Source organism: Glycine soja, chromosome 10 (genome assembly GCF_004193775.1).
Source record: "Glycine soja cultivar W05 chromosome 10, ASM419377v2, whole genome shotgun sequence".
Lineage (NCBI taxonomy): Eukaryota > Viridiplantae > Streptophyta > Magnoliopsida > Fabales > Fabaceae > Glycine > Glycine soja.
In genome coordinates, this window is record NC_041011.1 from 34,522,873 (window position 1) to 34,594,961 (window position 72,089).

A 72,089-nucleotide genomic window follows, 5' to 3' on the forward strand; every position below is an offset into this window, starting at 1 on the left:
CCACTCGAATGACTTTACAATTAGCTGACCGCTCCATTACCAGGCCATATGGAGTAATTGAAGATGTGTTGGTCAGAGTGAAACATTTTATCTTCCCGACAAACTTGTGGTAATGGATATCTCTAAACATACTAACATCCTTGTAATATTGGGAAGGCCATTCATGTTGACCGCAAGCTGCATAGTTGATATGGGGAAGAGAAAGCTGGAGCTAGGTTTTGAAGATCAGAAAATTGATTTTGATTTGTTTGTTGAAGACAAGCCTGCTCCAGAACACAATGTATACTTACAGGCAATGGAAGGAGGTCAAGAGGTTCTGAAGGTAAGAACCAAAACATAAGATCACCCAGTGAGGTAAAAACGTCAAACTAATGACATTAAAGAAGCGCTTCTTGGGAGGCAACCCAGTTTTAATTTCTGTAATTTTTGTTTTTCATGCATTAGATCATTGGGAACTTGTTGCATAATCTGTACATAGGAGTATATCAGCCTATCTTTGAATGTTAAACATAAGGGTTTCAATTTCTTGGAAAATGGATTAAAAAATAACTTTTTAGAAAACTTTTTATAAAAAAATAGTCCTTTCGCTAAGCGCATAATTATTCATGCGCTAAGCCATGAGTCTCAAGCGCTTAGCGCCTAACCCCTTCATCTTAGGCTAATTCATTCCGCTAAGCTAGCCAAGGCCAAGCTGAGCCTAATCCAATTCGATCTAAATTCCGCTAAGCGACAGCTTATCCTTGGCTAAGCACGACTCAGTGTCGCCAAGCACAATTCCTTACGGCTAGAACTGAAGTTCATGGAGCTGAACGTCAATCATGGTGGCTAAGCTGACCTTCTTGCGGCCAAACCTCATTTTGATTGAGGTAAGGGCCATTCCTAGCCACTAAGCTCATATGTTTGCGGCAGTATGCGCGCTGAGCGATTTTAATATCTGCTCAATGCCCACTCCCCTATACTCAAGATGCATGATTTTAGCTAAGTGGGCCTAGAGCCCAGCTTAACGAGAGTTACAGGTTTTCTGATCTGCAGATCTCGCTAAGCGGTACAATCCACGCGCTAAGCCAAACCCCTTCTAAAAATAATAATAATAATAATAATTTTTTTTGAGTTTTGAATTTGTCTAAGCGCGGGAAACCGCTGAGTGGGAGAATCTAAGAAACCAAACATCTCGCTCGCTCGCTTAGTGAACCATGTCACTAAGCGAGAAAGTCGAAACTAGCTTAAATGGGTGTAACGTCAATTACACCCACACTTGCACAATTTTTGCCTTCCCTTCTCTCTCTTTTTCCCAAATCTGCTCCCTTTTGCATCTTTGCCTTCTGTGTGCTGCATTCACTCCGAATCACCCAACTTTTTTAGTACAAATGGCTTCCAGAAAAAGAAAGAGTATTGGTACAAGGCCCACAACTCAGTATGATACAAGGAGGTTCCACTCCTTTGAGGCCTGGACCTGGTACACAGATAATGTTTTAGGAAGACATATACTACCTGAGAGGAAGGTAGAAATATACCATACTGAGCTGGACGAGTTTAAGGCTAAATTGGAGAGGCATAACTTCCATAAACGCCTCACCAATTTAGTTGACAACAACATAGATCTAGCTTTGGTGAAGGAGTTTTATGCCACCCTTTACAGCTCCGAAGGGTCTTCATTAAAGCAAGTCAGGGTCAGAGGCCACTTGGTGTGGATTGATGCAGACAACCTCAACACCTTTCTGGAGACACCTGTGTTACTAGCTAAGGGTGAAACCTTACCCGCATATTCCAGATACTGCAGGTTACCCACTAATATTAGAGAAATTGAGGCTACCTTATGTATCCCAGGTCGGGGGTTTGTTTTGAATGCTGAAGGCCACCCTGGGAATATTCTCAGGAAAGATTTAACAACTCTTTCTTAGGTGTGGAGTGTTCTCTCATACTCCAACCTGGCTCCTACTTCCCACACCTCGAACTTGACAGCAGATCGAGCTAGGCTGATCTTTGGCTTAGTCTCTCAGATGGACATGAATGTGAGAGCTCTCATCTCTGGTCAGATTACATCTATGGCCCAGTCTAACTCTACTAGACTTGGGTTCCCTGCTCTTATCACCGCTTTATGTAAGTCCAAAGGGGTTGCTTCTGATAGCCTGGTCTTCGAACGCCTAAGCCCGGTCATTAACTTGGCATATATCTGGAAAAACTGTTGGAACCCTGATGATCTGACAGTTACTATCAGAGGGGCCAGGAGAGCGAGGACAAGGCTAGCTGAGGCCCCTTCCACATCTACAGCTCCTCCTCTAGCACGTACCCTAGTAGCTCCTTCTGCCCTAGCTTTTGCAGATTTTTAGCGTCTTGAAGCCATGCTTCAAAGCATCCATCAGGGGCTGATTATCTTATTACAGATTTTATAGATGGTGGAACCTCCAGACTCTATTCCTTCAGTAGAGTAGTTTAATGAGTGGGTAGCCTAGCCCGGGATTCAGTTTTCTCTTCACAAGGAAGATGAAGGTCCCACAGCCCAGGTACCACAGCAGATGGAGGTTGAGTCATCCAAGACTACCACTCCAGAGCCCTTGGTCAGAAGGAAGAAGGCAGATGAAACACAAGAAGCTACAGCCACTTTTGAGAAATCTCTTGAGGCCACTTCTGAGCCTTCAGAACCAGTGGCAGATACAACTTCACCTCAACAGGAAGCAGAATCTTCCACTCCTGAGGATCAAACTACACCAGTCCTTTCTCTGAACACCTCTCCTACAGCTATCCCTGTGCTTTACTTAACAGACGAGAAAGATGTTCAGACACAGGATACTCAGGACTAATCACAGGATTTTTAAATTCCTAATGATATTTTTTGTGCTTTTTGAATTATTATTATTATGGTCATGGTTTTAGTACAATAATTCCTTTTTGTTAGTTTTGTTCATGGGTAGTTTATTTGCTCATCTTGAAGCATTTTGAACAGTTTAACTTAGTTTTAATGATATGGCAGTGAAGCACTTTAATTATTTTGTGGAAATGGTTTTATGCTTTTATTTTAGATTGAATGCATGATTAGGATGGAGTTTGTGTTTTTTTCATGAGTTTGAACAAATATGTTTGTTGGACAAAGAAAGAACAAGATTGTGAACCTACAGTAGAATTGTTAGTCAGTAGACAGATTGATTGTGAAAGAAAAGCTTGAACCCAAACCGGTGAGAGTGTGACCTTACTCTGTGAGTGAACGACTAGCTGTGAGTAATAATCTTTGCATGAATCTCTGGATTTTAGAATGATATGTGTAAATGAGAACATGATGAAGGCCATGATTTGTGTATACACAAGCCTTTTGACCAAACAACTTACCTTGCAAGATAACTATATCCTTTGTTCATTGTATAAGCTGAATGATTTTGTCATAAATTGAACCCTGAACTTAAATAATTATCTCTTGATACCTTGCTTAGATTCTAGGAGAGCATATGGTTCAAGGAAAAATTTACCCCAAATTTGGGGGAGTAAAGTCAGTTAAAATGCAAAGAAAAAGGTAAAGCATCAGCACACACAACAAATAAGTTGTATGTTAAAAAAAAAAAGAATAAATTGTGCTATTACAATAAGGTCAAAAGCAAAATAAGAGGAAAAGATAGTGAGAAAGCTACTTGTATGACACAAGATCATTTGGATAAGCCTAGGACTTATGCTCTCATAGAATCTAAACCTTTGAATCCTGGAAAAACCAATGAATTTTTGTAGCCAAGCCTCACTACAAGCCTGAGAAAGTCCTTCTGATTATGTTTATACATTTCTGACTTTATGGCATGAGATGAAATTCAAAGATTGGACCTCTTGTTTGTTGTTATGAATGAATAGCTTAAACACTTGTGTTAGAGTGAAACAGTAGCCGTGAGACTATGGTTTAAGCTACTTTCCTTGATATCTATCTTATGATTAACTTCATCTAACTGTATAGCTCACATTTTATTCTTCACTTTGAATAGCTGCATATTTTGCGAAAGACAAGTGATGAGTACATATTGCTTCATTTTTCTTATCATGCAATCAACAATTTTTGATGCATACACCTTTGTACATGATCACTGCATGTTATTAGCACTTGAGGACAAGTGAGCTATTCTCTATTGCTTGAGGACAAGCAAAACGGTAAATTTGGGGGAGTTGTTAGTCGATGAATACGACTAGCTTTTGTGTATAAAACTTGTGTAAATTGTATCAAACTTCCCCAATCTATGGTTGTTTTGTAGTATTATAAATACTTTCTGTTAAGTATAGGTAATAGACACTTAATACTTCTATTTTGTGTATTTAATAATCGATTTCTCTCAATTTCAAGTGAATTAGGAGATTTGGAAAAGTGTTGTTTTTCACCTCCTTACTAAGCCAATCTGCTAGCTTAGCGAGCGCCGCTAAGTGCAACACTTAGTGGCTAAGCATGAGGAAGGATCTGGAAGAAGATGATCTGTACAGGTTCACTGAGCGCACCACTTCATCTCATCAAGAGCACCGCTTCAGCCCATCCGCTGAGCGAGAAAAGAGCGCTAAGCAAAAATTCACTAATGTGCGCTAAGCAGATCATAATCTCGCTAAGCGTGCGAGCACGTACAAAGCCACCTATTTAAGCCTGAAATCAGATTTTGTGAAGGGATTTTGGGCTGGGATTCAGAGCTTTGCATGTCTAGAGATTCTAGAGAGAGAAAGGTCCAAGTTCCAGAGAGTTTTGAGAGACTTTGCTGTGTGAAGATCTGTAGAGACTAGAGCTTGAAGCAGGAGCCGTTCTGAGAGCTTGAGATGAGTTTGTGAGTGATTGTGAGATCCTAGAGGTGAAGGAGATATCCTCACCACTTGTATTTTTGAAATCTTTCATCTTGTTCTTCTCTTTGTTGTAAAGAAGGCTTCCTAGTTATGGAAAGCTAAATCCTCTGTTGGATCTTCCCTGTAGGTACCTGATGTAAATATATTTCTATCTATTTAATGATGTTTTGTGTGTTCTCTGTGCTATCTGGTTTTCACTTCAGTATGCCTTTACCTTGATCACTTATATGCATGCTTTGTTAGGGTCATTCAATAGTGGAAACTGGTTTGATTCTAAAGTCCTTGATAGTACAGGGCTAAGTTGTCGTACTATCACGAGGAATTGGGGTGCGATAATTTATTTGTGTATGTGTGTCTTAATGCGGTCCTGGTTTAGGCTAAACTATCATGAGGAATCGGGGTTTAGTATCTCAGGAGACACCATAGGAACACATGACTATTGTTAGATAGAGAATATCTTTTTAGCATCAGGCACCTATTAGGAAGGCCAACGCGTTTTCTACTTGTTTTCACACATCATTTCTCTTGCGTGATTTTCCATTTTGCATAGATAGTTTACACACCTGTTCATATTCACACTTATCTTTACACACCAAACACCTATTTGCTGAAATAGCTTACCATATAACACAAGTTCCCTGAGAGTTCGATACTCGGTTCTTACCGCTTTATACTACTTGTGCTATCCGGTGCACTTGTCGGAAGCGAACAACAATACCATTCATTACATATTCTGGAGACATAACCACTTAGAAAAACAAAAAGTTTAGCTATTTGGATAGAATAGAATGAAGCAAGATCAGTATAAACCCCATTCTCTTCTGGTTCTTTGAGAGTTTACCCTTTTAAAAGTCCATTCATGATTGTTTGTCGGCAGCATCCATTGATTTTATTGTAATTACAAAAATAGATTGTAACAATGAGAAATATGCAGGTGCAAGTCATGAACTCAGTTGACTGGAGGCTGGTCAAGTGATTTTGGCAACTAATTCAAGTGAGTTATGTCATATTTGACACTGGTTTTAGCTTTACGTGAGCAATCATTTAGATGTCTTTACTGTTTTCATGCTTATAGAAATTTGAAATCAGAATATTGAACTAAGTATAATCTAATTTACATTGTAGAGTTGTTTTATTTATCAGCCCATGGCGGTAGATTTTAAGTTAGACATTCTTATACAGTTATGCTATTGTTTTCTAATTGTTTTTGTTTTCTAGAGGATTTCATTTGAGAACAATAAAAGCAATAAACATTTGTATTCTTAGAAGCCCAAGAAATAAAGTCGTGTGTTACTCTTAGGGGTGGGAATAGGCCAGGCCGGCCTATAGGGGCCTACAACCTGGCCTACATAAAGCTTGGCCTGGACTGGTCTATTTAATAAAAAAGGTTAGGCTTGAACATTTTTAAAAGCCTATTAAGTTAAATAAACCAGGCTTAGGCTTATTAAAAAGCCTTATAAGCCTGATAGGCCGACCTATATATATATATATATATATATACTTATATTATTTTTTTGGGTACCAATATATATGTGTCATTGCATTGAATAGAACATACGTTATAATTAATATTTTTTTGGAACTAGCCGACTTTGATTACACATTACTGCTCCATAACTTCCATGCCTATAATCAAGTAAGACTTTAATTCCAATTTAAGTGGTGTGAGTCATGTGCTAATTGCAGTTTCATTCTTTTTTTTTTACTAGTTTTAAGAGATTCAGTTCATTCCCTTTATATTCCTCAGTATTTTTATTGGCTTATTTTCCTATTCCTTTTAACGTTTCCTTTTCCTATTAAGTTTCTCTCTGTCGAAGTAAAATAGAGAACACAACTAACAAAAAGTAGAGCAAACAAAAATCGTATCCTTTTCACTTCAAGCTTTGATAAAGGTAAAACTTCAAAACCTTGCCATTTTTTCTTTCATCCTCTTATTCCTTTAACAAGTTTCATTATAATTCTTGATTTAGGCATGTTCACGTTGGTTTTCTGTTACTTCGTGATATATGATTTCTATCAATACTCTTTTGCATGTCATTATAACTATTATATTTAGATAGCTTTTTCATTACAAAGGCAATGTAGTTTTGGGACATCAATATGCAAACCCTGATTTTCATAAGGTTACTCATAAGGTTACAATGAATCTTGCATAAGATTACAATGACTCATGCATAAGGTTACAATGACTCATGCATAAGATTACAATGACTCATGCCTTCAAATTCAAATAACCCTTTTATGATTCCCGGTGTTAGATACTCTAACGAAAAGATGAGGGAAATAATTGCAACTGCTATCATGGTTCATGAATATCCTTTTAGTGTTGTTGAGGATTCTATTTGGATGTGGGCCTTCCAATATGCAAATCTTGATTTTCATAAGGTTACTCATAAGGTTACAATGACTCATGCATAAGATTACAATGACTCATGCCTTCAAATTCAAATATCCCTTTTATGATTCCTAGTGTTAGATACTCTAACGAAAAGATGAGGGAAATAATTGCAACTGCTATCATGGTTCATGAATATCCTTTTAGTGTTGTTGAGGATTCTATTTAGATGTGGGCCTTCCAATATGCAAACCCTGATTTTCATAAGGTTACTCATAAGGTTACAATGACTCATGCATAAGATTACAATGACTCATGCATAAGGTTACAATGACTCATGCCTGGTGTTAGATACTCTAATGAAAAGATAAGGGAATTTCATAAGATTACAATGACTCATGCTATCATGGTTTATGATTCCAGGTATTTATGTTCCTAACACTAATTCCTTTAGTGCTTTGGACTGGTGGAGGAACAATAGCATGAAATATAAGATATTGTCTAAGATGGCTGTTGATATACTAGCTATTCCAATTTCAACTGTGGCATCGGAGTCCACATTTAGTGTTAGAGGTAGAGTAATTGATGAATTTCGCTCTAAATTAAACGAAGAATCTGTTGAAGCTCTAATTTGTGGTGGAGATTGGTTTCATCAGAAATATAATGTGAAGAAAAAAATCAAAGGTTAATATTACTTATTATAATTTTTATAAGTAATAGTTAATCATTTTTTAGCAACTTGTTCATTTATTTATGTAGTGTTTTTCAGTCTAGTAACTAACATATATGTATTTTTCTTCTTATTTTGAAGGCAAAAAAAGAAGAGATACAAATCACATTGAAGTTTTGATTATCTTGTCTAGTTAGAAAGCTTGCATGATGCATTGAAATTCTTATGGTGATTGTGTATGATCTGGAGAAGCTAATGATGAAATGGCGTTACTATTAATCTTATTGGTAGATATTTTATGTACCAATTCTGTTCAAATGGAAAGGAGATGTAGTTTTTTTGTTTGTAATAGTTAATATGTTGGTTTGATAGACTTGGATGATGCTACCTCAAGTATGAGGTTCTTTTTTGTTTTAGATTAGTTTATATCATCTGGTGATTTCAGTTTATATTATTAATATATTTGTAGGACTACCAACTATATTAACGTTAGATTAAAAATTAAGCCAAATTATATATTAAGGCCTTGTTTAGCCTATTATAGAAGGTGTGTTATTTATTTTTTGGTAAAAACAACTATCAAAGGAATATTAAAGGTTTATTGTGAAGAAGGCTTTTAAAAAGGCCAGGCCAGGCCGAGCCAAGATAAAAGCCTTTGATAGGCTATAGGTCAGGCTCAGGCCTAAAAAATTCATCGTAGGCTAGGCTCAGGCCTTTTAAAGCCTGGCCTGGCCTGACCTATTCTCACCCCTAGTTACTGTATATCAAGGACACAAAAATCTTGCTATAATTGTGGATGCAACATTTGCTTCCCAAGACCTAGGAATGATTTTTTTATGAAGCACATAAGCATAACTCTTCAAACTCAAAACATCTAGAATCCAAGGAGAAGACAACTTTTCCACAGGGATCGGTATCTAGATGACACCACTCACAGTCCCCCCACATAGACTAATAAATGGATGAATCCAATAACAAAAAAAGCCTCCGAATTAATTGATAAGAGCCTTAATATACTACTTTGCAGATTGAGGCCCTAATATTATGAAGCACTTTCTTAAGATTGAGGCCCTAATATTATGCAACACCTTAATATACTACTTTATTAGGACTTTGTAATTGACTTCTTAGTTTTGTTAGTTAGCAGGTGTTTAGGTTGTTGGGCTCTTGTGCCAAATGGACATTTTAAGTTAGAAATATTAATATGATGCTCTAAACATTTTGTAAACATAGATTTCGATGAAATTTGAGATTAGCCTTTGGGGTAAGTGAGAGTTCTGTCTTAGTTCTTGGATTGGAACCTTTTTATTCTTATCTCTTCTATTATGATATTTCTTAACCCTTTTGATTCTATTTATTGAGTTTTTGATGCTGAAATTTGTGATTCATGCCAATGAAGTTGTCGCAACATGCCCTTTTGCGGGCGTGCGAGACGAGGCTAACGGGTGCGCTTTCCAAAGGAGGAAAGATGCGCGGAGTCGCCACCAACATTTATTTGTGGAAAACATCGGAAAAACCGAAGGAAACCGGTCAAAATGAAAATTCTAAGTTCGGGAGTTGTATTTACATTTGAGGAAGGTATTAGCACCTCTCACGTTTGTCTCAAAGGGCAACAACCTATTTTTTAGAATTGTGAAATTGTGATATCTTACCTTTTATTTCTTTTTTATTTTTGAGGTCGACAAAAGCGGGGCTCTTGCTCCTACGTACCCTCCATCGAAGAGGAAATCAGACCTACGTAGTTCTTTTTTAAGAGTGAATCGAGCGATTCTTTTTTACTTGAAAGGTGATCATCTTAAGGCATTGGACCTTAAAAATGATCCATTTACTTGGTAAGGAAAACTGAGATAATAAACTTTCAAATCCTTTTTTAGTGACTTTTTTGTGGACGAGCTTGACTAGGCGGGTTGATTTTAGCCTTAGTTTCACTTTAGTTATTAGTCAATTCAATTAAGAATGAGAAATCCCAAAGAGAAAACGTCCGATTGATTTTTTCGCTTCATTTACTAAAAGGTATTTTTCGATTTATATTATTATTTTACCTCTTTTTTTTTTATTTCCAACGTGGTTACGACACAACCGAACGGTCGGAATTCATTTTAACAGTTGAAGACCGAAGAAAACGAAGAACGAACGATGGATGTCGAGGAACGGTTGAAAATCTTCATGCAATTACCCACGGAAACGTTACGGAAGCGCCTCGGCTTGGATTTTCTTCACGGAAACAATTTTCCTCAGCAATTTTAAGAGAATACAAAGTGCCAAGAAGGCTGAACCCTTTCCTTCTTCATTCCTCCCCCTATTTATAGCAAAATAGGGGAGGAGCTTACCACCCAGCTCGCCCAGGCGAGCCAGGTTGCTTCCTCCAGAAGCAACCGCCTTCTGGAGGAAGAAACTGGAAGGCCCAAGTGGGCCTGATTGCTATTTACACCCCCTTTTTTTACTAAATGCATCCCTTTTGTTTTTTTTTATTCTTTTTCCGTAACGTTACGAAACTTTACGAATTTCGTAACGATACTTATTTTCTTTCTGTAAGGCTACAGAACCTTATGGATCATATATTTACTTTTTTTTAGCTTTCGAAGGAGTTACGGAAACTCACGGATTGTGTAACAATACTTCCTTTTGGTTTCCGCCACATTACGGAATTTCACGGATCGCGTAACCATGCTTTCTTTTGATTTCCGGCGCGTCTCGGGACTTCACATATTGTGCAACAAAGGGTGCTAAGTACTTCGAAGCGGTCAATCAAAGGTTGCATGCCATCAAACAATAGTCCCCAGACGAAATTAGGGTATGACAGAAGTCAATGATTAAGTAGGTTTATATTAGAAGAAAATGGGATGGGCCACAACTCAGAGATCCCAAACTGGCCCAATATTTACAAGATTGCAAAGGAAATCACTCGCTTCATATAAGGATAAGTCTTTCCCTAAATATGAAGTCATTAGTTCTTAGCCTTTGTCTCTGCTACCGCTGATTTAATATATTTTCTCATAATTAACTGTAAAGTTATGGCTATGGAAGCTATTGCAAAAGAAAAATCTTAAAAGTATTTGTTATGACTTCTGACATATTTTCATATATGATTGATCATAAGTATATCCTTAGCTGCAATGTCGGTGTGTCTTTTTCATCTTTAGCTACCTTTTTTTCACTAAGGATAGTCTTGTTGATTGTCAAATATGGGGTGCCAGCATGCTTGATATTGTTAATGGATTTGTTTGTCTTAATAATTTTCTTGTTGCCATATGTGATTTTTATGTTGCTTGTTTTTTGTGCTTCAAATCTCAACATTTTAATGCTCTAGATGTACTCCAAGTTTCCATCCATCTAACATGATGATTAGGTTGTAAAGTTTATTCCATAGTATATTTGTTGCACATTTGATCTGAATTTTGTCACCATATTCTTATCTGAGTAGTTAGAGAACAATTGTCACATCATAGTGGGTTGCCACTACAAGAAGTCAATCACGTCGTGGTCAGTATTTTGCAAAATCATAGCCACTACGGTGTACAAGGACAAATTCCCTTTATTGCCACCAATTTCTTAGTTTTTCAACTAATTTTTTTTATACATTTTTATGATTTCTCCTCTCTTTCTTTCATTAGAAGACCTTTTACAGGGTTTGAAATCTTTCGTCATTTGATGCAAACACTGAGTCAACCCCTGATCTAATGCTCATTGTCCTCTGGTGATTTGCTCCTGATGCATGTCCAGGTCTTTCTGTTCACACAGGTCTACTGAGTTGCTTTATTCTGACTTCTGATTGACATTTATCCTTGATTCTTTGTTCCTTTTCCTGTTTTTGTTTTGAGTTCTAACTACTCAATGCTCCACATTATTTTCACTTGTCTCTTTTTATTGTTAATTATGAATGTCTTTAAGTTTTGGAAAAAAATTATTTTATTTTGATCATCCCACTAAAGTTAAATAAATTATTTATCTTGTACCTATAGTCTTCAATATAATAGTCATCCCACTAAAGTTATTTGGGGTTGGTAGCACTAATAGCTGCTTAGGATAATAAACCTTTAAAGCAGCTAGATTTTATATTTCAGTATACTATTTCATAAAATGGTGTATTTCATAGTACTGTAGGTATGCTTCCTAGTTTCCCTATTTCTTTAAGCAAATCAATAGTGTACTTCGTTTGGGAGATGAAAATACCCTTCCTGCTTCTGGTCACTTCCATCCCAGGAAAGTGTTGTAGCTGCCCAAGGTCTTTAACTACGAATTCTGACTATACACACTATTATTGTTCCATCCTTCAAATCCTAGGAGTAGTTTCATATAAAGTTTTGTGGAAGCAATGCCTTCCAAGATTATTTTGATGATGCCAAAGAATCAAGAGTTAAGCAAGTTCCAAAGAATTAGAAGTCAAAAAGCTTCAAGAATCAAGTTTCAAAGAATCAAGATTCAAGAATAATCAAGTTTCAAGATTCAATCAAGTTTCAAGAATCAAGATCAAGATTCAAGAATCAAGAGAAGACTCAATCAAGATAAGTTAAGTACTAAAAAAGTTTTTCAAAACATTGAGTAGCACAAGAATTTTTCACAAAATCTTTTACCAAAGAGTTTTAATCTTTGGTAATCGATTACCAAAAGGTAGTAATCGATTACCAGTAGCCAGCATTGTTTTCAAAACTGATTTACAAAGCTGTAATCGATTACCATAATCATGTAATCCATTACCAATATTTTAAAACATTAGATTTCAAATTTCAAGAGTCACAACTAGTGATAAAACATTTTCAAATCATTTTAAACTTGTGTAATCGATTACACAATACTTGTAATCGATTACTAGAGTTTCTAAACATTTTGATTTTCAAAATTTAAACATGAAGAGTCACATCTGTTGATGTGTAATCGATTACACCTTGATGGTAACCGATTACCAGTGACTGATTTCGAAAAATAAATTTCCAAAAGTCACAATTCATAAAGTGACTTGTTTCTGAAGATTTTTTCAAATGTCACAACTTTTTAAGTGACTAGTTTTCAAAAGATTCACAATTTTTAAAAGGTGACTAGTTTTAAAGAAATTGCCAAGAGTCACAAACTTTAACTTGAGTCATCAAGTAATTATAAATATGTGACCATGGCATGAGTTTCAAAAAAAGTTTTATAACAAGTTTTTTACAGAACTTTCTGATTCATTTCTCTTCATCTTTCTAAGAGTTTTTGTTCAATACTTTCTCTTCCAAGAAAAGTTCTTTGTTCAAAAACTTGTGCTATTCTTTTTCTTCATTCACTTCTCCCTTTGCCAAAAGAATAGAAGGACTAACCGCATGAATTCTTTTGTGTCTCCCTTCTCTCTTTCCAAGAGAATTCAAAGGACTAACCGCCTGAGAATTCTTTTGATTCTTCCCTTCCCCTTAAACAAAAGACTTCAAAGGACTAACCGCCTGAGATATCTTTTGTTTCCCCTTACAAAGATTCAAAGGACTAACTGCCTGAGAATTCTTTGTCTTAACACATTGGAGGATACATCCTTTGTGGCACAAGTAGAGGGTACATCTACTTGGGTTGTTATACTGAGAACAAGAGACGATACATCTCTTGTGGATCAGTTCAAATGGAGGGTACATCCACTTGGTTGTTCAAAGAGAACAAGGGAGGGTACATCCCTTGTGGATCTTTGGCTTGTAAAGGATTTTACAAGGTTGAAAGAAATCTCAAGAACCGTTGGTTGCTTGGAGACTGGATGTAGGCACAGATTGTGGCCGAACCAGTATAAATCTTGTGTCTGTCTTCTTCTTCCCTACACTCTTTAATTTCCGTTGTGTACTTTTAATTGCCACTTTACTTTTGGTTAAGTTATTGTTCTTTACCTTCTTAACTTAGTAGTAAAAGCCTAATTGAATCTAGTAACATTAAGAAGGATAAATTTTAATTAGTCAAGGCACATTAATAATTAATTCAACCCCCCTTCTTAATTATTCCAAGGCCACTTGATCCAACAAGTTTTTCTTCTAACTTCCCGTTCAAGAAATCATTTTTTAAATCCACTTGGTATAGTCTCCAATACAAGTTTGCTACATAAGAAATTGGGATCTAATTGGGTATACCATGGCAAACGTTTCCTCATAATCCATACCATGAGTTTGGGTATAGCCTTGGGCAACTAGTCTTGTAATTATCTATTTTTCCTTCTGCACTCATCTTTGTGCTAAAAATCTATTTGCATCCAAAAACCTGCTTTCCTTTTTGAAAGAGTAATTTCCCAAGTCTTATTTTCATTTAGTGCATCCATTTCCTTTAGAACAACAACTTTATAGTTCTGATCTTTCAAATCTTCATAAACTGAGTTAGGAATCTATATATGGTCCAGTTCTGTAACTAAAAATCTATAACTTGGAGATAGGTTAGAATATGAAAGATAACTGGATATAGGATGTTGTGTTCAACTCCTAACTCCTTAGAGCAATGAGCAGATCAAGATCATCAATTGTATATCATTACCACTTCTGTTACTTTTGGGGTTTTCTTGATATTTGGCTTCATATATGGAGATTGACTTAGCAAATGAACAGAAGATCTCCTGCTGAAAACTTCTGGAAAAAATTGAAATTTCCCTTGACTTGTTTGTTGTGTGAGAGATAATGGGCAGATCAAGATCATTAACTGTATCAATACCTTCTTTGTTACTTTTTATGACTTTCTCCCAATCTGGCTCTGTATATGGTGATTGAATAAACTAAATACAACATGAGATCTAATGTTGAAAACTTTGGGAAAAAATGAAATTCTCCTTGGATTTTTTTTTTAATTCTCCCCCTTGACTTGTTTTTGTGTAGGTTCATGTTCTGATTGGGTAGAATTTTCTGGATCTTTGAGTTCTTCTCTTTGCATTGAGGTAGATATAGGAATATAGGAAGAGACATGGGAGGATGAGCTTTGATTATGCTCTCCCCCTGGTAGATTGATTGTCACCACTTATACTATACTAGATTCCAAGTGCTTATTGCTTAAATTGGAAAACTTAAACTTTACGATGTATTAGTGAAGCATACACAACAAATGGATAAGAAAACTTCCAAATTCCTATATGCCATCTCATTTCCCTTCACATGAATCACTTCTCTTATTCTCTTCCACCACTTCACCTTGTAGCCATGAAGTTAAGGATAATTCCATTGATTGAGAATTAGATTTTATGTCCTAATTTGGATGTAAATATGTCTAATTCCATTCATAAGAAGTATCTTGATTAATGAAGTTAAGGATACCTCACACAATAAAGAAACATTTATATATAGGTAACTTCTTGAGCTTTGATATATAATTTGGTTGTCCAATAAAAATAGCCCAGACAAACAGTTTGTGACATACTTTCAATTTCCACCGATATATCTACTATGTAATCTCTATTCTCCTTCTGCAGTCTGCTAGGATTGTTCTTGACAAGTGAGTAGTAAAATTTTATTCCCAAGAAATGAATTGAGCCCGACCAGATTTGATTCCTTTTGAGTGAAGGATGGAAGCATTGAGCCAACTTTCTTTTTCATTATATCAGGGTAATCTCCAAATATAAAGTAATTCATAAACCTGCAATATGTTGGATAATTTATAAAGATCTTTGTTTCAATGCACAATATCTTGGATTTGAATTCAATTAGAAAAAAGGAAAAATGAATTAAACTTTTTAACTTCTCCAAAAAACTAATTTTAACTAGTAAGATTTTATTTTTCTTCTGTAAGTTTTATATTATCTCAAGTGTATAAAATGTTATTACCTAGGGCTTTTGCATTAACAATGCTTGGGCATGTAGCTGGTGGTCGAGCATTCTCTTTGAGGAATGCTTCCACCCTATTGGCATCAAACCAAACTGGGTACCCTTTGATCTTCCCCTGCACATTTTATAATTAAGGACTATAATCAGTTTTATGACACACTTAGAATTTACAGTGACCACAAAAATAAGTCAAACATGGAGAGACATATACCAACACGTTTAGAGCTGCTAGTGTAGCCATTCCCTCATGAGTCCACTGAAAGTACATTTACATGAAATAATTGAAAGTTAGTCAAGCATAAAAGACTATATTAATACTGAAAATCCTTTAGCATAATACTATAGGGTCTTGCTAACTAGTGCCCAAAGGATACAGATTAAGAAATTAAAAAGAGAGATTTAATATGTAAATCATAGGGAAGCACAAAAAAACATGGAAAATGCAATTGTGTCTCCCAATAAAAAACTTTTTACTATCAATTTCTTAACCAGTGCCCTAAGGACACTAGTTACTGGTTGGAATTTGCCTATATTATAGGGGTTAGGATTTATAATAATTACGTTGGAGGCAGATGCAATGTGGGGTACCACAATGGCATTCTTCAACTCTGTAAGCCTGGGTTTCATGTAGGGCTCTTCCTAATAAATATTTCAATTTCACACAGACTTAAAAAGTGGTTGTTGTAATATTGAATCCAATTATTAAGTGACAAAAGAAGGGTCAGTTACCTCAAACACATCAAGGCCTACTCGAAACATCGGGTTCTGTTTTAAATGCTCCACAAGTGCAGCTTCATCAATAACAGGTCCTCTACTGCAGTTTATAAGAATTGCTTCCTGTAATAGGGACAACATCATTACAGAAAAGAATTTGCATCACTTGATTTTTGTAAATAATTGAGAGCAAAAACATGTTCCAATAAACTCTTACCTTCTTCATCTTAGCTAGTCTTTCCTTGTTGACTAGATGATAAGTGGTTTTATCCAAGACAGGATGAAGATTAATCTATAGAAGCACACATGACAAACCATATTATTTGGAATAATAAAATGTAACATGTTTTAGCTAGTACATTAAATTTTCAGAATCAAATTCTTACTATATCTTTGAGAATGTGTTTGAATCTCTGAGAATGTGTTTTTTGGTTGTAGGTACTACCTTGACAGAAAAACTTTTGAAGTAAATTCTTGTCCCACCTACTTAGGACTTCAATCTAGACTGTTGTGTTTGGTTTGCCACTACTCTAATCTCAGTTGTAGCTATTGTTATTGACCGTATTTTTGAGGTATGTATTTGTTTTACTCACATCAATGATAGTTACATGGTTTTTTTTATATATGATGTGATGTATTATATAATGAATTATGAGCATTGTGAGTGAAACTTAGTTTCCTGTTTGAGATTCTATACAACGATTAATATGGAAAGTTTGCATTAATTGATGTATTGAATTTTATTATTCAGTCCTCATGTAATTTATTAGGTACACTAATAATAAATGGACTTGCATAGGGAAGGTGATTTTCCAACTTAGATTCTACAATTGCATTCTTTATCATCACTTCATCACCAATTAAAGCAAACATAATTATAACTTATATGTATATCATCAGTTCATCACCAATTTGTATCTATATCCTTATGCAAGTTTCTATTTTTTTAATAAGTTCAGGTCACTATCATCAAATCAGTTAAATGGAAGCATTCCTATCGTTGTTAACTCAATTGTCAAACTTGTGAGTTTATAGCATTGCCTCATCTCTATACTAAGTTGTTATATTTTTCGATAATCTATTTCTTCATTTTGAATGAGAATATGCTGCCACCATTGTATATTTAAGGGTGCCAATGCTTAAATCAATCATGCAATTGGAGCGGTTGGTGTTGTGAGCCAAGAATGCAAGGCAGTGGTAGCTCAATATGAAAAAACCATATTGGATAAGCTGATAAATGAGGTATTTATTATTAATTTTCATATCTTTTCCATAATGAGAATGAAGAATCATTATTAATCAACCCAATATGTCTTCATCTTAGGTTACCTACTTACCTTGGGTTTGTATATCAAATATATGATTGCATTATAAACTTAAGGACATTTGATTTCTAGCGTAATATATAGTCTTTTTTCGTTTTTTCAGGTTCTCTCCATGTTTGCCGTTAGGGATAATATCTTGGAGGCTGTCAAAGTTTTAATTGGTACTCTCAATTTTTGTTTAAAATAATTATTTAATTAGGAGCTACTTTTTAATATTTTTTTTAATATGTTGTTGTTTCTATGAACATGTGTCAGGAATTTTCAATCTTATTTTTATTTAATCTATCATTTCAATCCTTATTTTTAAATAAATTTTAATATTCTTTCAGAAAAAATATCAATAACTAAAAATAATCTTTATTTCAAGGACGGTGCTTACGTAAGTACCATCTTTGAAAGCTTACTTTCTAAGACGGTGCTTATGTAAGCACCGTCCTTGAAAGTTTCTAAGACGATGTGTTCTTACCGGTCCTTGAAAGTGTTAACTTTCAACGACGTTAATTTCTACGACAATCGATAATCGTCTTTGTATGTTGTTTAGAACCGTCGTAGAAAATTATTTTCTTAGTAGTGATGAATCCCCTGTTGGATACCTCTAGTAAGCACAAATTTTTTCGTTCTAGCCTTATTGATGATTACTTGCAAAGTAAAAAAACCCATAGAAGTTCAAATAATATTCAGGAAATGTTTTTGAAATCCAATCTAAAGGTATGCAACACAAATTCGCAACACAAATTCACATCTTAGTCTGGTGTAGGTTTTTTCCAAGTCAACTTTGTCAGTTACCCTTCTTACCCTTCAACATTCTTGTATTAATAAATATTTCTTGAGTCACCACTATGTGGTCGTCAGTACTATGTCTACCCGATATAATATGCTACATTAATTGATTTGTAGTAACAATAAAGTCCTTATGGTTTTAATCTGCAAGCAATAATCTTTGTTACTCCCTTATAAACAACATTACATGCATTGGCTTATGGGACGAAATTGTTTTAGGTCTTGTGGTTTTTCACTTTCAGAATAAGCATCACCAATTGCATATCATTAACAAACTTTACTTTCTTTGGGTTAATAAAAAATCTTCCTTTCCACTTCCCAAATAGAGCTTCTAACAATATCCGATTGGTAGAATATACATTGCGTGTATATATACAATCCGAACTTGGTGCTTTGATGCTATCCATGTCGAAAATCTCATCTTTTATTTGTACATCATTAGGAATGACTTGAATAACTTCATCCTTAAAGTAAGAAATCCCACCTAAAGGGGCTAATTCATCAAAATCTTTGATCATCTCAGAATCTGTTACCATGGTACCATCGTGAAGGTTCATAGCCGAATTAATGTTTTTTTAATGACAATAGACAAATGGAAAAGCCGATCCAATTCTGGAGGGCTCACTATTTCCAAAATAACTTCTCATGGTCCAAAATCTGCTAGCTTCAATTTCCCCCATAGTATTTGCTTAAACACCTACTATTTAAAATGTTATAATTAATTAAATTATTATCTAATTGTTGAGCATGGATTAATTATTTTTCGTACTGACAAATTATCTTTAAATTAAATAGTAGAATGTGCTCATAGTTTTTTATAAACAATTTTGAGTAAAAGAGGAGAGAACCATAATCAATAAATTTGAAAAAAAACTTTGTTATTAATGATTAATTTAAGGTTAATTTTTTTCATCCACATAAAATTAGAAATTTACTTTTTTGTCCTTATAATTTTTTTAATATATTTTTTATTTTTGTAAAATTAAAATACATAATTTTTTTGGCACGAGACAAGGTTAAGTTAGGTTGTAGTTAAATCTATGATTATAATTTTTTGCATCAGTTAAGTATATAATTGATCTAAATGTAATTATACATATAGGTTCATATATCTTAATCTTGCTTTAGACAAAAACAGTAACACATTTAAGTTTTATTAAAATGAAAAATGTACTAAATTTTTACAAGCTTGAAAAACACACATTTTCAATTTTATGAATAAAAAAATATATTTAAGCTTTAGTTTAATATCCAAAATTACGATTCTAGTGTCGACAAATTATCCATAACGTTTTAATTTTTAAAATTACAAAAAAAAAGAACTCAAATAATAGACGTCTAATGAATTAAAAAAATATATAATTTCATAAAATAATTTTATATATAATTACATAACATAAAATAGTAAAATAGTAAAATAGTAAAATAGATGAAACTCAACTTCTTATAATGCTTTTTATTTCCAGCAATGAAGCTAATAATTATTCGAAAGATACATTGCTTGTTTTGCAGCTTTACTTATGCTTAATAATAAATAGACGACGTACCTCTTAGCAAGTTATCTAGGTGTACTTCTTGAAATATCATCCCATGAATATTGTTGCAGTTGCATTTAATCTTGGTTAAGAATAACTACCTTAATATTCCATGGTTGTATGACATTATGAATATTATTTTTCCTCTTCTTATCCCCTCTCTCTTTGGGTTTATTTGTCATATACTAGCAGTTAAGGCTAGAACTGATTCTGGACCTAGCTTAAGCTCAACTTTATAAGAAATCAAGTTCATTTCTTTGGCTCAAGCTCAACTCACGAACTCACTTTATGCTGGCAAGCTACTCAAGCTTTATGGATCAATGTCGATTATTGAATATTTTAAATTTGATTAATTACTCAAATTTTAATTTAGTAAAATTCATGTTTTCAAATAATTTAGTCCATATTGTATTTCTTGGCCCGCATAAGTTTGGATAACTTATACTTTACTCAATTGGTCAATGTTAATAGTTACTAAGATATAACTATTGAATGTCATTTTGTTTACTATAGTCATTGTGCATATCTAAATCTATTGAGGTCCTATTCTTACCAAAATCCAGAATCATGGCACGTCAAGGTGGACGTGGTTGAGTGGAGTCCGAACTTGACACGTCGGCTTAGAGAAGTGTCTTTGATAGGAGGGGGGAGCTGCAAAACAAATGACTCCAACGCTCAAGTAAGAATACATGTAAGGAGAGTAAAGCAAGTATATGTTGTAATGGAACTCGTATAAGCGAAAGAGAGAGAGAGAGAGACACATGTTTGTTGTTGTGTGCTGAGTGTGTGAGCAAGTCGTGTAAAATGGTTCAATGAAACCTGTATTTATATTAGTTGAGAGAGTGTGCTAGTTCTTATTTGTAGGGGTTGTTGTAGCCCTATAGATAATTCACGACTTATAGATAACAGTCGAGAGCTTAAAGATAATGTTAGAGATAAACATTTAAATTATAAATAAAGGTAGAAGATAATCATACCTTGTAGATAATGTGGTGTGATGGATAATTTAATACCTGCCAAATAGACAAATATTCAAATACATTTGAATATTAGTTAGGTCAGAGATAACCTGTTTGTTGGGGAGCCCGACTGCTAAGGGTCAGGCATCTACGCTCCTGTAACAGGACTAACGTGAAGGGTTGACATGTGTATATAAGTGCCAAATAGGATGCCATGTAGATTTTGTGGGTCCTGGACAGTACATAAGCTCCCAAGCTATGAGCCGGTTTTCAAGTGAAAGAGGTTGTCCCATGTTAAGTGAGCTTGTCCTGTGTTGAGGAAGTTTGTCTGATGTCTGGGGTAGTAATCTTGACAAGTAAAGGGTGACGAGTTTGTCAAGCCCTCCAGTATGGACGCTTGTTGTCCAGTGTCAGGCGTGGTAGCCTTGATGAATGTGACAGTTGCAGGTCAGTGTTGCTTGTCAAGCCCCCGAGCCTGAACATGCGTTGTCTGGGGTGCTTCTGTTAAGTTTTCCGTGATGGACGTATCTTTGGCGTGTTAGGTAAGGTAAGTCGCCAGATAGGACAACTCTGCCCTTTTTCTAATTATTTTAGAGTGCATTGAAGATAATAGGTAACAGTTATTTGCTATAATAGGTGCGTGCAACACACGCGCAGTACTCTTGCATACGTGTCTCACATGGAGTGGGCATGTATTGGAGTAATGGTCGTCCTTGAGTGGGGGAGCATTATGGTGCGAAATTTTAGGGCACCTCTTTAGCTCTTGCCAGTTATTGAAAAGTCCATCACCCCTATAAATGGAGTGGACGTTTGATTTCGGGTCATTGTTCATTGTTTTCTTGCTTCCTTGCTCGTTCTTTTGCTTTCTGGCTTCTGGTTTCCCTTTCTTCTTCCTCCAACTTGCAAAGGTACTTCTGTTTACTGTAATGTCTTCTTTTTTGTTTGATTCCGCCATTAAACTGGGTGGTAGTGATTCTGAGGGTTCGATTGAGAAACCCATCATGGATTGAGAGCTCATCTTGATAAGCGGTTCCTCGTCTGAGGATACTCATCGAGGTGCCTCTAATAGTGAGTCATCCTCCCCAGAGAGGGTAAGGACCCACGCCAAACTAGTGGGGGTATTTCTCGCCCTCACGAAAAGGCACGACCTTCTGATGCTTTCAGGGGTGCAAGAAAAGTTGGCAGCAGCGAAGAGGTGAGGTCGTCTCCCCGCATACGACCTAGCATGAGTGTTGGGTTGCCATTGTCCACCCCGGTCATTGCTAGCTATGAGTGGATAAGGGATGACTTGTTGAAATATAAGTCCTGTTTGACCTTGGCGATGAGTGTTGTTGCGCTTCAGTGCCAAGTGAAGTTGGCGAACCCTTAGGACTCCTATAAGCTGGTTGTTTAGGCTTGTGGGAGTTACGACTTCTCATTTTTTAGGGCGGCGCCTGCTTGTCCGCCCTTCTTTTGCATGTACAAATGCTTGTTTAAGGTCTTGGGTGTCATTTTACCCTTGATTGATTTTCAATGTGCTTTTCTTGAGCACTTGAATGTGGCCTTTTCCCAGCTCCACCCAAACAGTTGGGCAATGGTGAAGGCATTTGAAGTTTTGTGTTCTTTCTTCAACATCTGGCCTAGTGTGCTAGTCTTCTTATTATTCTTTCAAATGAAGTTGTTTGGCAAGATTGGATGGGTCTCCTTCAACAATGTGTCTAAGAAGTTATTCGAGTTTGACTCAAACATCTTTCGCCATTTCAAGGACCACTTCTTTAAGGTTCTGGCTACTGATGTTCAACAACGACGGGGAGCCCCGCTTCTTGTTTTACTGGCAGTATGATCCCACCAAGTTCAAGTCATATGACAAGGATCTCTTGATCCTCATGTAGAGGGTTGACAAAGAAATTTTGGAACAGTTGCCAGCCTCGCTGGACACGTGGGCCATCTTGTCTCTTCTTTTTGTAAGCGATCCTCTCAATGGCTTGGATCGTAAGTGTCTAACCTTGTCCTCGTTTGTTGTCTGAGGTTGGTGTCGGCCAACATCTAACAAGTGTTTGTGTTATTGCCTTGGTTGTTTTATAAGTATTATGGGTGACTTCGCTTGGAGGCCACTCGTGAAGTAGGTCAGACCTGTATATGGAACTGTGCCACCATCTGTTGCCGCTCCATCTGCTGGAGAAGGGGGCTAACCTGCTAGAGAGATTGGCTCTGCTACTATTGCTGATGAGGTCACCCCTAGCGCTCCTTCCTCTGTCGGGTCGCAAGAAGTTGAAGGCCCCTATGAGCCTTCGTGCCCTAAGGCAGGTTGTAGGGATAGGGCCCATTGAGGGTCGCCTTATGACTGCGCAAGATTTGCCTCTAGCTCCACTAACCATCGAGGCTCATACTACTCTTTCTCCTTCACCCCTTCCCACTGCTATTGTTTAGGAGGCTACTCATGTTGTTGTTGAAGCTGTTGTGCCAGCCACCCTGGCTTACTCTATTGTGGTGCCATCGTCCACTGTTACGGCCCCTTTATTAAGTGACGATGTGGCGACCATTGGTGCTCCCTCTTTCTTCGTTGGCTCCAGTGGTCTTCCCTGTTGCTATTTTTGTGGCTATGGCGTCGCCTTCTTTGTTCTCGTGTCCTTGCGTCTCCCTTATCATCTGTGCGCCTCCAGTGATGCTGACTCATTGTGGGGTGCAAATTATAATCGGAGTAAAAGACCCCAACTGACTTTGTGTTAGCCCTCAACAAAAATCTCATTAGGTTGGCTAGGGTGTAGAATGCTACTGAATCTACTAAGGTGTTTCTCCAAAGGAGTTTGGTGATTCTAGAGGAGAATGCACTGTGGCACTAAGAGGCGGTGCAAAAGATGGCGTCCTTAAAGGCAGAGGTTTCCAAGTGGAGGGCTAATGCTTAGACTCTCTGGTGAGTGGAGCGCCCTAAGGTGACCAATGCTCAGACTTTAGTAATGTGAGGCTTCACTAAGGGTGGTCCTTGGGTTTGTCGAGCCTTGGACTAGGGACATGTATGTCCTAAGTTTTGTCCAGCCTTCGGAGCTGTGTCGAGTCCTACCAAGGACTGGCCTTGGATTTTTTAGACCTATAAGGATCAGCAAGTGCGAAGCTTTTGATGAGTCTTGTATGTAGCATAAGTGTTGTGCTCTTGCATATGTGCCTTTTACAAAATGATAGGTACTGGAGACGAGGTGGTGTGAATCAGTGGGACTTACCAATAGTAGACCTTAGGTTTTGTGACCCCTGTAGAAGATTGACCAAGGAATTCTCCAACTTGGGTTTTGAGCACCATGCTCTTACGTATGTGCCACTCGCCATGAGTGGCACACACTGGAGAAGTGGTGATATGCTTCTGCGTATATGTCACTCACCTTGGGTGACACATACTGGAGTCATGATGGTAATACACTCTTGCATGTATGTCACTTGTTGTGGGTGTCATACCATAGAGACTTAGCAGAATGCTCGTGCGCACATGCCGGGGGTAGCACGTACTAGAGGCTTAGTAATATGCTCTTGCATATATGTCACTCGTCGTGGGTGACCTATACTGAAGGCATAAGGTTATGCTCTTCCATGTGTATCACTCACCGTGGGTGACACGTACTGGAGGCTTGTTAGGGTGCTCATGCGCACATGCCACTTGTCGTGGGTGACATGTACTAGAGTCATCGTGATGATATGCTCTTACGTGTGTGTCACTAACCGTGGGTGACACACACTGGAGTTGTGATAGTAATATGCTCTTGCATGTATTCCACTTGCAGTGGGTGGCACACACTAGAGGCTTAGTGGGGTGCTCGTGCGCACATGTCGCTCACCGTGGGTGACACGTACTGGAGTTGAAACTTTGTATTGTATCTTTTGGCTGCTCAAAGTTTTGCAACTTCTTCTCTAATATTTGCCATTTCTCGGACCTCTTTGGTGGCTTCAAGTTCCACCCTCATATTTTCTTCATTTTGCTGTTGCTAGAAATGTAGTGTCCTTGCTGATGGTTCCCCGACTTCCATGGGGATCACGATGTCTATGTCATATGTAAGTCGGTAATTAGTTTCATTGGTTGTTGTCTGGGGTGTATAGTGGTACATGAAGCTGAGGAACTTGCCGCCGCCTACCCTGAAAGTATATTTTTTAGGGTTGAGGCACATGTCGTATGTGCGTAGTCTGCCACATGTTGGAATATGCTTTGAGACTTGACAACCATGCCATCCACATATACCTCGACGTTTCATCCAATTTGTTGTTTGAAGACTTGGTCCATTAGTCGTTCGTATGTTGTGCCTACGTTTTTTAGGCCGAATGGCATGACCTTGTAGCAAAAGTTGACATCTTCAGTGATAAATGCCATTTACTCCTTGTCTGGAGGATGCATTCTAATCTGATTGTATCCGAAGTAGGCGTCTAAGAAGCTTAACACCTGGAACCCAAATGCTCCATCAACCAACCTGTCGATGCTGGGGAAAGGGTACACGTCTTTGGGGCATGCTCTGTTCAAATCAGTGTAATCAATGCACATTCGCCATCTATCGTTGTTCTTTTTTACCACGACAACATTGGCGAATCAGGTGGAAAACGTAACCTCTCTGATGAAGTTTGCATGGAAGAGCATGTCCACTTCTTCTTTGACGGCTTCACGCCACTCTTCTCCCATCTTTCTTTTCTTTTGCGATATAGGTTTGGTATGAGGGCAGATAGTTTGTGGCAGATTATGTCGGGATGGATCCCCCACATGTCAAATGGCTGCCAGGCAAATAAATCCACATTTCGGCATAGCACGTCGGTGATGCACCAATGTTCACGACTAGAGAGGTCCTTACTAAGCTGCTTGCACTACCCTGGTTTAGGTCCGAATTCAAGTTGGGCAATCTCTTCCATGGGTTTCGGGCCTCTGTCGGAGGTGTCGTCTCGTGGATCTATGTCAAATTCTTTGTCCAGGCTGGATTGGTAGACGGTCAGGGCTTGATTTTGAGACCCTTCGTCCACTGGCATGACTTGAGCGCCTTCAGCTGCTATGGGATGAGGCATGACAGGCTTCCGGATGGGAAGATACGGTGCTACTTTCAGGCTTTCTGCATAACACTATCGCACTTGCTTTTGGTTAGCCTTGACAGTTACGATCTCCCCTGTCATTGTAGGAAATTTCATTGTCAGATAGGGCGTGGTGACTATGGCTCCAAACTCGTTGAGTGTCTTCTTGTCGATTGAGGAAAAATATGATGTGTTTGCGTCAACCAATAAATGTCTGATGGTGAAGCTCTTGGAGAGCTTGCCTTGACTGAAGGTGATCATCAAGTCCACGTACCCTCTAGTCTCGACTCTTTCGTCTACAAAGCCGAGGAGTGGACCGGGGTGAGGGTGGACAATGTCGAGTGAGATCTTAAGTCTCTGGAAGGTTATCTAGTACAAGATGTCAGTAGATTTGTCCTGGTCGATGAGGACCTTAGATGCCATGAAGTTCGCTATGATAATGGAGACAACCATGGGGTTGTCTTGGTTGATGCCCTTGAAGTCCCTGTCTGTAAAGTTGATAGAAGGGAGACTTCGCTGTAAGGGTGAGCCGACAAAGTTAATGTCAATGTCCCGAATGGTGTGTAGATGTCGTTTTCAGGACTAGTTGGACTGTCCTCCCTAGGAAAATCTGCCAGCGATGGTGTTGATTACACCTCTGATGTGTTGCGCGGGTTCCTGCCCTGGAGTAGGTTATCGCTCACATCGTTGTTGTTGGTGTCTTTGCCTGCTTCGGTCTTCTGCTCTTCTTATGTCTACTTCTTGGTTCCTGTTCTGCTCCTCTAGATGTCCTCCAGGTCTTGCTTCTGCTTGGTGGTGAATGGTATCTTAATAAATTTGGCTAAGTACACAGTCGTATAAGTTCTTCTATCTTGTCTTTTAAGGCCCAGGAGTCTTCAGTGTGGTGACCAATATTATGGTGATATTTGCAGTATTTGGTTGCGTCTGACCCTGGCCTGGGAGGTTTCATCTGGGGTAGCCGGATAGGTACCTTGAGGTTGAATGCTTCCTCAAGAATCATGGTGCGATTGGCCGTTAGGGGTGTGTAACGCTTGTACCTGGGCCCTTTGGAGAGAGGCTAGCACTTGTCTAGCTATTGCCTTTTTTCTGACTTGTGCGCGTTGGGATTGGTTTGTGCTTCGCACTTGTCACGCTTTTTTTCTGGTATAGCGGACTTCATTCTAGAATCTGGACATTTCTTTCATCTAGATGTAGCCCTTAGCTCGTTTGCGCAGTTCGTCCATGCTATTAGGTGGTTTTTTGCTCAGACTATCTATGAACTTGCCAGGGTGTAAGGCGAGGAGCATGAAATTCAACGCTACCTTGGGATTGAGATTTTGGATTTGGATGATCGTGCGCTCAAATATGTCCATGAACTTTCTAAGGGACTCATCGTCTACTTGTCACAGACTGACCAAGGCAGCCAAGGTCATGCAATGAGACCTACTAGTGGCATACTACGCAATGAATCGTTCAACGAGGGTGTCGAAGCTATATATGGACCTACCTGGGAGTCCACCGTACCAGGTGAATGCTGCTCCATTGAGAGATGTAAGGAAGACACGACATAGAATCACGTTGTCATTGGTGTAGAGGTTCACTTGTGTCAGGAAGGCTTTTAGGTGCTTGTTTGGATCTGTTATCTCATCGTATTGCTCGAGGTTGAGTGGTTTCCACCTAAAGGGTATGTTTGCCTCCATAATGCAGTGGACAAAAGGATGTCAATGGACAGTTCGTGCTGTTGGATGGTGCATGTAGGAGGGACTTAGGTCATCTGTAGTGTTGCTTGTGTGTTGGGGGTGTGATTCCCCTTGGGTGTGTTCAGGCAAGGTGTGGGCAGATTGCTTGTCACCCGGGAATGTCTAACACGAGCCTCTAGGTAGTCATGGTCAGCCTTTAGCTTTATCTGGTAGACAAATGGCCTCAGTTATCTTAAGAAGGGGGGGTTGAATTAAGATAACAAGAACTATTCCCCAATTAAAATTTCACTCTCTCTTTTTAGATTGACAATGCACCCTTCACATGAATTACTCAAAAGACAATTCAAAATAAACTTCTTTCAAGCCAAAGATAAATAGCAATAAATAAAAGAAGTTTAAGGGAAGAGAGAAATGCAAACTTGATTTATATTGGTTCGGCCACTTCCCGTGCCTACGCCCAATCCTCAAGCAACCCACTTGAGATTTTCCACTCTCTTTGTAAAACTCCTTTTACAAAGTCTGAACCACACAGGGACAACCCTTCCCTTGTGTTCAGGAATCCTTCACAATAAGAGACCCTCGGTCTCTTAATCCCTTTTCAGAAGTAAGAAGAAGAGAAGAAGAAATCTCTCTTGAAAGAGATAGATTGTACAATGAAGATCAATCACAATTCCTTATTGAATATGCAAGTGTTTGACCAAGGAATCTTTGAGAGGATAAGACATTTTAATTCAGAAAAACTCTCTTAATCTTTTGAGAGGATAAAACTTTTTGGGCAATGAAAACTCTCTCACAATTCGTGTTTCCAAGTCATATATAAATAGACCTTTGATGGCCATTCATAAACCATTTAAATAGATGTGACTCTTGGAAGTTATTTTCTGAAAATCTCCTCTAGTAATCGATTACAGGATTTGTGTAATTGATTACAGGTTTTAAAATTTGAATTAAAACGTTTATTAACTGCTAGTAATCGATTACCAATATTGTGTAATCGATTACACAGTCTAAAATTTGAATTCAAATATTTAGTAGATGTTGTAAACCATTTTTGGCCACTGGTAATCGATTACATCCTCTGGTAATCGATTACCAGAGAGTAAATTTCTTGAAAAACACTTTTTAACTTAGATTACTTGGCCAAACCTTTTGCTATATCAATTAGGAATTCCCTTCCTAAAATACTAGTGATCATCTTGATGTTGTGTCTTGTATTCTTGAATCATTGTCTTGAATTTAAACTTGAAAAGCGCATTTTCATCATTTGCATCAAATCATCATGATCATCATCAAAACATCAAAGTCATTTGCTTCTACATTATCAACTCTTCCTTGTGGTGTCTGTGTCTATCATTGCGATTTTGGAGTTGTTGTAGAGTGTTTGTCATAGCTGCCGAACGAGGATGAGAGTTTGTGAAGGGGGTCTTGCATCTAAGGCCTTACCAAGTGCTAACCATGGATGGATGTATAAGGATTGACGAGAGGCCACGGGGTATATTTTTCTGCGGCCCCACGGTGGGTGCCAAATGTTCTTATAAAAATCTAAAACTGTGGCACGTCAAGGTGGACGTGGCTTAGGGGGGTTCAAACTTCACACGTCGGCTTAGAGAAGTGCCTTCGATAGGAGGGGGGACTTGCAAAACAAAGTACTCCAACGCTCAAGTAAGAATATGTGTAAGGAGAGAAACAAGTATATGTTGTAATGGAGCTCATATGAGCGAAAAAGAGAGAGAGATACAAGCTTGTTGCTGTGTGCTAAATGTGTGAGCAAGTCGTGTAGAGTGGTTCGTTGGAACCTATATTTATATTAGTTGAGCGAGGGTGCTAGTCCTTGTTTGTAGGGGTTGTTGTATCCTTGTAGATAATTCCCGACTTATATATAATAGCCGGGAGCTTAAAGATAATGTTAGAGATAAACATTTCAATTATAGATAAAGTAGAAGATAATCATACCATGTAGGTAATGTGGCGTTATAGATAATTTAATACCTGCCAAATAGATAAGATATTCAAATACATTTGAGTATTAGTTAGGTTAGAGATAACCTATTTGTTGGAGAGCCCGACTGCTAAGGACCGGGCGTCTGCACTCCTGTTGTAAGGCTGGCGTGGAGGATTGGCATGTGTCTATAAGTGCTAAATTGGATGTCACATAGGTTTTGTGGGTCTTGGATAGTACAGGTCCTAATAATGACAAACTCTAGTGAGTTGCAAGCAATTTTCTATAACCTGATACATAATAGAGTAGAAGCAACCAAAATTCCCAACAACATAAGTTTAAGTGATTGTCTAGAATTAAGTTGAAAACTTGTTTGCACCTTGGTGAAAATAAGCTATTCTGCAACTTTTTGTTTAGTTGAAATTTTTATTTACTATATTATGTATGCTGCTTATTTTTTTGACTTGGTTATTTCACATGTGGGATGATAAATAGATTCTGTGAATATTTTTTGTTAAGTGTTAGTTTGACTATTTTTCTAATGGTTAGACAATATATGAATAGGATGAAGTGCTTTTGTTTCATGCATTTATTATAAGCTAGAAGTACTTTGTTTTGGTGGTTAGATAGGTGATGATTTCCCAAGAATGGAGTTCATTCTTTACTAAATATTCTTTTCTGGTTGGTCCTTGGAAAGTTTTAAACAGAATGTACAGGAAAAAAAAAACAGATTTAATTTATTCTTCAAACTTTTGTTACAGTTATAGAATACTGGAAATGTATGCTTTTTATTTTTAAAAAAAGTTAGTTCTGTTTAATGTGTAGTCTCCTTTTGATTGTATTAGACTAGCTAATGGTCTTATAAAGGCGTATTTTCTGTCTGCAAACAGTAAACTTATATGTTGACCAATATGCCACAACTGAAATTATTACATAGTTACGTTGTTTTTACCTTTTCTGTTTTATGCTTCCAATGTAGAAGCTCCGAACTTATTGTTGGCTATTATATCAAAGATTCTTATCATTTAGGTTTCAATATTTACATGGTATCCTTGTGTAAATTTTAATTGTGTTTAAGAAATCAAAAGGTTATTTACAACACACCTAAGTTTCTTGATTTAACTAGATTAAAGTAAGCAAATTACGAAAATTTTTAATTGAGTGTAAAATTTATTTGAGACCAATTCACCCCTCTTAATATATGTATCCATGTGCCATTATTTCTAATAGTTGTTAGTAAAAGATCTAAACTATTAATTATTTTATTATTATATTTAATGGTTAATTATGGCTCACACAATTTGGTAATTTATAATATATTTAATATCTAGACATTAATATATTATTTATTCATTTTATATGATACTTTATTAGTCACTGTCAATTTACTCTAAAATAAAATAACGATATAATTAAAATTCTATAATTAATTCAATTATTATTATTCAATTTTTGAACATAGATGAATTATTTTTAATGTTAATAAAATTGTCTTTAAATTGAAGATTAAAATGTGGTCATATTTTTCTACAATTTTGAGTAAACAAGGAGAGAATAATTAGTAATAGTACACTAAATTCTTAAAATTGTAAATATCGACCAGTTTAATTTAATCTCCGAAACTATAAAAATTATCATTACATTTTTTTTTTGAAAGGCCATCTAAATTTTATTTAAAAAATGCCAAAACAAGCACAAGATGTGCTTGAGCAAGGACAAACTGAATACAAAGAAAAATACCATATAACTCATGGTAATGACAATTACAAATTAGATATCCTACTAACAGATTGGTTTCAGAAACTAAGATTGTGAAGGAAGAGGAGAGGAGGGAGGCAGTGGTGGGGACGTTATTGGTAGTGATGGCAGCGGTGACCGCGGTGGAAAGTGAAGGTGCCTGAAGAAGAATTTGGTCACGACTATGGCAATGTAGGTGGGTTTTACGAGAGGGGAGAGAAAACGGTTGAGTGAGATGTGAGAATGATGAATTTTTGGGTACGTGTCGCTGATTAAGACTTGATGACATGACACTTTGTCTGTCACATCATCATTTAATAAAATGAGACTAACAATAAATACTACGTTCAAACATAATTTTTGTTCAGGTACGTAATCAAAAGTGAATTTTACAAAGTAAATTGAAAACAACCTATTTTTTAGGTATGACAAACATATTTAAACCTTTTATTTATTGTCAAAGAGATACTTTTTTATTGAATTTATTGTCAAGAGATACAAATGACATATCTTATAAAAGGAAACACCCAATGTAAAAGAGCGAGAGGATTAAATGTGGACTATATAACATAAATGGAGGGTTGAGATTTAATGTAAAAAAGTCACATGAGTCACATGATTTTTTAATTATATTAAATCTTGACCGTCGATATTTAGTTATATGATCCAGATTTAATCATTTCATTCTCATATAAAATAACTTCCTCTCATTTGATATATCCTAAGAGATACATCACTTAAAAGATTATGATTTTCATTTTGAGAAAAATAATAAATAATCAAATTATATTGAAAAGGTAGTTAATTACAATTAGTTGTTTATTAAATTTTTTAAGAATCTATATGATCTTTGCTGTCAAAAAAAGAAACTATGATCATAATTTAATATATTTCATTTTCAATGATTACAATAAAAAATGTTGAGAATTCATATTTTTTTAACAAAGAGAAATCATATTATTAATCTTAGCAACAAGCACATATATTGTCTTCCATATGTAATATTCAAATTCCTATTTTAACTTTTTTATGTCTTCAAAATATTTTAAGTTAGTAAAAATTAAAGAAAAATAGGCATAAATAAATAGGAAGTTAATCAAAATTTTCAAAACTTAAAAAGTTAAAAAGTAATTTAAAATATTTAATTATTGTGATAAATAATTTACTTATAATAATTATAAAAGTAAGAGTATGGAAACAAATCATATATACATCAATAACCTCAAATTCTATATCAACCCCACTTAGTTGAGAAAAGCTCAACCTCCTACTCTCTATCGTTAAAATCAATTTTCATCGATGAAAATTAAGTTAGAATCAACAAACAGGTTATTTATGTTATTATATTTAATGAACAATTGCCATCTCTGTTATAGTTTGTGTGAGAAACTGAGATTCATTGATTTTTTCTTCTTCCAAATCTTATTTCTCTTTGAAATATACGTCCACCATATCAGCATTTGGGTAATAATAATGATAGTAATAAATCAACATTTTCTCCTTACTTGGTTTCAATCGAATCGTCGGTTAGTTATGGTGTGCACTATTTGTTAATTTATAATATATTTAATATCAAGTCATTAATATAATTGTTTTTATATTCGTTATATTATACTTTATTATTTACTGTAAAATTGTTATAAAACAAAATACGGACATATTTAAAAATTATAATTAATTCAATTATTATTATTAGTATTATTATTATTATTATTTTGTTGTTGAAAATGGATTAATTATTTTTAATGTTGTGCAATTACCTTTAAATTGTAGAATTAAACTCTGCTCATATTTTTCGACAAGGAATGCTACCTCTATATATCTATATCTATCTATTTATCTATATAATATATGTAAAGGAAATTTTTGACTCTTTATTAGTCATTGGATCAAAATTATAAATGTAAACAAAGTTTGAATTTTTGTGAGCTGTTGGATTGAATTTATAATTTGTCAAGGAACATTAATTCGATACACTACATGTAAAGGTTAGATCAAAATTTTCATTTTTTAATAATCATTAATTTAATATATTATATGTAAAAGAAGCTGTGTCCAGTTGGTAATTAAAGCCATTGTTTTAATATATATATATATATATATATATATAGAGAGAGAGAGAGAGAGAGAGAGAGAGAGAGAGAGAGAGATAAATGTGTGGGTAAACTTCACTTGAACAATTTAGAGTAGTAAGATCATAACTTTAACTTCATAATAACCGTTGATATATCTAAACTTCATTTTAACATTTTAGAGTTTTTGTATTTGCAATGAGTGACATTTTGATTCCAACGCTAAACTGCAGTTTATTATAGTTTATTATACATTGAAGAAACCTTGTTGGTGCTTTCAATATTCTACGTTAAGCGAGTCTATTATGTATCTCTTTATAATTATCTGTTAAGCAAGTCTCCACCAATACTCTACATTTGGTGCTTTCAATACATCGAGCATGCCTCCCTGAAAAGGATTTCCAAGAAATCTTGTTGGCCACGGCTGGGAAACTTCATCTTTTACAAAGCCAGCAAGATGCGAAGTTGTAACAGTTATAATTTTTAAGTATATTTTTCGGTCTTAAAAATTAAAATGTTTCTTTTTTTAATTTGAAATAAGGTTTAATTATATCTGAACTTACAATTATAATTTTTTTTTACATAAATTATACATATAATTCATATAAATGTAATATTGTTTACATATAATTCATATAAATGTAATATTGTTTACATTGATTAACTGATGTCAAAAAATTATACATGTAAATTTAGATATTCAAATCTTATTTCAAAGCAAATTTGACATATTTTAATTTTAGAAGAATGAAAAAATATAATAAAATTTTTATAAGGATCAAAAACGTTTGTTTTCAATTTTACGATGACAAAAAAGATATTTAAGCTTTAATTTAATATCTAAAATTATGAAAATTATTATTCTAGTTATGCAAAATTATTAAATAACGCTCATTCTATTTTCTCACAAACCTAAACGATATTGTTTTAATTTTTAAAATTATAAAAATAAGACCTTAAATAATTGACGTTTAGTGAATTAAAAAAATATATTTAAAATTTCATAAAGTAGTTTTTATATATAATTACCTGTCATTAAATAGGAAAATAGATGAAACTCAACTTCTCATAATGTTTTTTATTTCCAGCAATGAAGCTAATAATTATTCGAAAGATACATTGATTGTTTGCAATCATATCAAGAAAATCTTAGCTAAAAATGTGTTCAACAGCTTTGGCACAACAACAGACATCTAGAGTACAAGTCCCCGTCTGATAGCCCTTAGTTTTGCAGTAGGCAGCACAGTCAGGAAATTGAGAGCACGCTCCAACACACCGGGGCTTGCTGCTAACACCTGCATTTTATGGATACTTGAAATTATGAACAATTAATATATAATAAAGAAAAGCATAAACTTAATTTAAAAATATGGCATAAATAAATCTTTGTTTTTGAAATTTATTTAAAAACATACCAAGTGAAAATAAAACAATGACCATGACTGTGACAATAACTTTTGCCAAAATCATTGAGACAAGTGAATGAGCCATTCTTATGTATGTATAGCTTGTGACACTTTTGGATCCTGTGTGGTGCTTGGTTTATACTTTGCATAGTCTATCTATATATAAGTAATATTGATAAATTAATAAATTTATAAACTCATAGTAATTTATTTCTTAACTTCTATACTTATTAATTTCACTGCATATTATATTTAAAAAATATAATATTTAATGGTACTGGACAGTCAACCTTACTTATTATTTATTAATTATTATATTTATTATATATTATTTATTAAATTTAATAAATACAATATATGTTTTAATAGATAAAGTTTAATATTTTATTATTGTATAAAACAACTTGTTTATAAAAAAATATTTTGATATAGAAAAATTAAATATATATATATATATATATATATATATATATATATAAATACATATGCTAGTTTATCTCTTACTTTCTGTACTTAATTAATAATTTGACTACATTTAATTAAAAACAAACATTTGATTACATTAAACATTTGACTACATTGCAGGCCCAATTAATACCATTATAAGTATCTTGTTACATAAATGATGTAGTTTATCACATAATATAATTATCATAAGAAGCACTTATCATGACATTTACTTAACTATTTTGAAGTCTTCTCACAGTGAGTTGGTCTAGTATAATATTACTCATAATATTTACACTTGAATATGTCAACTTATATCTCATATTGATGATTCTAAGATGTCATATATGTTGCTCACATAATTGTCTGTGTATTATTTTTGTCCTAGTTGACAATTCAATGGATCCCAGGTCATCGGATAGTCTTGCTGGTAACATCCTAAATAAAATTTATAACTTATTTTATATAAAGTTTTGTACTTGTGTGATATGTGGAAATATAATTAATATTGAAATTAATTACAATAAAATTTAACTTAAGTAATTAATTAAAATTTTAATTACATGTAATTTTATGTGATAAGCTTAGTAAAAAATCAAATTTCATTAGAACATAATTTTCACACTATGCAGATTAGACCATGTAAATTCACGCGGCTTAAATTTACTCTCAGCACGATTAATTTGAATTATACAATGATCTATCTAGGTAATTCACACCATTACCTATGTTAATAATTAGCTAAAAATTTACTTCATTTGGTATAAATAAAATTTCTATTTATGCTTATAAGATTACTTTAGACAATTACTAGTCTTTTGCCCGTGCGACGCCCGGGTTCATACTCCTATTTGAATATTACTAACACATGTGCAAAGTTCAATAACGATGTTTATTTGTATGATAATAATGTTGAGTTATGTTTAGAAAAAAACAATATAAAGTAAGAATACAAACAAACCTAATGCTATTGTAGATTGTGTTAGATGGTGTTGATGTAACAATGAAAGAGAGACTGCACAATAAAGAGAGATAAATGAGTTCATTAGATTTTTGGATACAATTATTGATCATTTAATTATCAGAAGTATGACGATAGTACTATATACAACAATACAACAATATTCACCTGATAAGTAGACATTTTAAATCAATTTACTTTAGTGGAGGTGATATAATAACAAACATCCAATAGTTTCCTTGGTCATGTGATGTTGCAACATAAAGAAATAAATGTAATATATATTGAAATTTTGTAAATTAAATATTGACTTGTAGGAAATGATATCTAAGGAAAATGTATTAGGTTGAGAATGTAGGAATTGTAAGCATAACAATTTGGTAAACATACATGTTTATAAGTTTGCAAATACTTCTTTGTATACTACATTAATGGTAGTATTTTTGCAATGCCTTGTTTATCATAAATAAGAATACATAGTCCTTTTTTACTTTGCACTCGTGAAAGTGCAACATATAGTTGGCCATGACAAAATACTGGGTTTAGCAAATACAATCCAACATGTGCCAAGGAATGTCCTTAGACTTGTTTATAGTAATATTTGAGATTTCTTAAAATGTTAAATATTACTAATATTTAAGAATATATAAAAAAAAATTAACTTGTATATTTAAGCAAATAACAAATAACCATATAGTCTAGTAATATGGTTCAGATTACAAAGATGGAACATTGTCTACTAAGACTGGTTAATGGAATTACAATTCAAAGTATTATGACAGACACAAAAATAACGTATGATATGTTTAAGCAAATAACAAATAACTATATATTCACAACAAACAATTAAAAAAATGTTTGAGAGGTCTCATGACGTCAACATGGAAAGTAATATGTTTGTCCCGTAGGTCATCCATATTTATTTCTGATCATATAATGATAATCTTTTTCACTTCTCATGATAATCTTTTGTACCTCAGCAAACATTTAGTCTATTAATCCATATATATACTCTAATAATCTACTTAGTATATTAAGTGCTAACCTTTTACGGTTTTTGTTCCTCATCCATATTTTTTGCTGATCAGTATAATGATAATCTTTTCCATATATTCACGAACAAACAATTATAAAAAAAACGTATGAGAGGTCCCATGACGTCAACATGGAAAGTAATATGTTTGTCCCGTGGATCATCCATATTTATTTCTGATCATATAATGATTATCTTTTTCACTTCTCATGATAATCTTTTGCACCTCAGCAAACATTTAGTCTATTAATCCATATATATACTTTAATAATCTACTTAGTATATTAAATGCTAACCCTTTACGGTTTCCGTTCCTTATCCATATTTATTGTTTATCAGTATAATGATAATTTTTTCCATATATTCACGAACAAATAATTAAAAAAAACATATGAAAGGTCCCATGACGTCAACATGGAAAGTAATATGTTTGTCCCGTGGGTCATCCATATTTATTGCTGATCATATAATGATAATCTTTTTCACTTCCCATGATAATCTTTTGTACCTCAGCAAACATTTAGTCTATTAATCCATATATATACTCTAATAATCTACTTAGTATATTAAGTGCTAACCTTTTACGGTTTTTGTTCCTCATCCATATTTTTTGTTGATCAGTATAATGATAATCTTTTCCATATATTCACGAACAAACAATTATAAAAAAAACGTATGAGAGGTCCCATGACGTCAACATGGAAAGTAATATGTTTGTCCCGTGGGTCATCCATATTTATTTCTGATCATATAATGATTATCTTTTTCACTTCTCATGATAATCTTTTGCACCTCAGCAAACATTTAGTCTATTAATCCATATATATACTTTAATAATCTACTTAGTATATTAAGTGCCAACCTTTTACGGTTTCCGTTCCTCTTCCATATTTATTGTTTATTAGTATAATGATAATTTTTCCATATATTCATGAACAAATAATTAAAAAAAAACGTATGAAAGGTCCCCATGACGTCAACATGGAAAGTAATATGTTTGTCCCGTGGGTCATCCATATTTATTGCTGATCATATAATGATAATCTTTTTTCACTTCCCATGATAATCTTTTGGACCTTAGCAAGCATTTAGTCTATAAATCCATATATATACTCTAATAATCTAATATGTTTGTGTATTGATAATGGTGTCACAATTAATGCGTGAAATGGGTCACGTTAGCGTGAAATGCATCGGTATTGGTACTGCATTAATTACAAAGGTACCACATGAATTACATTTTTTTATTTTAAAAAAATAAAAAAGTGTATAAACGTAAAAAAATAGCCACGTAGATCGGTATTAATGTTGATATTTTTGGGCGAAAAAATGGGTTAACCACATAAATGAAGCATGCACTACTAAAAATTGAGCCTTTTACGTCACTGATTCTAAGGCGGTTATAAAGGACCGTCTTAGAAAGCGCAACAGTGGCATTTTTGTAATTAACTCAAATGAAACGAAGACGTCTCTGCAAACTAGTCGTTGATGAAATTTTTTATTTTGATACAAAGACAGTCTTGCCCTGATGACCGTCTTTGTATTGTTGGTGCTAGGTTTCTGTCACTCACGCCCCTCCTTCGCATCCCTCCTTATTAGGTTTAATTTAAACCTCTAGCGCGGTGCTGTCGTCTTGCGTCCCCTCATCTCCTTCCTCATTCTGCTTTCTCTCTCCTCTTTCTCTCTCTTTCATTGCTTCTCCATAAGCAACACCCCGGAGGTCAATTGCACAATCGCCATGACTGTCATGACTCTTGCTCCCATTGACGTACGTTCCCTTACCCCTCATTCTACAACTCCCCCCACGCTGCCATTAATGACTCCCGCGTTTTCAATTTCGCGAGTCATTTTTCGCTTTCTCTTATTTACTTGCTTGATTTTTGTTCCTTTTTTCTATTTTGGCGAATGGTGTCAATTTTGATTGTCGTTTTGGTGGGGAGGGTTGGGTTGCCGCCAAGTGGATGGGTTTTCGTGTTAGGGGTTGTGGTTTTGATCTGCGCGAGTGGAATTTGCTTCAATTACGATGCATTCCATGCTCAGAATTTGGGGATTTGGTTGGGGTTGGTTCTTTAGTGGATCTGAAGTAGGGTGATAGTGATGATTTTTTTTGGTTTGTGTGTTTTGGTTTTTGCAGCAGCAGGAGGACGAGGAGATGCTTGTCCCACACACGGATTTGGCTAAGAATAATCACCAACCCATGGAAGGTACTTGTTGCTTTCTCACGCTTTTGATCCGTGGAGAAACCCCCTTTTTCTTTGTTTCCTCTATTTTTTCAACAATTAGGAGCTATGACTACAAATGATCAAGTCACACTCTTTTTTTTCTTCATTTTTACCTCTAACACAACACTCATTGTTCCGAATAAAAATACCAAACACAGGGCCAGGTGCTGTAAACTTTATCATAGATCATGGAGAGCTGGATTTTGTGTTTGTCCAAGATAGGAAGGTTATCCATGTAAGGGTCATTTTCTTGAGATAAAGCATTTTTAGTTCTGGGTGAATTTATATTTATATATCAAACACTTGAGAGGCAAATAGAGGTACTTATTAGGTACATGCACTATTTTCAGCTTTTGAATCTTGATTGTAAATATGCTCAACGACTCAAAGGTAAATTTGGCTACTTTAATGTTTATGTACTGCAACCTACATCAGAAGGCATTTTTAACTGAGTTTGATTTTTGTGGAGAACTTGAAGCAACATAAATTAGGTGGAGAACTAGATCTTCAAATCCTTTTAGAATCTCAATTGAATGAAGCATTGCAAATTGTTGGTATGTTTACTTTCTAAACCTACTAATAGTTTAAGAGTTGATTGTCTTTTACAAGAAAGTACTTATCAATTATCATTATTATCAGGTAGAAAAAGGTCCTGAGCCTGACCTTTTATTGGTTTATGGACCTGGGAGGAGCCATCTTGGTTTTCCTGCATGGAGACTATGCTTGTGATTAGAATAGTGCAGTAATAAAATTTCACTTGAAGTGAAACTATGCTTGTGTATAGAAGCTAAAAGCAGTAGCTCTATGACATGGTCTTTCTGTTTTGTATTAGGTTATCAACTTGGAATAGTTTGTTGATGATTTAGCTGAAATATAAGTTCTTGTATATGAAATTAGTTTAAATCTCAAGTGGTCGGTAAATATATTTGGATTCGATTTACCTTCTCCCTATTTGCTCTATATTCCTCCTGTTATATTTTCTTTCTCCAGCAGTCAATCTGTGGTATAGTAGTGGCTGACTGGCTGCTCCATAGTTCTATTGCAGAGACATTAAGCCTTAAAAGTTAATATTTCTTTGTGAACTTCCTTGCAATGCATAGGTTATGGTATGTGATTTGAGGGCCTGCTTGTTTATAATTTTCACTTAATTTTCCCCCTATGTGTATATATAGGCCATACAACCATACATGAATGATCAATTTACAAGTTAGCTAGTCATCACGTAATCACTTAAAAAGCTATATACATATATGGTTTAATGGTTTAAATACATAGTTCTTATTATATATTTTTAATTAAAAAGACATTTTCTTAGAAACACTCAAACCAACAAACCCGAGTAAGAAGTTCCATTTTGTACACAGTTTCTTTTTTGTGTGACATAATAGTATTATATAATTTAAATTAGACTGACTTCTTCATCTCCTGATTGTAGTTTAAATGCCTATATACTTAGTGATTCAACCTTAGTTCCACATATTTTATCTTGGACTGAAACTTCTTGAGTAATTTGGGTGTGTCAAACAGAGCACACAACTAAAGTGGCTTATACCAAGGCTAAATGAAACAAGATATACCAGGCCCAACTCATTAAAATAATTTCAATAATGTCAGGCCAGGGTCCAAAATCTGTAATGATTGAATCTAAGGAGTTTGTGTTGAAACTAATAAACTAAGAAAAATAATAAAATTGTATCTTATCTGACTGGTGTGCAAACCCTGCTACATGTATTGATTACGTTTTTTTTTATGTTTTTTTATACTACAACATTGTGTATTTCAAATAAAATTGCACAGATAAGAATTAGAGGATTGAGAAAATACAAGCTACTTAATAAAAATTAACAATAACTACTTAAATAATATTTATTGTAGTAATTATTTTATGTTAAATGCGTAATAAACTATGCATCAATCCTCTACTTTTATTAATTGTATCACAATAATAATGTTTTTTCAATGCCAAAATTTAAATACTTGATGAAATAACTTGTTGCAGCTGTCAAGAGCATTTAACTTGTTGCAGCTTATGAAATCCCTTAAAGCCAATGAAAATAGTCTAGAGCTTGGCTTGAGAAATTGTGCATTTACCAATATCATAAGCATACAGTAAGAAAATTTCTATTTATATTAACCTATAATAATAATATATTAAAAACATTAATTTAACTATAATAATTTAATTGTTATTATAGTTTTAGGTAAGTTGTTCATTTCTGTGAGTGAAGTGTAAATTGTTATTATTAATTAAATAAAAAATATTTATCTGAGAGTTTGATTTTATACATTATATGTATAATATGATTTATATGTTAACAAAGCTTGAAAACTATTATGTGTTTTATCATTGCATTGTAGTAGTTTTTATGCTATTCTGTTTGTATTGTAAACATCACAAGTGGTGATATCATCTGGTGCTTAACAAAGCTTTCTACATCGGTCGTAAAAGAACCGTCGTAGAACACGTGACAAAACTACATCGTTTGTAAAATGACCATCGTTGAAAACGTGAGAAACAAAGTCGTTCTTGAGCCAAGAATGATGTAGAAAGCAGTGCTTTCTACATCGGTGCTGCTGTAGGCACGACTTCGTTTGTCACGTGTTTCTAAGACGGTCCTTTTACGACCGATGTAGAAACATCCACCCTCTACTACGACATTAGCTTTAAAGACATGTGTCTACCGTCGTAGAAATGCCAATTCCACCGATGTAGAACCCTCTTTTGCTAGCAGTGATGTTTGGTACCATTTCAAAATGTATAAATTATTTTACGGTATTAGTGTGTTAGTTATTTTCTTTTTTTTTTTTCATACTATAACTTACTTTATCATGTCTATTGTCTTTATTATCTTTTTTTTAAAATCTCTATACTCATGCATTTGAAAATTATTATTATTTCCATATCCTAACAGAATATTTAAAATTGATTGTTAAGTACTTATTAATTTGAAATGAAAATTAACAAAAATACGAATAAAATATGCTTATTAATTAAACGTTAATAAATTGACAATGATTACGGCAAAAACAAATACAAAATTGAAGTTGGTTTTAATAATATGTTAAAATTGATACTGTAATGTTTAAAATTGATTGTTAAGTATCTACTAATTAGGAATAATTCATCGTCTAAGTTATGATTATTTCCATATCCTAAAAGAAATGCTTATTAATTTGAAAATTATGATTATTTCTATATCCTAACAAAATATTTAAAAATTGATTGCTAAGTACCTATTAATTTGAAATGAAAATTAACAAAAATATGAATAAAATATGCTTATTAAATAAATGTCAATAAATTGACAATGATTATGGTAAAAACAAATACAAAATTGAAGCTGTTTTAGTAATATGTTAAAATTGATAATATAACATTTAAAATTGATTGTTAAGTACTTAATAATTTGAAATAAAATTTAACAAAAATATGAATGAAATATGCTTATTAATTAAACGTTAATAAATTTACAATGATTATGGCAAAAACAAATACAAAATTAATGTTGGTTTTAATAATATGCTAAAATTGATACTTTAGTATTTAAAATTGATTGTTAAGTACCTACTAATTAAAAATAACTCATTGTCTAAGTTAGGATTGTTCCCATATCCTAAAAGAAATGCTTATTAATTTGAAAATTATGATTATTTCTATATCCTAACATAATATTTAAAATTGATTGTTAAATATCTACTAATTTGAAATGAAAATTAACAAAAATAAGAATAAAATATGTTTATTAATTAAACATCAATAAATTGATAATGATTACAGCAAAAAGAAATACAAAATTGAAGCTGTTTTAATAATATGTTAAAATTGATACTGTAATATTTACAATTGATTGTTAATACCTATTAATTTGAAATGAAAATTAACAAAAATACAAATAAAATATGTTTATTAATTAAACATCAATAAAATATGTAACGTTTAATATTTAAAAGGAAAGTTTTCTCTTCTATAAAAGATACATATAATTTAGAAAAAAAATAGAATTTGTTGGATATATGATTACACTTCATCTTTACATGGAAATTTATCTGTATTTTTATAACTATTAAAATTTGCTTACATCAAACACTATAAACTTATTTAAATTAACTGACTCAAATAGATTTGTTAAGAAACAAAAAAGGTGGATGCATGATTGCAGTTCATTTTTAGATGTAAATTTATCACTATTTTCATAACCACTAAAATCTACATACAACAAACACGGTAACGTATTTAAATTAACTTTATTTTAGTTTAACTTAGTCAGATAATATAACTGTATTAATATCGAATGGTTATAAAATTATATTAATCTACAATTGTATCTAAAATAATATAACCCATTTTTATTATTATAATAATAAATTATAATAAATGATTGTTATTATAAATTATTATCATTAATTATAAATGTTGAACCACGGTCTAGAAGGCTTTGTTTTTGTCTCCAATCATGAATTGACAATATTAGTCTAATCATTTTTATTATTATAATAATATATTATTATAAATTATTATCATTAATTACAAAAAAAATATTTTTGTTTTTATTATTGTTATTAGATGTAAGGCTTTCACTCTAACAGTCACACATTTGAATTCAAGATGGGATTGGATGTTCAACAGTAACTCCAGTGACACATTCTTTTTTTTGGAAATATTAATTCATTGGAAACGGAAGCAAAATAAACATAAAAGTCAAAAAATAATAAATGCTGATTGACATTGACGGAAATAATAAATGTTGATTGACATTAAAGCAACAAAGACGTAGAAGACATAAAATAGTGCGAAATTAAACAAAACAAAATGCAGAAGCATTAAAAGTAAATTGTTTTTATTTTTAACCTGTATAAACACAAATGCTAAGACTATCTAAGACAAAGATTTTGTACACGTTGATACGTTGCCATAATAAGAACAGAATTGGAGAAGATTCAAGATCACTCGTGAACCTCAAAGTTAATCATAGTAATAAACGTCATTTTTTGCAAGTAATACATAGATGAACACGGTAAAGAAAGGAACCCAAACATGCAACACAAAAAAGATTAAAATAGGTAGCGAATGCCACACAAAGATCTATATTTTTCCATATTGTGCCATTAAGGTAGAACAACGACAATCCAACTATGTTCTTCTGATACCTATGAATGGTGTCCATTTCCGAGAAATTCAACGGCAATCCAACACAAAAAAAAATAGCAAAACTGTTGTCAGTATATAGAAAAGTTAAAGATGATGAATAAATTAATAATAACAATTGAAGTATAATATAATAAATCTGACCGTCAAAAGCGAAGCACACAACATGATGAACATGCAAGAGAAATGAAAGAAAAAAAATTTGAATCTGTCCAAGCAGGAGGAACAACAAAAAATTTCATCTTTAGTACTGCGAGAACAAACAAATAAAAAAAATACAAAACCCAAAAATAAAAAATTGTAGTGACAAATCCAAGCAACAGGGATACATGATCACAGTTCATCTTTAGATGTAAATTTATCACTATTTTCATAACCACTAAAAAACGCATACAAATGCAAAAAGAGGTAAAAAGAAAATGCAGAAGAAGACGGGGAGGAAAAACGAACCTGTAATCTATCCAACATACTATGATCTATTGCTTTTGTATTGCAAAGGAAGTAGAATACTCAACCACGGTTAAATAAGATTGAGGAATACAGAAAAATTCAATCTTTTGTACTGACAAAACCCAGAAATCAAAAGGAGAAATGAAATACATCACAAACATGTCCTCCAAATGCCAGACACTATTTGTTGTCTTTTTTGTTGCTCTCAGTGAGAACTTTACGTTGGAGAAGGCTCAGAAACACAAAAAAATTAATCCTTTATCCTGCAAAAAGTCATCATAACCCAAAACAAAGGCGGAAGACGCAAAAAAATTGAAGCTTTTGAGTTGCAAAGGAAGAACAATAGTCAACCACGGTCAAATAAGCCCGAGGAACACAAAAAGACTGAGGAACACAAAAAAATCAATCTTTTGTACCGACAGAACCCAGAAATCAAAAGGAGAAATGAAATACATCACAAACCTATCCTCCAAATGCCGAACACTATTTGTTGTCTTCTTTGTTGCTCTCAGTGACAACTTTACATCGGGGAAGGCTCAGGAACACAAAAAAATTTAACCTTTTATCCTGCAAAAAGTCATCATATGTTAGAACAAAGGATGAAAGTTTGAAAAAAAAATGAAAAAAAAGGCTTCAAGTCCCACATCGCTCAGGATAAACACTTGAATAGTGTTTCACTCCCTATATATAGAGAGCTCCTTTCTTCATTTTTCCTTGCCCCAGTTGAGAAGCATTTCCTCAAATTTTGTTTCTCCCTCTCTTATTTCAGCCGATGCATTTCTGGCAAACTTCTCCCTCTTTCTTTTTGTCGCTCTATAATTTCGGTTGGCTATAATAGTAACTTTTTAAGTCATATTTTCGGTTGGCTATAAGAGTGACTTTTCAAGTCATATTTTTTTATTGGCTATTAGAGTGACTTTTCTAGTCATATTTTCGGTTGGCTATAAGAGTGACTTTTCTAGTCATATTTTCGGTTGGCTATTAGAGTGACTTTTCAAGTCATATTTTCGAGTGGCTTTAGAGTGACTTTTCAAGTCATACAAGAGGGTGTAATTCTAGAAAGGTTCCCTCAGTGTAGTGAGAATCTTATACTGTGAGCTGGGCTGTTTTATCCTGGGGACTTCGTGGTTGATAGTCTGCTTGCACAATTTTTAGCAGTGCCACAAAACGTCTTAAAGAAAGCGACATTGTTTGCGACTCAGCCAGTAATTTTTTCGGTTTGCCATAAACTATTGTTCCAACAATTTTAAGATGTTTTCGGCTCTGCTATGAATATCGTAGATATTACTGGCTCGAACAACAATGACCTCAACAAACCTTTTAGGTTTGAAGGGTATCATTTCAAACGTTAGAAACAAAAGATGATGTTTTCTATGAAAAAAGTTGCCCATGTTTTGAACACTGCTATTCCAGTGATGCCTAAAGATGCTGAGAAGGAAGTGAAGGATAAAATGACTATGGAATTAGCTCTTTGGAATGAAAATGATTACCTATGCAATAATTTCATTCTGAATGGGTTAGCTGATGATCTCTATTATTATTATTATAGCCCATATAAGTCTGCCAAATTAGTTTGACTGGCTTTGGAAGAGAAGTATGATACTGAGGAAGCTGGGACTAAAAAGTATGTTGTTAGCCGCTACCTCAAGTATTAAATGACTAATGATAAATCAGTAGAGTCTCAATCCCATGAGATACAAAAAATTGCTTAAGAGTCATACATAGCTGTGATAATTGAGATTAATATGATTGGAGGATCAGATGGATGGTGGGTAGACACTGGCGTCTCCCGCCATGTCTGCTATGATCGTGCTATGATTAAAACATACACGAATGTTGAAAATAAGAAAGTATTGTTGGGAGATTCCCACATCACTACTGTTGCTGGAACTGGAGATGTTGAACTGAAGTTTACCTCGGGAAAGACTTTGATTCTCAAAGATGTGATGCATACTCCAGAGATGCGAAAGAATCTGGTTTCTGATTTTCTTTTAAATTAAGGAATAGTGGGGGTACTTCATCTAGTCATCTTCCTGCTATTAGTAGTGAAAATATTGCACAACCAGAACCAGATATAGAGCCTCGAAGAGGTAAGAGAGAAAGAATTGCTAAAGATTATGGGCCCGATTATATGGCCTATACATTAGAGGAGGATCCATCAAAACTCCAAGAAGCTTTGTCTTCTTTGGATGCTGACTTGTGGCAAGAAGCCATTAATAATGACATGGATTCTTTAGAATCTAACAAGACCTGGCATTTAGTAGACTTGCCTCCTGGCTGCAAACCAATTAGATGTGAAATCATTGTTGTGTAACAACTTTGATATGAAAGACCTCGGAGAAGCAAGTGTAATCCTTGGTATTAAGATTACTAGGTCAAAAGAGGGAATTTCTCTGGATCAATCTCACTACATTGAGAAGATCTTAAGAAATATGACTACTTTGACTGTAAACCTACTAGTACACCATATGATCCAAGTGTAAAACTGTTTAAGAACACTGGTGAAGATATACGACAAACTGAGTACGCAAGTATCATTGGTAGCCTTAGGTATGCCACTGATTGTACTAGACCCAACATAGCCTATGTTGTGATATTATTATGCAGGTTTACCAGTAGACCTAGTAAGGAGCATTGGCATGCTATCGAAAGGGTAATGAGGTACCTTAAAAGAACCATAAACCTTAGATTACATTATGTCATACCCTAATTTCGTCCGGGGATTATTACTTGATGACATGCAACCTTTGGTTAGCCGCTTTGAGATACTTGGCATCCTTTGTTGCACAACAAATGAAGTCCCGAGACGTGCCGAAAATCAAAAGGAAGCAGGCTTACGCGATCCGTGAAAATTTCGTGATGTGACGGAAATCGAAAGGAGGTATTTTTCGCAATCTGTGAGTTTTCGTAACTTCTTCGAAAGCTAAAAAAGAGTAAATACATAATCCGTAAGGATTCGTAACCTTGCGGAAGGAAAATAAGTATCGTTACGAAATTCATAAAGTTTCATAATGTTACGAAAAAAGAATTACCAAAAAAGGTAAAGGGGGTGCATTTAGTAAAAAGGGGGGTACAAATAGCAATCAGGCCCACTTGGGCCTTCCAGATTCTTCCTCCAGAAGGCTGTTGCTTCTGGAGGAAGCAACCTTGCTCGCCTGGGCGAGCTGGGTGGCAAGCTCCTCCCCTATTTTGCTATAAATAGGGGGAGGAGTGAAGGGAGAAGGGGTTCAACCTTCTTGGCACTTCTCATTCTCTCGAAATTGCTGAGGAAAATTATTTCCGTGAAGAAAATCCAAGCCGAGGCGCTTCCGTAATGTTTCCGTAATGTTTCCGTGAGTAATTACGCGAAGATTCTCGACCGTTCTTCAACATTCATCGTTCGTTCTTCGTTTTCTTCAGTCTTCAACGGGTAAGTACCTCGAACCGAGCTTTTCAATTCATTCTATGTACCCGTGGTGGTCCACATTTTGTTTCATGTATTTTTATTCTCGTTTTCATTCGCTTCTTATACCCCCTTTTTGACGTGCTTAAGTAATTTATTTAAGTCATTTCTCACCTAATCTAAAAATAAAATAAATTTCCACCGATCGTTTGAATTGTATCATCTGTTAATTTCGGTTAAAATGAATTCTGACCGTTCAGTCGTGGCGTAACCACGTTGGAAATAAAAAAAGGTGAAATAATAATATAATAATAAAAAAATACCTTTTAGTAAAATAAAGCGAAAAATCAATCGGACGTTTTCTCTTTGGGATTTCTCATTCTTAATTGAATTGACTAATAACTAAAGTGAAACTAAGGCTAAAATCAACTCGCCTAGTCAAGCTCGTCCACAAAAATAGGGTTTTGAAAGTTTATCATTTTTCTTACCAAGTAAAATGGATCATTTTTAAGGTCCAACGCCTTAAAATGATCACCCTTCAAGTAAAAAGAATCACTTGATTCACGCATAAGAAAGAACTACGTAGGTCTGATTTCCTCTTCGATGGAGGGTACGTAGGAGCAAGAGCCCCGCTTTTGTCGACCTCAAAAAATAAAAAGAAATAAAAGTTAAGATAACACAATTTCACAATTCTAAAAAATAGGCTGTTGTCCTTTGAGACAAACGTGAGAGGTGCTAATACCTTCCTCAAGCGTAAATACAACTCCCGAACTTAGAATTTTCATTTTGACCGGTTTCCTTCGGTTTTTCCGACGTTTTCCACAAATAAACGTTGGTGGCGACTCCGTGCATCTTTCCTCCTTTGGAAAGCGCACCCGTGAGCCTTGCCTTCGCTCGCCCGCAAAAGGGCACGTTGCGGCAGTTGGCGACTCCACTGGGGAGCCTTTTGTGAGTTAGGCCTATTTTTAAGAATTGTGGAATTGTGAAACTTCGTGTGTGCATTTGTTGAACTGTGTAAAATGTAAATAACTGTTGTCTATTTTGCATTCTTTACACTGCATTCTAAGCACCCACGGGATTGAGTAAAAAAAAAAAAGGGGGCCCTATACCCGGGTTCATGGGAATTTAAGGAGTGGAGGTGAATCTATCATCATGCTAGGTCTCCGACTTGCTTGATAATAGTGAAACCTCGTCTAGAGCTTTCTCTCTTTATAATGTGTTGTCACTGGTATTCCATACCGCCACAATATTATTATCTTGAGTGATGATACCTATAGAAAATAGCCGTGTGAGTTATGAATTATTGGGGAATAGTTATTAGAGACCCCTAGATATTGTCCTATAGGTTCCCAAATAGGGGCAAAGAGCAAACACGCTCCGTGCCATTTGTTCTCATGCATTTTTGGTAAAATAGAACTAGTTTATAGTTTTTGCTAGTGGTGTTTGGTTTCTTTAGAGTAATACATAACCCTTTTTATGCTACGTCGAGGCGCCATCATGCCCAAATGTAGCATTAAAATTGGATCTCTGCGGTCTCGTATGTATAAATTACCCCTTTGTGTTGTTTTCTTTCTGTTTCATGCATATGCATTGCATATTCATGTTTTGGTGGCATACTCACCTTTGTTTATTTCTTTAGGAATTTCATCATAACTAAGAAAACACCAAGGCACCCCTATAACACTCGATCCAGAAAAATGGATAATGAAGAGGGCGTGCAGGAACAGATGAAGGCCGATCTATCGGCCCTAAAAGATCAAATGGCTTCCATCTCGGAGGTCATGTTAAAACTCCAGAAAACTATAGAGGATAAAGCCACGACAACCGCATCCAGTACAGTTAGGGAAGCGGAGCCAGTGCTGCAACCCGCCTTAAATTCGGGCCGAGACAGAAACACGGCAGTGTTTGGTCGAAGGTATAGCCCGCAAGCTTATCCTTATGGCTTGCCTCCGGACTTCACTCCCCGTGCCACCCCGGAAGATTTAAGCCAAGCCCTTACTTTCGAGGGGCAGCTCCCACCTTATGACGACTATCCCGGGCAAGACGATGAGGAAGGAGATACCCATCTCGGTCCTCTGCTCCACCTCAAAGATCCATCCCCCCATGAACTACCCCAACCGAACATAGTCTGCCATATCCCGGCTTCACCTACACCTGTAAAAGAATCTGTTCCCTTCACGGAAGATAAGGAAAAGATTGAGGCGCTTGAAGAGAGGTTAAGAGCAGTCGAGGGCCTTGGCAATTACCCATTCTCAGATTTGGCGGATTTATGTCTCTTGCCCAACATCGTCATCCCTCCCAAATTCAAAGTACCGGACTTTGATAAGTACAAAGGGACGACATGTCCAAAAGGGCATCTCCGGATGTATTGCCGGAAGATGGGGGCGTATTCCGCAGACGAAAAGTTGTTGGTCCATTTCTTTCAAGACAGCTTGGTCGGAGCAGTTGTAGCATGGTATACCAATCTGGAAGCTTCCCAGATCCGATCATGGAAGGACTTGGCAACTGCCTTCATTAGGCAGTACCAGTACAATACGGACATGGCTCCCGATCGGAACCAGCTTCAGAGTATGACTAAGCGAGAGCATGAGTCCATTAAGGAATATGCCCAAAGATGGAGAGATCTCGCAGCCCAAGTCGTACCGCCCATGATGGAGAGGGAGATGACCACAATTATGGTAGATACGTTACCCACGTTCTACTATGAAAAGTTGATAGGCTACATGCCAGCTAACTTTGCGGATCTCGTCTTCGCTGGAGAAAGGATTGAATCCGGACTATGAAAAGGCAAGTTCGAATATGCTGCCAATATGACCCCCAACAACAACAGACGAGCCCATGTAGGGGGCGCGAGGAAGAAGGAAGGAGACGCCCACGCAGTCACCACCGCCCCGACGTGGATGAAAGCACCCCAAAATATCCAAAGCTCATACTAGCCTAATCCCCCAAATTTTTTAATCCGAGCCGGGAATTCTCTCCCAACTCAAGTAAAAGGACCACCCGCAGCAGAAAGAGCGCCGGCCCAACGCACGGCTTCAGCCGCTCCCTGGCCAGTTAATAATACAGCCCCCGACGCGACCTATAAATATGCACAGCACCCGCCCCCGAAAGATAACTTCTCCCCTATTCCCATGGCATACTCCGAGTTATGGCCTTCATTATTGGAGAATCATTTGGTAGTGGCCATACCCGAGAAGGTCTTCCAGCCACCCTACCCCAAGTGGTACGACCCGGGTGCCAAGTGTGTGTACCATAGTGGAGCTCCCGGACACAATATTGACTCCTGCATCCCGTTCAAGTATGAAGTGCAGCACCTGATTAGTGCCGGCTGGCTATCGTTTTAGGAGGAAGGCCCAAATGTTAAAACCAACCCTCTAGCTAGTCATGGAGGGGCTAGCGTGAATGCCGTCGAAGAGGACGGGCCATCGCGGGCAAAGAGGTTAGGAGAGGTGGCTACTTCTAGACGCTTCATCTATCAATCACTGCAAGCGGCGTGCATGGTCTCCCGAGGTGGAGACGAAAGGGATGAATGTTTGTTTCACCTCGGGGAGTCGCATGACATGGAAACCTGTCCCGTGGTGGAAGAATTGCTTCAGCGGCTCATGGATTACGGGCAGCTTGAAGTGTCTATAGGAGGGAGGGAAGAACCACAAATTTGCATGCAGTCGGAAGAGAAGAAGGTTCCTCTAACCCCTAAGGCCCTAGTGATATGTTTTACTAGGAAACGGACCGGCTCCACACCCATATACCCCCGAACGGCACCTAAGCCAACACCATTTGCATATCAAAGTAATAAGGCCGTTCCGTGGAAGTATACCCCTCCCGCGTCCAGCGAAAGAGTTTCAACCGAAGTTGACTCCCAATCAGCTAAGGTAACCAACATCACCGGCCTCAGTGGCGTAACCCGCAGTGGTCGGGTGTTCGCTTCCCCTCACCCAGCGGAATTGCCCTCCAAAGGGAAAGCGCCCATGGTCCAAGAGCCCACAGACATAGCCACCCCCTCGAAAGAAGTAGATCCTCCAGTGGTAAGAGGGGCCGAAAAGAAAGAAGGACTTCAAGGAAAAACAGTGACTTTGGAAGAGGCCCATGAGTTCCTCCGCCTCATCCAACAAAGCGAGTTTAAGGTAGTCGAGCAACTGGATAAAACTCCAGCAAGGATCTCTTTGCTTGAACTACTCATAAACTCCGAGCCTCATCGTGCGCTGTTGATGAAGGTCCTTAACGATGCCCATGTAGCACATGATATCTCAGTGGAGGGTTTCGAAGGCATCGTTAATCATATAACCACCAACAATTATATCGCGTTTGCGGAAGAAGAGATTCCCGTTGAGGGGAGAGGACACAACAAGGCTCTACATGTGTCGGTGAGATGTATGGACCACGTTGTCGCAAAAGTACTTATCGACAATGGATCGAGTTTAAATGTAATGTCGAAGACCACTTTGGAAAAACTTCCTTTTAGTGCGTCACGTTTAAAACCGAGCTCGATGGTGGTGCGAGCCTTTGATGGTACTCGGCGGGAAGTGATGGGGGAAATCGACATTCCCATTCAGATAGGCCCCCACACTTGCAATGTGGTGTTTCAAGTAATGGATATAAATCCCGCCTATAGCTGCCTTTTGGGAAGACCTTGGATTCATGCCCTAGGAGTGGTCCCTTCAACGCTTCACCAGAAATTGAAGTTCGCAGTGGGTGGACTTTTAGTGATATTGTCGGGTGAAGAGAATATGTTAGTGAGCTGCCCCTCCTCCGCACCGTACGTAGAAGCGGCGGAAGAATCAATGGAAACGGCTTTCCAATCCTTTGAGGTGGTGAGCTACGCCTCTGTGGAACCAAGTCCGTCGCTACCTTCTCTCTCCAAAGCGGCCATAATGGTGGCGCGTGTTATGCTCAGGAACGGATTTGAGCCCGGAATGGGTCTAGGCAAGGACTGCCTCGGGAATGCCGACGTGGTCGATATCAAGGGAAATCCATACAAGTATGGATTAGGGTATGAGCCCGGGATGCCGGGGAGGAGGAACGTGCCGTCAAGATTTCGGGCGGATAGGGTATGGCCCGACCGTATTAGCCAGTGTTTCACCAGCGCTGGAATGGTGTCCGAGGAGGAGGTGGCCGCAATAGAAGATGAGTTCCCTCAAGACCCACCAAGTTTTGTGCAACCATGCCACCCCGATTCCCAAGTGGGGAATTGGCGCGTGATAAGCCAGTCAGAAGTCTATACCGCTGATTCAATGTAATTAGAGCCTATAGATTTCCTTTCTCTTTTGTTTTGTGAAACCTACCTTATTAAATAAACAAAGAGATCTTGTTTCATCTGTTCTTGCAGTACCACCTTTTCTCATATCATTTTGCATGTTTTTGTTTCTTTTGTCTTGTTTGGTATAGATATGAGGGTCGATTCTTTGAGGATCCTAACAACGAGGGTTTGACAATCGATTTCGATCGAGATATAAGCCAAATGATAAACGAGGAAGAGGAAGAGGACGTCCTGTCACCAGAGTTGGAGAGGTTGGTCGCTCAGGAAGAACGTGAAATGAAGCCTCACCAAGAAGAAACCGAATTGGTAAACTTAGGGACCACGGAGGAAAAGAAAGAAGTAAAGGTAGGAACCGGTATGACCGCGCCTATCCACCAAGGCTTGATAACCCTTCTTGAAGAGTATCAAGATGTCTTTGCGTGGTCATATCAAGACATGCCCGGTCTGGATTCCGACATTGTGCAGCATAAGTTGCCTTTGAATCCTGGGTCTTCCTCGGTTAAGCAAAAGTTACGAAGAATGAAACCCGAGATGTCTTTAAAAATTAAAGAAGTAAGGAAGCAGTTTGATGCAGGTTTCTTAGCTGTGGCGCGATACCCGGAGTGGGTGGCCAACATTGTCCCAGTCCCGAAAAAGGATGGCAAGGTTCGAATGTGTGTAGACTACCGGGACTTGAACCGAGCCAGTCCTAAAGACAATTTTCCCCTGCCACACATTGATATATTGGCAGATAATACATCCAAATTCGCCCTTTTCTCATTTATGGATAGTTTCTCGGGGTATAATCAAATAAAGATGGCACCCGAGGATGTAGAGAAGACCACTTTCGTCACCCTATGGGGGACATTCTGCTATAAAGTGATGGCTTTCGGGCTGAAAAATGCTGGGGCAACCTATCAGCGTGCCATGGTGGCGTTGTTCCATGATATGATGCATAAGGAAATAGAGGTCTACGTAGATGACATGATTGCCAAGTCTCGGACTGAGGACGAACACCTTGTCAATCTGCGTAAGCTGTTTGGAAGGTTGCGTAAATATCAATTAAAACTAAACCCAACCAAGTGCACCTTTGGGGTGAAGTCGGGGAAGCTGCTAGGATTTATCGTAAGTCAGAAAGGGATAGAGATAGATCCCGAGAAAGTGAAGGCCATCCTTGAAATGCTGGAACCACGCATGGAGAAGCAGGTTTGGGGGTTTTTGGGCAGGTTGAATTATATCGCGAGATTTATCTCGCAACTCACCCCTACCTGTGAGCCCATTTTTAAGCTATTAAGTAAGAACCAGGCAGTCCTGTGGAACAGTGACTGCCAAGAGGCCTTCGAGAAGATCAAACAGAGTCTCGCAAATCCCCCGGTGCTCATGCCACCTGTAACAGGAAGACCTCTTTTCCTGTACATGACCGTGTTGGACGAGTCTATGGGGTGCGTGTTGGGTCAGCATGATGATTCTAGGAAAAAGGAGCAAGCCATCTACTATCTGAGCAAGAAGTTTACCGCATGTGAGATGAATTACTCAATGCTGGAAAGGACGTGTTGTGCTCTGGTATGGGCATCACATCGGCTTAGGCAGTACATGCTCAGCCATACCACGTGGCTTATTTCCAAAATGGATCCCGTGAAATACATCTTTGAAAAACCAGCCCTCACGGAACGAAACGCTAGGTGGCAGGTACTATTATCTGAATTCGATATCATTTACGTCACCCAAAAGGCGGTAAAAGGGAGTGCCTTGGCGGATTATTTGGCCCAACAACCCCTCCAGGATTATCGGCCGATGCACCCCGAGTTCCCAGATGAAGATATCATGGCCCTGTTTGAAGAGAAGCGGACGCACGAGGACATAGACAAATGGATTGTTTGCTTCGATGGGGCATCTAATGCTTTGGGCCACGGAGTAGGGACAGTCCTTGTATCCCCGGATGATCAGTGTATTCCTTTCACGGCTAGGCTAGGTTTTGATTGTACCAACAATATGGCCGAGTACGAAGCATGCGCCCTCGGGGTTCAGGCGGCCATTGATTTTGATGTAAAACTACTCAAGGTGTATGGAGACTCAGCTTTGGTGATATGCCAGTTGAAAGGAGAATGGGAAACTAGGGATCCGAAGTTGATACCCTATCAAACTCACATCTTGAGGTTAGCCAAGTACTTTGACGACATTTCCTTCCACCACATACCTCGGGAAGAGAATCAAATGGCTGATGCATTAGCCACCCTGGCATCCATGTTTCAACTTGCCCCACACGGGGATCTGCCGTACATCGAATTCAAATCTCAAGGCAGGCCGGCATATTGTTATGCAATAGAGGAAGAGCGAGATGGGAAACCGTGGTATTTCGACATCAAGTAGTATGTCAAGAACAAAGAATACCCACCAGGGATTTCTGACAATGACAAAAGGACGTTGAGGAGATTGGCTACTGGTTTCTTTGTAAGTGGTACCATCCTGTACAAACGAAACCACGACATGACCCTCCTACGATGCGTAGATGCCAAAGAGGCGAACTTCATGATTGAGGAGATCCACGAGGGTTCCTTTGGGACACATGCCAATGGGCATGCTATGGCCAGAAAAATCCTTAGGGCCGGTTATTATTGGCTCACCATGGAAACCGATTGCTGCGCTCATGTAAGGAAATGCCATAAATGTCAGGCATATGCGGACAATGTCAATGTTCTGCCACATCCTCTGAATGTTATGTCCGCCCCTTGGCCTTTTTCCATGTGTGGAATAGATGTCATTGGGGCCATCGAACCCAAAGCGTCGAACGGTCACCGCTTCATTCTTGTGGCGATAGATTACTTCACCAAATGGGTCGAAGCAGCTTCTTATACTAATGTCACAAGGAATGTGGTAGTTAGATTCATAAAGAAGGAGCTGATTTGTCGATACGGACTCCCCAGGAAGATCATTACTGACAATGGTACCAATCTGAACAATAAGATGATGTAGGAAATGTGCGAGGACTTCAAGATCCAGCATCATAACTCTACCCCTTATCGGCCAAAGATGAATGGGGCTGTAGAGGCTGCGAATAAGAATATTAAGAAGATTGTTCAAAAGATGACAGTGTCATACAAAGATTGGCATGAGATGTTGCCTTTCGCCCTGCACGGATACAGAACCTCGGTGCGAACTTCTACTAGGGCAACGCCGTATTCCTTGGTTTATGGGATGGAGGCAGTACTCCCATTTGAGGTAGAAGTTCCTTCTCAGAGGATAATAGCAGAATCCGGCCTAGAAGAGTCGGAATGGGCTCAAGCACGCTACGACCAACTCAACCTCATTGAAGGTAAGCGTTTGACAGCCATGAGCCATGGGCGTCTGTATCAACGAAGAGTAAAGAACGCATTCGACAAGAAGGTACGTCCGCGCAAGTTCAACGAGGGGGACCTCGTGTTGAAAAAGATGTCCCACGCTGTTAAGGATAGTCGATGCAAGTGGGCCCCGAATTATGAAGGACCTTTCGTGGTGAAAAGAGCTTTTCTGGGGGTGCTCTGATACTCACCAACATGGATGGCGAGGAGTTGCCCTCGCCCGTGAACTCCGATGTAGTTAAACGATATTACGCTTGAAGTCTGGGGCAATCGAGAGGACCGTTGCATGTTTTTTATTTCTGAGTTTTTCTCATTCTTCTTGGTTTCCTCTAGGGATTCCCATTCATTGTATTTGTCTCGTTTCTTTGAAAGAAAAAAGATGGGCGAGGTTTCAGTCCTCCCTTTGGTTCCAAACCTTGTGTTTTAGATTTGTTATAACTTGAGCCCTCTTCGCTCGGTGTATGGGGTGCCCCAAACACTTATCTAAAATTGAATCTAGCCAGCCTTCACTAAGAAGTTCATCACATTAGGAACATTCATACATACACATACACATGCATATTTTGTGGTAACAGGGGCAGGGCCTTCTTAGGTCACGGTTAGAAGTCGAGACAAGTTGACTACGGAAATCAACTGAGGTAAGACGATGACCGGACACGATTGGCCATTGGATTTTTTGTTTCCTACTTACAGGTACATAGGGACGGATGCAAGTGGGGATAGGGTCACGACCGACCGATCGTTGCCCCTTCCCAGCGCTAAACAAGCAAAGAACGTTGCTGCAAGGCAGCCCAGTATCCTTTGCATTTGCAGTTTCTCTTACTATTGTTTGTAATCGACACCTAATTCTAAGTAGGTTCAAGTGGGCAGACACTAACCCATAAGGAAGGAGGAGACATGGTTAATGTTCCCCTCAAAAAAAAAAATTGGCAGGCTAGCTCGCCTGGGCGAGCAACCCCTGCACTCAAAATATAAAAACGAGGGAGGGGAACGTTTTTGTATCCAAAAACTTCCCCCCCTTCATTCTAAAGAGTGGGCTCACGAAGGCTTGCGGTTTTTGCTCCCCTAAGCCACTTTTGGGTGCATTTTGCTTTCATTTTTGGTGTTTCTACTCACTCCAACAAGAGATGGCCCCGAGGAAACTTGCCTCAAAGAGATCCAGGAAGGATAAAGCGGCCGAAGGAACCAGTTCCGCTCCCGAGTATGACAGTCACCGCTTTAGGACCGCTGAACACCAGCAACGCTTCGAGGCCATCAAGGGATGGTCATTTCTCTGAGAGCGACGCGTCCAGCTCAGGGATGACGAGTATACCGATTTCCAGGAAGAGATAGTTCGCCGGCGGTGGGCATCACTGGTCACCCCCATGGCCAAGTTCGATCCAGACATAGTCCTCGAATTTTATGCCAATGCTTGGCCTACAGAGGAGGGCGTGCGAGATATGAGGTCCTGGGTGAGGGGTCAGTGGATCCCGTTTGATGCAGATGCTATCAGCTAGTTCCTGGGATACCCTTTAGTGCTGGAAGAGGGTCAGGAGTGCGAGTATGGCCAGAGGAGGAACCGGTCCAATGGGTTCGATGAGGAGGCCATCGCCCATTTGCTATGTATACCGGGGCAGGATTTTTCCCGGACTGCTGCCGGGAGACGGGTGCGGATCATGCGCACCAACATGACCACCCTGACTCAGATCTGGATGACTTTGCTGCTCAGCAACATCCAGCCCAGCAACCATAATTCCGACCTCCCCCTGCCGAAGTGTCAGCTGGTGTATGCCATCCTGACACGGATGAGCATTCACGTGGCTCAGTTAATCGCTGATGCCATCTATCTATTTGCAGGTATGGCGCCTACCAGGCACCCTCTGGACCCGGATAAGTCCAACAGGGCCCTGGGATTTCTCGCCTTGATCACAAGACTCTGCCAGTTGTTCGGAGTCCCCGTCGCACCTAGCAAGGTGATTCGGCCGCCCATTACCCGAGCTTTTATTGAGAAGTATTGCACACAGAGACAGGCCCAGGGGGATGCTCCGCAGGCCGCAGACGCGCCGCCACCTCATCAGGCTGGCCCAGCTGGATCATTTAATACGGAGCAGTATTTGCGGCATTTGGTTCGCCAGCAGGCGGCCAACCACCGGGCACATGTACAGACCCATGATTGTCTTTACCAGTTGAGCCTCAGCCTGCAGAGCCAGGGTTTTACTTCTTTTCCGTGCCCTACTCCAGACCAGTTCAGGGCAGAGGTCGCATGGCCTGGAGATTGGCCTGAGGCCCGGGCAAGAGAGGCACCAGCAGAGGCACCAGCAGAGGCTCCCGATGAGGCAGATGAGGCCCGCGAGGACTTAGAGATGGCCGATTTACTTGATTTCTTAGGAGGGAGCGGAGCCACATGATTGGGAGATCCCTTGGTCCATATTTCTTTTTTCCATTTTTCTTGTTATATATCATCTTATTTTTGTTTGACTAAGGGACTAACGTTTGTTTCGTGTTGATTGACTTTTGTTTTGTACATACATATCATTTGAGTTGTTACGTCGGTACTTGTTTCGTTGTTGTCAATAATGTTTGTTGAAATTCCGGAACCGTGTAGAGTTTTTCATTTAGGAACATCATCCTAAAAATAAAATGAACCAAAAATCCTAATAAAAAGAGAGAAGTGTTGTGAATAAAAGTCATGTTCGTAAAGAAAAGAAAAAGGTTTTTATTTATATATATGTGTAAAAGGAAAGTGTGTATAAAAGGATTCTTGTGTGTAAATGATGTGTGGAAAGGAATTCTTGTGTGTGTGAGCAACGAGTGTATATGAAGGAACTTTTGTGTGAACCATAAGTGTGTGTTGGAAAAAACGAAAGAGATCTTTGAATGTAAATAGGGTTTGACCGTGTGACGTAAAGAGAGAGAGTTCCAATGCGTATACAGAAAAAGTTTGTCATGTATAAAATTGTAGGTATACAAAGAAAGATTTCTTCATAGAGGACCATAGGTGTATAATTTTGTGAATATATAAAAATGAAACAAAAAGGAAAAAGAAAGAAAGACCGCAAAGGTCGACATGTTATAGTTAAGAAGTATAAATCATTCGTAAAGAGCAAACGTATCTTCTAGAAACAAGGGACTGATGCTAAGAGTTTATTTTCCGGAATAAACCGAGATAAGAATGGATGAATTCATTGAACTGATGAAAGAACATAATTTGGAAACATTGGGTCTGTTTGTGTAAATTCCCAACCGTAGTATCACAATGCCATAAACGGGATGCTTGAGTGCCCACCTGGCTGTAGCCATGACTAATTTTGCACGTTGTTTTCAAATCATCATTGTCACGCGTGCCTTATGGAATAATATGGAAGTTCGGCCCGAGACCGACACCTTGACACCCAAATTTGTTTCGCCCCAGATATCAAGATTGGGTTCCCACGATAAAAGACCCCATTGAAACACAACCTTAGACCTTTTTGAACCTTGGCCTGTAAAAAAGGAATCCTCATTCTTTCCCTCGAAGCAAAGGACAGCGGAATCTCCTCAAGGGAGAGCGAATAGAATGCTAAAACCCGATTTCCCAAAGAAAGGGATAGGAGAAGAAAAAAAAGAAGGAAGAAATGGAAAGAAAGAAAAAGAAAAAGATGAAAATAAAGAAAAGAACAAAAGAAAGGAAAGAAGGATTCCCGATCAAAGATCGAAAGGAAGTAAAAAGGGAAAAGAGGCAATTCTCGATCAATGAAAGAAAGAGAACGGAAGATCTTCAGGCCAGATAAATTTTCAGCAAGGTAAGGGACTGCCGACAAAGGAAAACCCATTTTTGGTGTCTCTTCCCTTCAAATTGCCATTCAAGGTCGTTCTCGACTGGTGATATCCCACCCCACATGAACAAAGAGGAAAAGACCGAAACACCCAGCTTCCTCTCCAAAAACACTACCCTCGAGAAAATCCTATTGGTCCGTGATCGTACGTTTGATCTTTGATTCGATAGGAAGTCGTGTGCAAAATAGAGTCATGGTACAGTTATGGTTTGGGAATAGGATAAAACACTTGCCTGTGTGAGTTTTATACACTATGAGGGATTTATTTTCAGCTTAGCCCGATGTTTCCCCTGCATGTTCATTTAAAAGCTAAAAGTTGACATCCTGCCCTTCATTCTCGGTTACAAGGAAGATTACCCTTGGCACAAGTAAATTGTTTCTCTAAGATATGGTACTCTCGCGAATGATTTATTTTTCTTTGCAAAAAGCATGTTTGCCTTTAGGTGGAAAAACCCGGTGGACCGTTCGGTCCTACCAACAACCCTTTTTCGGAGCCCCATGAATTGCGTTTTCATTCATGGATCCTCCACCCACGAGTTTGGAGCCATGCGTAGTGATTGCTTAGTGCAATTCTCCATTCTCAACCCTTTTTCGGAGCCCCATGAATTGCGTTTTCGTTCATGCGTCCTCCACCCATGAGTTTGGAGCCATGCGTAGTGATTGCTTAGTGCATTTCTCCATTCTCAATCCTTTTTCGGAGCCCCATGAATTGCGTTGTCGTTCATGCGTCCTCCACCCACGAGTTCGGAGCCATGCGTAGTGATTACTTAGTGCAATTCTCCATTCTCAATCTTTTTTTCGGAGCCCCATGAATTGCGTTTTTGTTCATGCGTCCTCCACCCACGAGTTTGGAGCCATGCGTAGTGATTGCTTAGTGCAATTCTCCATTCTCAATCTTTTTTCGGAGCCCCATGAATTGCGTTTTCGTTCATGCGTCCTCCACCCACGAGTTTGGAGCCATGCGTAGTGATTGCTTAGTGCAATTCTCCATTCTCAATCTTTTTCAGAGCCCCATGAATTGCGTTTTCGTTCATGCGTCCTCCACCCACGAGTTTGGAGCCATGCGTAGTGATTGCTTAGTGCAATTCTCCATTCTCAATCCTTTTTCGGAGCCCCATGAATTGCGTTTTCGTTCATGCGTCCTCCACCCATGAGTTTGGAGCCATGCCTAGTGATTGCTTAGTGCAATTCTCCATTCTCAATCTTTTTCGGAGCCCCATGAATTGCGTTTTCATTCATGCGTCCTCCACCCACGAGTTTGGAGCCATGCGTAATGATTGCTTAGTGCAATTCTCCATTCTCAATCCTTTTTCGGAGCCCCATGAATTGCGTTTTCGTTCATGCGTCCTCCACCCGCGAGTTTGGAGCCATGCGTAGTGATTGCTGAGTGCAATTCTCCATTCTCAATCTTTTTTCGGAGCCCCATGAATTGCGTTTTCATTCATGCGTCCTCCACCCACGAGTTTGGAGCCATGCGTAATGATTGCTTAGTGCAATTCTCCATTCTCAATCCTTTTTCGGAGCCCCATGAATTGCGTTTTCGTTCATGCGTCCTCCACCCGCGAGTTTGGAGCCATGCGTAGTGATTGCTGAGTGCAATTCTCCATTCTCAATCTTTTTTCGGAGCCCCATGAATTGCGTTTTCGTTCATGCGTCCTCCACCCACGAGTTTGGAGCCATGCGTAGTGATTGCTTAGTGCAATTCTCCATTCTCAATCTTTTTCGGATCCCCATGAATTGCGTTTTCGTTCATGCGTCCTCCACCCACGAGTTTGGAGCCATGCGTAGTGATTGCATAGTGCAATTCTCCATTCTCAATCCTTTTTTGGAGCCCCATGAATTGCGTTTTCATTCATGCGTCCTCCACCCACGAGTTTGGAGCCATGCGTAGTGATTGCTTAGTGCAATTCTCCATTCTCAATCCTTTTTCGGGGCCCCATGAATTGCATTTTCGTTCATGTGTCCTCCACCCACGAGTTTGGAGCCATGCGTAGTGATTGCTTGGTGCAATTCTCCATTCTCAATCCTTTTTCGGAGCCCCATGAATTGCGTTTTTGTTCATGCGTCCTCCACCCACGAGTTTGGAGCCATGCCTAGTGATTGCTTAGTGCAATTCTCCATTCTCAATCTTTTTCGGAGCCCCATGAATTGCGTTTTCGTTCATGCGTCCTCCACCCGCGAGTTTGGAGCCATGCGTAGTGATTGCTGAGTGCAATTCTCCATTCTCAATCTTTTTCGGAGCCCCATGAATTGCGTTTTCGTTCATGCGTCCTCCACCCACGAGTTTGGAGCCATGCGTAGTGATTGCTTAGTGCAATTCTCCATTCTCAATCTTTTTCGGATCCCCATGAATTGCGTTTTCGTTCATGCGTCCTCCACCCACGAGTTTGGAGCCATGCGTAGTGATTGCATAGTGCAATTCTCCATTCTCAATCCTTTTTTGGAGCCCCATGAATTGCGTTTTCATTCATGCGTCCTCCACCCACGAGTTTGGAGCCATGCGTAGTGATTGCTTAGTGCAATTCTCCATTCTCAATCCTTTTTCGGGGCCCCATGAATTGCATTTTCGTTCATGTGTCCTCCACCCACGAGTTTGGAGCCATGCGTAGTGATTGCTTGGTGCAATTCTCCATTCTCAATCCTTTTTCGGAGCCCCATGAATTGCGTTTTCGTTCATGCGTCCTCCACCCACGAGTTTGGAGCCATGCCTAGTGATTGCTTAGTGCAATTCTCCATTCTCAATCTTTTTCGGAGCCCCATGAATTGCGTTTTCATTCATGCGTCCTCCACCCACGAGTTTGGAGCCATGCGTAATGATTGCTTAGTGCAATTCTCCATTCTCAATCCTTTTTCGGAGCCCCATGAATTGCGTTTTCGTTCATGCGTCCTCCACCCGCGAGTTTGGAGCCATGCGTAGTGATTGCTGAGTGCAATTCTCCATTCTCAATCTTTTTTCGGAGCCCCATGAATTGCGTTTTCGTTCATGCGTCCTCCACCCACGAGTTTGGAGCCATGCGTAGTGATTGCTTAGTGCAATTCTCCATTCTCAATCTTTTTCGGATCCCCATGAATTGCGTTTTCGTTCATGCGTCCTCCACCCACGAGTTTGGAGCCATGCGTAGTGATTGCATAGTGCAATTCTCCATTCTCAATCCTTTTTTGGAGCCCCATGAATTGCGTTTTCATTCATGCGTCCTCCACCCACGAGTTTGGAGCCATGCGTAGTGATTGCTTAGTGCAATTCTCCATTCTCAATCCTTTTTCGGGGCCCCATGAATTGCATTTTCGTTCATGTGTCCTCCACCCACGAGTTTGGAGCCATGCGTAGTGATTGCTTGGTGCAATTCTCCATTCTCAATCCTTTTTGGAGTCCCATGAATTGCGCTTTCGTTCATGTGTCCTCCACCCGCGCGTTTGGAGCCATGCGTAGTGATTGCTTAGTGCAATTCTCCATTCTCAACCCTTTTTCGGGGCCCCATGAATTGCGTTTTCGTTCATGCATCCTCCACCCAAAGAGTTTAGAGCTATGCTTCATGATTGACTAGTGAGGACCCTCTAGTGCAATCCTCCATTCTCCAGAGTTTTTCATCGTCAAGGGCGGATCCTCTTGACTGGGAAATGTGATCTTTGTTTATTTTCCCGATTGGTTCCTTTCCCAAATGTGTATATGTATATTATTTATTTATTGTTCTTGTTGTTGTTTGTATTTTGTTTTGTGTTGTGCAGAAAAAAAAGAAGGAGTAGAGACGAGAATTGTCATGGACTAATCACGGAAAGGGCAAGATGGACGAAATCTGTGTCTTATCTTTGCTTTCCTCTTATCTCAGATAAAAGGTAAGTAAAGAGGGGCAACTGTCATACCCTAATTTCGTCCGGGGATTATTACTTGATGACATGCAACCTTTGGTTAGCCGCTTTGAGATACTTGGCATCCTTTGTTGCACAACAAATGAAGTCCCGAGACGTGTCGAAAATCAAAAGGAAGCAGGCTTACACGATCCGTGAAAATTCCGTGATGTAACGGAAATCGAAAGGAGGTATTTTTCGCAATCTGTGAGTTTTCGTAACTTCTTCGAAAGCTAAAAAAGAGTAAATACATAATCCGTAAGGATTCGTAACCTTGCGGAAGGAAAATAAGTATCGTTACGAAATTCGTAAAGTTTTGTAACGTTACGGAAAAAGAATTACCAAAAAAGGTAAAGGGGGGTGCATTTAGTAAAAAAAGGGGTACAAATAGCAATCAGGCCCACTTGGGCCTTCCAGATTCTTCCTCCAGAAGGCTGTTGCTTCTGGAGGAAGCAACCTTGCTCGCCTGGGCGAGCTGGTTGGCAAGCTCCTCCCCTATTTTGCTATAAATAGGGGGAGGAGTGAAGGGAGAAGGGGTTCAGCATTCTTGGCACTTCTCATTCTCTCGAAATTGCTGAGGAAAATTATTTCCGTGAAGAAAATCCAAGCCGAGGCGCTTCCATAACGTTTCCGTAACGTTTCCGTGAGTAATTACGCGAAGATTCTCGACCGTTCTTCAACATTCATCGTTCGTTCTTCTTTTTCTTCAGTCTTCAACGGGTAAGTACCTCAAACCGAGCTTTTCAATTCATTCTATGTACCCGTGGTGGTCCACATTTTGTTTCATGTATTTTTATTCTCGTTTTCATTCGCTTCTTATACCCCCTTTTTGACGTGCTTAAGTCATTTATTTAAGTCATTTCTCACCTAATCTAAAAATAAAATAAATTTCCACCGATCGTTTGAATTGTATCATCCGTTAATTTCGGTTAAAATGAATTCTGACCGTTCGGTCGTGCCGTAACCACGTTGGAAATAAAAAAAAGGTGAAATAATAATATAATAATAAAAAAATACCTTTTAGTAAAATAAAGCGAAAAATCAATCGGACGTTTTCTCTTTGGGATTTCTCATCCTTAATTGAATTGACTAATAACTAAAGTGAAACTAAGGCTAAAATCAACTTGCCTAGTCAAGCTCGTCCACAAAAATAGGATTTTGAAAGTTTATCATTTTTCTTACCAAGTAAAATGGATCATTTTTAAGGTCCAACGCCTTAAAATGATCACCCTTCAAGTAAAAAGAATCACTTGATTCACGCATAAGAAAGAACTACGTAGGTCTGATTTCCTCTTCGATGGAGGGTACGTAGGAGCAAGAGCCCCGCTTTTGTCGACCTCAAAAAATAAAAAGAAATAAAAGTTAAGATAACACAATTTCACAATTCTAAAAAATAGGTTGTTGTCCTTTGAGACAAACGTGAGAGGTGCTAATACCTTCCTCTAGCGTAAATACAACTCCCGAACTTAGAATTTTCATTTTGACCGGTTTCCTTCGGTTTTTCCGACGTTTTCCACAAATAAACGTTGGTGGCGACTCCGCGCATCTTTCCTCCTTTGGAAAGCGCACCCGTGAGCCTCGCCTTCGCTCGCCCGCAAAAGGGCACGTTGCGACACATTATAAAAGGTTTCCCGCTATACTTGAAGGATACATCGATGCAGATTGGAACACTCTTTTAGATGATTCCAAAGCAACCAGCGGCTATGTATTTAGCATAGCTGGTGGGGCTGTTTCTTGGAAGTCAAAGAAACATACTATCTTAGCTCAGTCCACTATGGAATTTGAGATGATAACACTAGCAACTGCCAGTGAGGAAGCAAGTTGGCTGAGAAGCTTACTTGCAGAGATTCCGTTATGAGAAAGACTGATACGAGCTATGTTGATCCATTGTGATAGTACCGTGGCTATTGCAAAAATTGAGAGCCGTTATTACAATGGTAAGAAACGACAGATATGTCGTAAGCACAACACTGTTAGAGAATTACTCTCAACAAGAGCTGTTAGAGTGGATCACGTACACACTGATGATAATTTAGCAGATCCTTTGACGAAAGGATTAGCTAGAGAGAAAGTCCTTAACACTTCTAAAAGAATGGGACTATTGCCCTTACTGTGATGATCATTCATGATGGTAACCCGACCTAAATGACTGGAGATCCCAAGAACTAGGTTCAATGGGTAATAACAAGTTATGAAGTGATATGAGATGAACATGTTGTTATAAGTGAAAGCAGCATGATTCCTGAAGTAACAAGAGGATGAGTTATGAAAAAAAAATTCGTAATTCTTAATGAGATCTATACTCTATGTTGAGTGGAGTACCTAGGCTACAGGAGTACTCTTGATAGACTCACCTATGTGAATGTTGAAGTAGGGGCCGCTTCATATGAAATTTTGGGCAAAACTTTCTAGAGCGTTCACTATACCGGGATAGACGTGCATGGCCTTTAATGCACGGGCTTTATAGAATACACCTATAAAAATGTTGTGTGTGGTTTGATGTCGGAGATAGAGTTCAAGATTTTGAGTCACTCTAGTAAAATTTGAATCTTACTCACTATGCAAAGGTTCAAGTTGTATGACACCTTTGTTTATGCACAATTTTATGAAATCCTCGAAAATCTTCTTTTCAAATTTCAAGTGGGGGATTTTTAGAACAAAGGATGAAAGTTTGAAGAAAAAAAGGCTTCAAGTCCCACATCGCTCAGGATAAACACTTGAATAGTGTTTCACTCCCTATATATAGAGAGCTCCTTTCTTCATTTTTCCTTGCCCCAGTTGAGAAGCATTTTCTCAACTTTTCTTTCTCCCTCTCATATTTCAGCCGATGCATTTCCGGCAAACTTCTTCCTCTTTCTTTCTGTCGCTCTATAATTTCGGTTGGCTATAATAGTGACTTTTTAAGTCATATTTTCGGTTGGCTATAAGAGTGACTTTTCAAGTCATATTTTTTGGTTGGCTATTAGAGTGACTTTTCTAGTCATATTTTCGGTTGGCTATAAGAGTGACTTTTCTAGTCATATTTTCGGTTGGCTATTAGAGTGACTTTTCAAGTCATATTTTCGGGTGGCTTTTGAGCGACTTTTCAAGTCATACAAGAGGGTGTAATTCTAGAAAGGTTCCCTCAGTGCAGTTAGAATCTTATACAGTGAGCTGGGCTGTTTTATCCTGGGGACTTCGTGATTGATAGTCTGCTTGCAAAATTTTTGGCAGTGCCACGAAACGTCTTAAAGAAAGCGACATTGTCCGTGACTCAGCCAGTAAGTTTTTCGGTTTGCCATAAATTATTGTTCCAACATCATAACACAAAACAAAGGCAGAAGATGCAAAAAAATTGAAGCTTTTGTGTTGCAAAGGAAAAACAATAGTCAGCCACGGTCAAATAAGCCCGAGGAACACAAATATTTCATCTTTTGTACCGACAGAACCCAGAAATCAAAAGGAGAAATGAAATACATCACAAACATGTCCTCCAAATGTCGGACACTATTTGTTGTCTTCTTTGTTGCTCTCAGTGACAACTTTATGTCGGGGAAGGCGCAGGAACACAATTTTATTTTACCTTTTGTCCTGGGAAAAGTCATCATAACACAAAAGAAAGACAAAAGACGCAAAAAAATTGAAGCTTTTGTGTTGCAAAGGAAAAATAATAGTCATCCATAGTCAAATAAGCTCGAGTAACACAAAAAAATACAATTTTTTGGACCGTCAAATAATTGTCAAACCAATAAATCACGTGAGAGAAAACAACGGGAAAACCAAGCAACAACCTTTAGGTTTTTCGGCCAAAACAACCAAATGAAAAAAGAAAACGTAGAAGGATAGAAGAGAAAAGAACCCATAAATAATTTTTCGACCAACCCAAGCAAAGAATTGTCAAACCAAGCCAAAAAGCTTCGGCCTTTGGGTTTTCCTCTCGAAAGAGAAAACAACCAAGCAAGAGCCTTTGGGTTTTTCGGCCAAACCAAGCAAACGGAAAAAGAAAACGCAGAAGAATAGTTTGGAAAAGAACCCAAAAATCAACGGAGAAAGAACCAAGCATGTGAAAAACCAAAACGCAGAAGGATAGTCTTGAAAAGAACCCAAAAATCATTTTCCGGCCAACCCAAGCAAAGAACTACCAAACCAAGCCAAAAAGCTTCGGCCTTTGGGTTTTCCTCTCAGAAGAGAAAACAACCAAGCAAGAGCCTTTGGGTTTCTCGGCCAAACCAAGCAAACGGAAAACGAAAATGCAAAAGAATAGTTTTGAAAAGAACCCATAAAAAATAATTTTCTGGTCAACGCAAGCAAACAACTGCCAAACCAAGCAAAAAAGCTTCGGCCATTGGGTTTTGCTCACAGGAGAGAAAAGAACCAAGCATCAGCCTTTGGGTTTTTCGGCCAAAACAACCAAATGAAAAAATAAAACACAGAAGGATAGGAGACAAAAGAATCCATAAATCATTTTTCGGTCCAACCAACCAAAGAACTATCAAACCCAGGAAAAAACTTTGAGCCTTTAGGTTTTCCTCAGTGATGGATTCCCTCATTCCCGTCCAGCATTTGGAGAACAACAACACCAAAGCATTGTCTTGGATTGCAGTTGAATGAGAGAGAATGAAGAACGAGTAGGAAAAAAAAGAAAGAGAATGAGAGGCAGAATGAGAATGGGAAACGGTGGAGAGAGAATGTGTATTTGTAAAATAATAAATGTTTTGGTATTCGTAAAATAAAAAAACGTAAAAAAAGAGGACAGATGAAAACACAACGTTTTTTTACCTTCACTGTAGCATGATGTGACATTTTAGAGCGGGAAATGGGTCAAGGATAGCACGACACATGGCCACTCAGGGACTTGTTTGTATAATGATAGATGATAGGCATTATTTTCTAAAGCAAAACAACCTAAAAATGTTGGAGGAGCTACACGGCCAGCTCAAGACCTCCACTCCATCACACATACATTCATCTATCCAACATGTCACCTAGACCCCTCCAAGGCCTTTTGGCAGTCGGCCATTTCATTTAGGGAAGAGAGATTTCATTCAAAAACAAAATTATATTATATTAATTGCTTAAGCATTGGACACAAACTTGGCTGCGCACTTTTTCCTCAACCTTGTCTTGAAGATTTCCAAATGGTGCCTAGGGTAAGTTAGCTTAAATCCATTTAAGGAATTGACTTCTCCGAAACATATATTTTTTCATAAGCATGATGAACTATATGCTTAAGGAACAATGCTATATCCCAATCATGTCACACTATGTTGGTACTACTTAGTATATTTAATAAGAAGAGTGATCAAATTACATTGGTATAATTTTGACCAACTATTACATAGTTCAATAACTTTCAGTTAGATAATGTTTTCTTAAAATCCACCATTTGATTGATAGTTTATTTCACTTAGATAATATATATAAAATTTCATATTAATCCAAAATTATTTTTCACCTTATTCATACAAATTAAAGTTGATATAATATAAAGGGTAAATAGTCACTTTTATCCTTCAATGTGTAATTCGCTGACAAATGCGTCCCTGAAAGATGAAAATACAAAATTTAGTTCCTGAAAGTGTAAAAAGTGCGACAAATATGTCCTACCGTTAACTTCCTTCCGTTACCGTTAGTAAAATAGCCTACGTGGCATGGAGAGACAAATGTGTTGCTGAAATGATTGCCAACCTGGATTGCCAGCATAGGGACATATTTGTCATAATATTTTTTTGACTTTTTGTCTTCTCACTCCGCAGAAAAATACGTCCCTGAAAGACGAAAATATAAAATTTAGTCCCTGAAAGTATAAAAAGTACAACAAATATATCTGAACGTTAATAATAGATTGTGACTAATTATTATTATTATTATTATTATTATTATTATTATTATTATTATTATTATTATTATTATTATGTGTTTATAATTTATTGCTCTTATTCGTTTAATACTTATGTAATATATTTTTTAAATTTTCTTTTAATATATATATTTTTATTATTTTGATTTCCTTCTCAAACCTTAATCTTTGCTGTTAAAAAAAACTTTATCTTATACCTTATATTTAAATTGAAAATAATATGTCAAGAATTTTGAGTAGAAAAAACACAACCGGCCACGAGACCAAATTTATTTATTTATTTATTTTTAAAAGAGAATTTAATCAACTATTTTTTTTATAAAAAAAAACAAATCTCACAAAATTTAAACTAGATAAAGTTAAAGTGAAATTATAAGTCTTTATATATATATATATATATATATATATATATATATATATATATAGACACACACACACCTCAAATATGAAAGAATCCCTTAGATAAATTTTATGTGCTTCCATTTGAGACAACACTTATTATATATAATATGGATAAAATGAAAACAATTACTAACAAATAAAAAACTTAAATAAATTTAAATAAAAAATAAAATAATGCTCAAACTAATACAAAGGTTAACTTTAAATCAAAACAAAAAAACTAATACAGAGATTTATTCTTTGCTTTTGGGACGTAGAGTTGTGTCTCTTGCTGATTTAGGGGCTATAGGGACCTTGCTTTTCATTTGACATACTATGATAGGGTACATAATAAAGATTAATAATTAATTGAAGAAAAAAAAATTTCAAGAAATAAAAGTCTTTCATTTTTTTAAATGGTAATTATGATATAAAATATATATATATATATATATATATATATATTATTGATTAAGGAAAAAGACTTATAATTTCACTTTAACTTTATCTAGTTTAAATTTTGTGAGATTTATTTTTTTTAAAAAAAAAAGTTGATTAAATTCTCTTTTTAAAACAAATAAATAAATAAATTTGATTTCGTGGCCGGTTGTATTTTTTCTACTCAAAATTCTCAACATATTATTTTCAATCTAAATATGAGGTATAAGATAAAGTTTTTTTAACAACAAAGATTAAGGACAAGGAAATCAAAATAATAAAAATATATATATATTAAAAGAAAATTTAAAAAATATATTACATCAGTACTAAACAAATAAGAGTAGTAAATTATAAACACATAATAATAATAATAATAATAATAATAAGAATAATAATAATAATAATTAGTCACATTCTATTATTAATGTCCGGATATATTTGTCGCACTATTTATACTTTTAGGGATTAAATATGCATTTTCATCTTACAGGGACGCGTTTGTCAACGGAGTGGGAAAATGAAAAGTCAAAAAAATATTATGACAAGTATGCCCCTATACTAGCAATCTATGTTGACAATCATTTCAGCGACAAATTTGTCCCTCCATACTACGTAGGCTATTTTACTAACAGTAACAGAAGGAAGATAATGACAGAACATATTTGTCGCACTTTTTACAATTTCAGGGACTAAATTTTATATTTTCATCTTTCAGAGACGCATTTGTCAGCGAATTACACATTGAGGGACAAAAGTGACTATTTATCCTAATATAAAACTTTCAAAATAAAGTATGAATTGTTTGATTAAGTTCGTATTATTGTTTAATTTTGATAAAATTTCTCACAAAAAATCTTGATAATATGTAGATATAAT

At 37.1% G+C, this 72,089-nt stretch overlaps 1 protein-coding gene and 2 long non-coding RNA genes across 3 annotated transcripts; all 3 read right to left on the reverse strand.

Annotated features, from left to right (window-relative positions):
• Positions 1 to 16,162: 16,162 nt before the first annotated feature.
• LOC114369688 lies at positions 16,163 to 16,554 on the reverse strand. Its single transcript, XR_003657682.1, has 3 exons — positions 16,473 to 16,554; positions 16,271 to 16,378; positions 16,163 to 16,180 (listed from the first exon to the last, which is right to left on the reverse strand). It is a non-coding gene; the product is annotated as an uncharacterized LOC114369688 (long non-coding RNA).
• An 8,630-nt stretch (positions 16,555 to 25,184) lies between these two features.
• LOC114371672 lies at positions 25,185 to 25,861 on the reverse strand. Its single transcript, XM_028329036.1, has 2 exons — positions 25,671 to 25,861; positions 25,185 to 25,323 (listed from the first exon to the last, which is right to left on the reverse strand). Exons 1-2 carry the CDS (start codon positions 25,859 to 25,861, stop codon positions 25,185 to 25,187), a joined length of 330 nt encoding a protein of 109 aa, XP_028184837.1.
• Positions 25,862 to 34,343: 8,482 nt separating this feature from the next.
• LOC114369868 lies at positions 34,344 to 34,839 on the reverse strand. Its single transcript, XR_003657730.1, has 2 exons — positions 34,707 to 34,839; positions 34,344 to 34,586 (listed from the first exon to the last, which is right to left on the reverse strand). It is a non-coding gene; the product is annotated as an uncharacterized LOC114369868 (long non-coding RNA).
• Between the last annotated feature and the right edge of the window lie 37,250 nt (positions 34,840 to 72,089).

What these genes read in the sequence shown, in the direction of transcription:
- LOC114371672 (XM_028329036.1), bottom strand. Translation starts at nt 25,861, where the DNA reads ATGCCTCATCCCATAGCAGCTGAAGGCGCTCAAGTCATGCCAGTGGAC. An exon ending in GAATTCGGACCTAAACCAGG is followed by an intron (nt 25,324 to 25,670) that starts GTAGTGCAAGCA and finishes TGATTTGAACAG; the next exon opens with AGCATGCCCCAAAGACGTGT.